Below are 60,948 nucleotides of genomic sequence, written 5' to 3' on the forward strand. Positions count from 1 at the left end.
TTCTTATTTTCAGGTGACATGAAAAATACTTATTAGTATTTTAAAATTAATCCCTGTAAACCTTACACACTGGACAAGAAGTGCCATAGATGAACTTCTAGCAGGGACAGATGTCAACAAATCCATCTGAGCAAACTCCATCAGCTGGTGAAGACGGTTATACGGTTGAAAGCTCGATATCAATCGTAGCGATGCACAGATCAGTCGGTATCGGCCAATATTTGCCTCGATGATTGCCATCGGTCTATCAGCAAATACCACCCCAATTCCTAAAAAGTTGAGATGTTGTGTAAAATGTAAATGAAACAAGAAAAGTCACATTTGTGAGCCCTGTGACCTTTAACCCCTCAGGAAGCACTGTATCAAAAACAGCATTAAAAACCCACGTAATTGTTTAAAGGATACTACATGGTCTCGGGAAAACTTTGGAAAACTGTTGTCAGTAAACACAGATTGTTAAGGTAAGTCTTGGCATCAGCTATTTCAAAGATCAGTATCGGGCCAGAATTTCCCTAATAAATCATTTGTTTTTAGCATTAATTGATTGAGGTTACAGATGTTTCACTGAACGTATAATGAATCTTCGTTTACACTGCTGGTGAGTGTGTGTGAAAACATTATATCTTAAGATAAGATCTTTTTTTAGCCAGCAGACAAACCACAGATTTATTATGCAGTCCAAAGAAAAGCATGTATTTCAAATTTGGTGAGCTGTCGGATGAAGTGTTCTTTGTGTTCCGCCATTACTGCAGTGGCACGTCGTAGCTAACAAAACTCTACGCTAATTTTCATGCTTCTGTTTTGGGATTATACTTCAATAGGTTTACATGCTTTCATGTTCAAACACACTGTTTTAGTTCCTGTCACTTTAAGGCCCCGGGCCTATCTCAGATTCCCTTCAAAACAAGCTCCACATTATGCAAATATGTTACAGAGTGATGTCACCAAGTAATACCAAGGAACGGCTGGCTTTCAAATGAGGCGTTTCAGGCAGTTCAGGAGCAGTGTTTTCTGTAGGAGTGAAAAACTCCTTGGTATGGACTATGTGGTTTGTAACTTTGCAGACCTTTTATATGCACAAGAAGCCACAATGAATGACAAGGGAAACCCCACAAGCAAAATATGGTCACTTTAAGATAATCAAGCCATTTAAAAACAAAACTTTATATTAGCTGAAATAAACTGCCACAAAGCTACAAAGAACAAGCTTGCTTTTCAGAACCCTTGAAAAAGTGGCACTCAGGAGATACATGGTTTCCACAGGACAGAGACCTGTGTTACACAAAGAGTGGAAATGGGAGGTGGGAGCAAAAACAAAGAGCTTTCCTGTTGTTTGGCAAGAGAGGCGAGACGTCCTCAATAAGACAGAGAAACGAGAGACAGCAGGCAAGCAGATGAGATGTGATTTAGATTTAATTCCTGGGATTTCAGCTTCTGTGTGTGTGTGGTTTTTTTTAAGGAAGGAGGGGGGGGATGTACACCAGCTCTCATTCATATTTCTAATGGGAGATTCCTTTCTGAGTCCAGGATCACATCTCTGAGGGAAGCACGAGGGCGAGGAGGGACAGAGGAGTGAGGGAGAGAGAGCAGGGAAAGACTCAGAGGGAGTTTAGCTGCTGGAGTAAAAGCAGAGTTATTGGGAAGCAGAAAATGGGACCAGCTGCCACCTCGCTCGCTCTGCTGTGTTTATGTTCTCTGGGTCTGTGTGTTCCCACAGGGACGGCCGACGCTTCACCGACACAGGTCAGGACTGCATGCTGTCTTTTTTTTTTTTTTTTTTCTCCTGAAACATGGACTTAAAACTACATTTTAGTGTAGATTTTGCTTTTACTGTATGACCGTCTGGGTAAAACACTGCATCCATTCTCAGTGCTCTGAGTGCATGTGCTGTGCAGGTTGGAGGAGAGACTCACATGTTGCTAAATTAACATAAATACAATCAACACTGAGTTAAATTCAGCTAAATATTACTCTGAGATTCTGAAGTGCAACTAAATCTGTTTAAGGAAGATCCAGTGAATCATGTGAAAGGTGTTTTCTGGCTGCTCTAAGTCTGTAAGTGATGATGTCATGGATGGATGACGTATACCAGACGTGGTGAAGATAATAATGGTGCAACTGCAGACTAGTAATGATGATGAAGCACCCAGGCGAGCAGGTTTTTCCACCGTCAGCCCATAAATCATTGTGGAAACATGTTGATACATATGGTGGTGAGGATGGTTATGGTCAAACTACAAATGGTTTTAAGCTGAGATACAGATAAATAGACAGTGATAAAGTGTACTAAGTACATTTACTCAAGTACTTATACTTGTATTACACCACATTTCAGAGGGAAATATTGTATTTTTTACGCAACCACAACTATCTGGCAGCTTCAGTTGAAAGTTACTTTATAAATTGAGATTGTTGCACACAAAACAAAAGAAGAACTTATAAAATATGATGTTTTATGATCCAACTGTAACTGTAATTACTGTACACGTTATATTTTTGGGTTATTTTTATCGCTTGAGTTTCTGTGTTAATTTTGTGTTTTTTAGCGGTTACAGTGTAGTACAGCATTATTATGCACTTGCAGAGGTAAGTTACTGGTAAATTATTATTTCATTGTCATTTATAGCGCATATTATATCATTTATATATTTTCATGTGCAGTATTTAACTGACTATGAGCTGTTTGGTTCCTACCTGACTTTGTTTTGTGGGGGCAGGTATGAGTGTAAACTGTGGTTGGGGAGAAGGTTGCTGTAACCCCTTGGTCGGTTTTGTTTTGCGCTGCCTTTGGTGCTCATTAAACGAAGAGAAAGCCTGGAAGAACTGGTGAACGCCAGCAACCAAGAAAAGAGGGTTATATAACAACCCAACAGTTTATACAAACAGCTGAAATGATTACTGGATTAATAATGCGGCCGACGAATTGGCAATTATCTTTATTATCTTTTACATGGTGGTTTGGAGGAGAAGAGAGAACTCCTGCACACTGTCCTTTACTTTCAACAAACTAGGGTTTCCCAGTAATGAGGCGGGGTGCACCAGCTGCCTCTGCTGATTTATGCAGGGAAATTCACTTTGGATCCTCATTTTATCATTTGCTTTCCTTCTCATTGTTAATAATTGATTAAAGAAAATTGTGGCGTGTGGTGCGTGAACTTTTTTTCAACTTCTTAAGTGGGGCATACCCGAAAAAGTTTGAGAACCACAGCTCTGGAGGTGCACGAGAGGAACAATGTAACGTGGGTCTAATGGTGTAATTACATTCTAATTATTACTACAAGGTTACTGGGCCGACTCACACTTCTGTCTGTCTCTGTCTTTAATCAACAGGAGAGCCTACTGTGTCTGTTTCTGAGCCTGTGCACATGTTATTCTCTTTGTTCTTAAAGTCGCACGTGTTACTTTATTGCAGTTTAATTCAGTTTGATGCTACATCTTTAAAAGCATCTGATTGCACCTCCTTCATCATGGTGACAGCTGTAAATATACTATTATGCTTATATGCTTATACTGGCACCAGTGTGACATTTTTTTGTTTTTTCGTTTAATTATTTTAACAAGTTAAATGATTTTCGCATTTGGACTCCTGATTAGGTAAAACAAGCATTCTGAGGGTGTGAGGATGAAAACCTTGATGCATTGTATAAAATAAAACAAGATGGTGGACCCAAAAACACAGAAAACAGTTCAAATGTATTTTAAAAAGAAAACGAATTATCAAAAACTTTCTTAAAGACAGTCAGGCCACAACCAGTCAAACAAACAAAAAGAATCCACAAAGGGCAACATGCAAAAACACAGTCAAAGAAAACAAATACCAAATTCAACACATGATCAGGAGTATACAGGACAACACACAAGAAGGACGACAAACTGACAGAAACAGAGAAACACAAGGACTAAATAGACAAAGAACTAATCAGGAACAGGTGGAACTAATCAGGAGCAGGTGAAACCAACACCAATCAAAAGGACAGGAAAAAGGAAAAAGACAGGAAGTAAAAACAAGACACTAGAGGGAGGACCAGGACTACAAAATAAAACAGGAAATAACTAACAAAATCCCCCAAACCATGACATACTTCACTGTTTTCATTACAAAAAACAATAAATCAATTAATAGAGGACATAACAAGCAGATTAATCCATAATGAAAATAATCATTAGTTCAACATGAGCTCTACCTCAACTAACTACAACAGTAAAATCATCTTTTTACACTAATACATCAGTAGCAACAATCTAATGATATGACTTTTACTTTTAGTGTTTGAAGTGCATATTACTAATTATATTTACATACTTTTAGTAGCATTGATGCAGGACTTTCATGTACAACAGAGTATTTTTACAGTGTGGCTTCTGAATACTTCATTTCCCACTATAAATATTTTTCTTTTACGCTACTAAAGTGAAATACAAGATTGCAAACACTACATCCTGCACGCAGTAAGTTGTTTTTTTATTTCCATTGTGATCCTCGTGTCAGGAAAGACACAAATCTACAAAACAGACATAAGATTGATGATTAAATAAATTATCAGGACAGTTTGCTGCTGCAGGAAGACTCTTAAAGAGACCTGCAGCAGAATATGACAACAAAAACGACGAGACAACTGAATTGAGATTTTGAAAATGAGCCAGTTCCAGATGTGTACATGGAGTTAATTCAGATTGTGGATACGACCCTAATGAGCCTGGTTGGAGCATCTGAGGCTTGTTTTTGATTGGTTGGTTGTGGAGAAGCTGGTTTGGGTTTCATCTCATCTTTCAGCAACAAAGCTAACTTAAATGTGGTAGAGAACAGCATCTGAGAAACGTTGACACACTGGCATGGGAAACAGATGTTTACATCGCAACAGCAAATGTGAAAAAAAGAAAAGAAAAGAAAATGTACATAAACAGAAGAAATGTAATTTTATTTGCCACATACAGGCCTGTATATACAGATAAATCAGATGAAATTATAAGAAAAATAAGATGAAATAATAAGAAAAAAATAATCTAAATGTGTGTGTGCTTTGTGGCATTTTGATTTGAAGTAATTTAGCTCTTTGAAATCTGCTATTAAAGACTTGCATGTTACTCATTTTATTGAATGTTTTACATCTTAAGGAAGAACGTGCATCTCTGTCTCAGCGTCACCTGTTTTCTCTTTGGTTGCCATGATTTTTTTTTTTTTGTGCCAATCTGTGGTCACTGAGCCTGGACCTGGTTAGGATCCGTCTCTGGTTTCTGACATTAGAGAGATATTCTGCCAATTCATAATCTGTTTTTCAGGGTCAAATAACATTCTGATCTACTTTGGCTTTTAGTTCGTACGTTCTGTCCGATGTGTTTCTTTACATTGTGTGATAATTTGGTTCACTCTGGTTGGTGTTTGGAAAGCAGTGTTGTTGTGAGACTGGTCAGAGTGAGTCTGAGAGGGGCAGTGACAGTTTTCCTCCATTGCATGCACACAAAAAGTGGAACCATACACACAAGTCTGAGAACTCGTTGCTCATTAATCAAAAACAAGACTCCAGACTGCTGAACTCTGAGCATAATCCCACTGTTTTTAGTCAAAACTCTAAGTCATGAGTCTTCAGCAAGGAGTCACTGACCCATAGGAAGTCCAAGGGGTCGTCCAAATTATTGTTTCTATATAATATAATATTCACATCATTTTGTACACTTTGTTCACCTGGAAAGCACTGGGCTTCAAAGGGCCACACCTGTATTACCAGTTGGCCGAACTCACCTGTTCAAAACACTCCAAACATGTGTCAGAGCATAAAAGACGCATCAGGTGACCTCTACTGTGTCTGGGGGGAAATGAGGGGAAAATGGTGCAGCAAGGAAGAGGAAGACTGTGAGAGAGAGCAGAGGGAGGAAGGCAACCCAATATTTTTAAAGAAATCTGGGAAACGTTGGTTAACTTTGATGTACTCAGTCATCTGTGCACTGATTTCATCATCACACCCCCAGAAAGACTATCTAAACATTTCTTACCAAAGTGTTTCTCACTTTTTGTGTGCAAATACACTGAGTTTTGCCAAAATAGGGAACATTTGTGTCGAGTTTAGCTCACCTGAAGCTCAATGGAAAGACAAATCTGGATTGTATCCTATGCTGTTTGGACAAAATTGTGAACTATTGCCAATCTGATTAATATGAATTCTCAGTTAAGTCTCTCTGTGTCTTTGTGGGTCAGGCGTCCCCGCCAGAGGTGAAGAAGACGAGAGGGGACGTTCCTGATATTCTTCCAGAGCCTGAACCGGAGCCAACCAGCCCCGTGTCAGACTTTGAAAACTCATACAACTATGTCTGTGAGTCTCCATATTCATGTCCAGTTCAGCTTTAAATAGACAGACACTATTATGTTATTACTGTGGAAACTATCTGCATCATGTATTAGTCTAAACCTGATGACCATGAGCCTTAACTCTGTGCTTTAAAGTTGCACACATCTGAATTATCTTTCCTGTTATGTTTTACACATGCAACAATAAGTTTATACATCTTATATTTGTCATATATTTGTATTTGTTTGTTTTGGAATAAAGTCTTAAAATAAAAAATATTGTGGAATCTCTTTTAAGACAATATTTTCTATCGCTTTCAAAAATATTTTATTTTACTACATTGCCAAACACAATGAAATAATTTCCCCTTCAACTCTGTGCATCTTTTTCATAAATGATTTTATTATGATGATTGATTGATTTATCTTAACTGGTGTGGCCTAAACTGGCCTCAGCACACACTGATTCCCAGTTTTCTATTGATACACCTGTTTCTAGGCTCTTTGCTGTTCTTTTAATTTTTTTTTTTTTTATCATCTATCATATCCTCTTATATTTTATTCCTCAGTGTCCAGACTGGCCGGTATGGACCAGGCGATCCACAAGCTAAATGTTGGTCACTACACTCTGGATGTTAAACTCAGCCAGCTGATGGACCGTCTGTCCAGGATGGACGGTGAGACGATCAGTTTCTCCCACATTTCACTTTCTTCGTAGACTTTTGTCCCCTTTTAAAGCAATCATGTGCTCTGATCTATGTTTCTTTCCATTATGTCAGCCAGTTTCACTGTAAAACAGACAAATGAAGGATAGAGGTGGCGCCCCCCTCTGTTAAAGAATGAAAAATCAGCAGAAATACTTGGTACTGATGTTGCACAGTATGAATGAAAACCAAACAATGAATGGAAATGGAAGAAAGTGAATGGGATGTCTTACGTTTGGCATCATTCATAGACTATGATGATCATTTAAGGTGTCTAACTTATTGTTATTGTCCTTTAAGTTGAGAAAAAGCCCTGCGCTGACTCTCATGTCTTCTTGTTTTTTGTTCTTGCTCATTACTAACATGGCAGCTAAAGTCGGGGAGCTGGAGGACACCATCCGGGAGGTCTACCAGCACAGCAAGGACAACCGCAAGGAGATGGGAAGACTGGAAGGTATCAGAAATAGTTTCCATTAAGATCCCTTTGCTGCACCCGTTCTGTAGTTAAGACATGACTTTATTTATCCCCCACAGGGGAAATTCAATGTGACACAGCAGCACGAGCTGAAAATGTATTAATTAATAAAAATAAAAATAAATAAGATAAAACAGGAATACTACATACAATAAATGGATCTGTGTGGGAATGCTTCAGTTTCCAGGTCCCATAATTTCATGGTAAATAGGTGGTGATTACAAAGTAATATGAAATTGAAATTTCTTAGAAATTACCCACAAACTTCACGGTATGTGATAATTCATTGTGTGTCATTTTTATTCAATTAGTTACTATTTCACATATTTGAACTTTCGTTGAAATTAAACAAATTTAATATATTACACCCACTATACAAGAGCAGTACTTGCTAATTACCACATAATTAACCATGAAATTTAGGGGTAATTTCTAAGAAATTTCAGACATTTTACTTGGTAATTACCACCTTTTTACAGTGTTATTATGGGACCTAGAAATTGAAGTGTTACCATCTGTGTAGATATTTCTTTGTATAAGTTCCCCCAGCACAGACACACAGATTCAGCTCTCAGACAGTACTGCAGTACTTAATTATGAGACTCCTGCTCAGAACACAACAACATAAATCACTGATACACAACATGTGTCTGCAGCTGTCCAGCTCCTCCAGCACGTCCTCCAGTCTGCTCCGTTTAGTGCGAGCAGAAGTCATCTGAGGGTCAGCACACTGCTGCAATCAGGAAAAACTCATCTGACCTGATGAAAAAACTTTTTTAAAGGACTAATGTTTCAACCTCAGATGCGTCAGGACTCAGCTCATTTTAGTGTAAAATGTTACTGGATGTATGTTAAAATATTTAAAACTAAAGAAATGATCCCAACCCTCTTTATCTACTTGTCATCCGTACACTGGTGACTGGTAGAGCTCCTTATTTGAAGGATAGCTTCTTGAAAAAGTTTCCAGACACACTTCTGGATGGTATTTGTGCAAAATGACACAAAGAATATTCAGCCATGGAGAATTCATCCAAACAAATAAATTATACTAAACTGAGAATCTGCTCTGATGCCTGGAACCAAAACCACATTTCTTAAGGCTCCACCAGAAAATACATTTATATTAAAAATGGGTCAGATGACTATGATGTGAAGGCTGACGCACATAACAACAAACTCAGTTCCCTTCAGTTCTATGATGCATTTTAGAATCTTTTAGCTCATTGTTTCGGTCTATTGACCTACAGATTTTTCTGTTTTCGTTCATTCTCACTGCTCTTGTGCAGATGTTTTCACCAGAAAAATTTCTAAAAACCTGCAGCGGACAACCTGCAGCACCAAATGCACCAGATGGCAGACTGAGGGCTCTATCTTGCACCTGGCGCACAGCACAGAGCAAATGTCATTGCTAGTTTCTGATCGAGTTATTGATGGGACAGAAGATTTGGAGAGGGTCCACCAGTTGAGGACCACATTCTTGTCCTTCAGCAAAAACGAATGTCGCTGTAAACTTCGCCCATCCCAGCAGGCACACATCAGTAATCTCCTGTCAGATGATTTGGAGATTAACGCAAGGTGTCCTTGTCTGCTTCCTGCTGCTGGCATTTCCTCGTTAGGTGGTTATTCCGGCATCATGCATGTCTTTTTTGATGTAACGTAGAGTCATTTCTAAACGTGTGATAAAGCATCGGTGTTGGTTTTCTCTGTCTCTTAGGTTGTCAGAAGGGACGCAGGTTGGGATACAAATGCTACCTTGTGTACAACAGCTATGAGGACTATGCTGGAGCGTCCAGGAAGTGCCTGGAACGCGGCGGCCGCATGGCGATGCCCCGTGACCGCAAGGAGCAGGAGGCCCTCGCCGACTACGTCAAGGCCTTCTTCCACCCGGGGAACTGGCCCGTCTGGCTGGGCATCAACGACCTAAGATCTGAGGGCATGTACCTCTTCGACGACGGCACGCGGGTCTCGTACTTCCAGTGGCGCAAACACTTCCTGTCCAGCCAGCCGGACGGAGGGAGGCGGGAGAACTGTGTGGCCATGTCGTCAGACGACGGCGACTGGTGGGACCACTACTGCGATCGGACCATGAACTATCTCTGCGAGTTTGACGACAGGGTGGCACTTTAAGATGAACTCAAGACAACTTTAGTCCTTCACACCTTAAACTTTGACCTCCAGTTGATGATTATTAGAAATAAAAGTTCATTATATTTTCAGATAACTTATTTCCCTTTAGAAGATGTTTTAAACACATCTGGACTGGTTGCATTCAGGGGTGAGGAAGTCTTCAATTCTCCAGCAAATCAAATGTGTTTTAATATGAATATTGAGTATAATTTCATTTCTATATGTAATTAGTGTAGCATTATTTAGGTAGTGACAGTATCTTCCAGGATAAAAACATTTGCAATGAAAATATTTTAAAGTTTTTTAGAGTTTTAAAGGGTAACTGGTGTTTTTCAGCCTAGGCCCAATTTCTTCTGTTTTTGTGTTTAAGTGACTAATGACAGGAACTTCTGAAAATGATCCAGTAAGTAAGTAAGAGTGAGTAAGATTCTTCTTTTTAACCAGAAACAGCCCATGTATCTCTCTTACCAAAGCCACCAGTCTCTTTATACAGAAACAGAAATTCTCTCCAGATATTTTCACATCGAACTCAATGAAAAAAGGGTTAATTTTGACCAAACCAGAGTTTGTGAGCCCTGGAATAATAAAAAGGCACCAAGGCAGTTTTGGTGAGTTTTATTTAGTTTCTGTCGAGTTTGAATTTAGTGTATTTATGAAGATGAAATTACTGTTTCTATAAGTGGAGTTTGGTGGGTTTGGCGAGAACAATGAATCAGCTGTTTCTGTTTAAACAAAAAAAGATCTTGCTCCTTAAGAAAAAGGTCTCTCTCTCTCTGTAGGGATCCTTTCAATAATATTTTCAGACACCTAGAATAACAATCTGAGCCTGTCAGTTGCAAAACAAGCACTTTGAGTGGACATCAGGGTTCAACAATAAGGATTGCTCATCTGCCCAGGGCAAGTAAAATGTCATGTTGGGCAAGTAAATCTGGTAACTCACTTGCCCGACTGGGCAAGTTGAAAAAAAAAAGGAGTGAAACGCTAAAATATTTTGATAATCAAGCAATCAAATATGGAGATTTAAGCTTTTCTTCAAATTAAACTGGATATCTTTGTGTTTTAAACCAACAAAACAAGACATTTAAAGACATTTTCCACTATTTGCAGGCCTTCACATCACAATGACAATTACCTTAGTCTTTTGATAACTGCTAATAAATAAAATAATTTGTACAGGGGCAAGTAGATTTACTCAACTGCACAAAAAAAAGAAATAATGCTAAATCCTGGACATACTTTGATGGTTTGCTCAATACTGGACCGATTTCAAAAACCCTTTTCTCCATTAGTCACTTAGACACAAAAAACATAGGAAATAAGGATCCACATTGAAAAATAATGAAGTTACACATTTCAAATGCGCACAAATTCATGTACTGCTATTTAAGTTCTGAATTAGACTTCATCAGATTATGGTAGTTTCATAAATATTATATTATTCATGCAGCTGCAGTGACATGAATGTAAACCAGTCAGGGCTCTGCTGCGATTTCACGCCTGGAATTATAAATATTTGTCCAAAGTTTCCGAAAGACAAAGAAAAGCTGGAGGCTCTTTCCTCAGTATCAGCACGTACTGAACCACTTGAAAACATAAATCAATGTGTATTTGGGTTTAACAGGAATTAGACAGTGATTCTCAGTCACTTCTGATCTTTGGGGATATTTTAACAAAGTCTGGTTCAGAGTAAACTTCCGATTCTTCAACATGTCTGGCCAGAAGAGAGCTGCAGTCTCACATCTGAAGCCCCTTCATTTAACACGCACACACCCGAATGACACACCATCAGTGTATGAAAACTTATCCTGCGTCAGAGTCCTACAGTTTGCAAAACTAGAAAGTTGTACATAAAACGCTGAATGTAAATGTTTTTTCATGAATCTTTGCTAAAGGTTGACATGGTTTACAGCATCACTGTATGATCAGTCAAAAAATAAATGTGAGATTTGTCTCATTAATACAGGCTGGGTTTTGTATACAGTGATACAATACAATAAATGAGTTTCAGTCCCAATACTAAAATGATATTTTTTGATGCCTTACTTTGAGAAATAGACATATTTATCTAAAAGAAGCAGCAGTTCTGAAATGTTTAATTCTGTGTAAATACATGCAAAGTACCAGAACATTGTCTAAAATTAGGTAAATTATTTTATTAAAATCAGGCACAATCTGGTTAAAAGAAGGAGATTACAAATCTAACCAGATACTCAGATGCTACAGACACATTTCAGTCAGTAACAGACAGGCATTGAGGTTTGATACCCCTCCTCATCAGAAATCTTGGTTTGTCATCCTGAGGGATTTTAAGGCCAAACTGCTCACAGTTAATTATAAATGATGTGCTTATTTTATTTAAAGATATGAAAAAGTACAGTACAGTTTTCTGCATTAAAAGATTAAATTAAAAAAATCTCTATCCTGAGCAGCCACATGGATGAAAGTAAGTTTCATGGAGAAGCACATGATTTCTGAATAATCTAGTGATTTATACTTTCCTAAATCATAAAGAGTAGCTCTCAGTGCCTCTCCTCAAAGTATGTTTAAAGTAAAACCTTCAGGATGTATTCAGACCAAAGCCGTTTTCACATACGCGCTCTGAACTATAACCTGAGAATGGAGTCGAGAAATCGTCCAAACACAGCATGCATTAGGAGGTTCCCAGGAAAATAATAGGTTAGGTATAAAACTACGGGAGAATTTCTGCAATGTGAAGATTTACATCTGCAGCACACGTTTTGTAAAGCATTTAAAATGTTTATATTGTTTTACTGATGAGGGGTAAAAACGCAAGCCTGTTAATTTCACCTAAATGTACTTATTTTGTCTCATTTATGAAGTAGGTGCCTTTTGGTTTGTGTCCATTTGTTTGAGAAAGAGTACGCAGCGGTGGTCGAAGAAGTCTGAGTGAAGAGAGGGAGCGGTGGTAATGAGAGGCCAGTGAATTGGAGGAATAAATACAGCCTAAAAAACATCAAACTATAAAATAACTAAAGCAAATCAGTGTAGTTAAATAACATTCATACTTATATGTAAAATGACACTGTGATGCAGTAGCACCACTCATTTAAAAATGCTGCCATCGCAACACTGACACAACGAAGAGGATCACTTGATCTTTGTTTCACAGTTCAGCATCGGTCACACCTCTTCATGGCGTCATGAGTTTGAGACGTGACGTCATTAATGTGAGTCAAAGAGCTGCTCTTCTTCTGTGGTGTCAGCGATGCGTTCACCACTTCAGACAATTCTCCAGAAGTCCTTCACTGCTTCGTTCGGTCCGCAGCCTGCAGGATGTCATTCACAGTGGGCCTGTCCATGGGGACTTTAGACGGGTGACGATGAAGGACCTTCCCTGCTTCATCCAGCAAAAAGTCACCTCCCATCTGAAATTATAAAAACACACGAAAGCTGCATCATTCAGTACTTTTTAAAGTTAGTATGGAATAAAATGGCACGTAAAAAATGGCAAGTTAAAATAAACCTTTAATTCACTGTGTTACATGTGAAACATGAGCCAAGATGTTTTAGGCGAGGTTTATTTTGTTTCTGTCAAGTTTGAATGGATTGTGCTTTACAATGATAAATTAAGATGACTTTTTTCTCTAAGTGATCCGAGCACACTTGACCCCAAAGTCCAGTTCGTTTGATAAGTATGCACACTGTGTACTGTGCTGGGGCACAGTTTGTTGATCCTCGCCCAAGTCCATTTGAAAAGGAAAGAAAAAGACCGCAGCCAACCCATGAGGACCCCCTTTCTCAAGACACTGAGCTCTTGTGTGTGTGCAGGAGAGTGAGAGAAAGACGTTTTTACCGCTTTCAGTTCTTTTGTGTCTTCTAACTGAATCTCTGTGCTCGCTTTCACTTACAGCTGGCGGTAAGTTACTGCTGATGAAACCCCAAAAGATCAGTTTATCCTCCGTGTTACAGCTGCTCAACCCGAGCTTTGTCAAGCTTGTCTTCAGTTAAAAGGCACACCTTCAAACGGGAGCCCTGTTGTAATGGAAATGCCAAAAAAAAAAAAAAAAAGAGCCAAGCCAGGCCAGCTCATGTGTATGGAAAAGGGCCATCAGGCGTTAAAGGCAAATACTAGAACAGCTAGATAAGTTTGCTTCGGAAAATTACACCACTTTACTGTAATGCATCCTTTAAAAACAAAAAAAGACAACACACCCATATCTTTTCATACCAATATCAAAAATCTAACATGACATTTAGTCTCATATCATAATATCGATATAATGTCAATATTTTGGGGACCAGCAGCTCATTTTTGTCACCTTGCATGTAAATCTGGCCCTACATTTCAGCACATACTTCCTGGGTTTACATCATTGAGTCCATTACATCAGCGCCTCCTCCGTGTCAAACTGTTTGCTGTGTCGTCCGTTTGTACCTGGTAGATGTCTTCCAGCAGGCGAGGGGGCATGTCGGGGAAGTCTCTGTCCACAGCTCCATACTCTGAGTACTTCAGCAGGCAGCCGAACTTCATCACCTTAGAGTAGGACGAGCCGAGGCCAAAACTCCTGTACGTCTGTGACACAGAGGACGTCTGCAGTATTAGGTAAGAGCACTATTTTCTGCGGAGACACAGTCTGGCAGTTTTATATCGTCAAAAAAAACATCCACAATATGAAAAGTATTTTACTGGACGCACTAATCATCATGACTGACGATTGCTTGTGTGGCATGTGGAAAATCCTCTGTCTTCATATTTGGTTGATTGCTCTTGAACCCGCCTCACATCTGCTAACATCTGGTGGTTGACTTTCAGAGTGAATGGTTCAGAGGATTTTATGACACATCATCAAACAGCTGCTGAATGCTCCAGTTCGTGCAGCTTGTTTGTGCTGAGTCATAGCCATTTCTAATTTCCATAAATTAAAGTTTGCTCTTTAATTTTCATTCACCTGCGGTGAATATAAATATTTATTATAGATAAGATAATACACACAGAGAGATTTGATCTACTGTAATCTCATTATTTTAATCTAAATGTCAGAGCAAGCCAAATTCTAGTTTGTTTGTTTTTCAGATTTCTCTTTTCACTTTATTCAAATTCACTGAGTTTCAGCCAGCTGCTGAGGGTGGAAACAAACATCCTGTCCTGACCTTCCTCTGCGGATCCAGCACCATGTTGAGGGTACACCCAGTCTGCTCCAGCCACAGCTGAGCTCCCTCCGCACTGCCGAAAGAAACCACCAAGACCTGCACTGACCGAGCCTTCAGATAAGCCTGAAGAGGAACAAAATGAAAGAACATTAAATATAAACACTGATTACAATCCACCATTTTCTTCTTGGGAATCTGATATGCTCAACTTTTCCACGTTGTTGTTAAAACTTTATTTATTTCTTTTAAGAGTAAATGGGTAGTGGCTGCAAGGTTGAGTGAATACAGTCGCTTTGGAAAAAATGTTGGAATCCTTTGCAGCCAGGGCAGAGGGAAAAAAAAGTCCACATGATTAAAGGAATACTGCAACATTTTAGGGAATGCGTGTTGAGCCTTACTCACATAGGACTATTATTATCTTGGGACCTCAAAACTGTAAATAATAAAGTAAAATGTTTCTCTAACCCCGACCCGGACCAAGCGTTTTCTGTCCAGAAACCCACCAAGATTTTATTCACAGCACTGACACGTCACGAATCATAGGTAATTTGAGGCGGCAGTGGCTCAGTGTGTAGACTAGACTTGGCTTGGGAACCAAAGGGTTGCCAGTTCAAGTCCCACACAGACCAAAGTACAGAGTGTGGACTGGTAGCTGGAGAGGTGCCAGTTCACCTCCTGGGCGCTGCTGAGGTGCCCTTGTGCAATGCACCAAACCCCGAACTGCTCGGTGTGCGCTGACTATATGTATGTGTGCAGCCCCCTTGTTCTGGCACCTCTCTCAGATGCATGTCTGTGTATTTCAGGCCCGTGTATGTACTTACAAAAATTACAACAGAGTGAAAAGAATGTAATTTCCCCTTAGGGATTAATAAAATACACTTTCATCATGTTCTTAATTGGCACAGAGCGTACAATAAAGAAACATGTACAAATCTTGTGAGGTAGAGCACTGTCACCCAGCCTTGCCTCCCATTTTCCCTCTCACAGTATTGCAGCGAAAAATCCTCTCAGAAAGCATTTGCACTAAAGAGACGTCTGTGAAACTGTTGACAGGACACCAAGAACTGAAAACAAGGTCATTTATGACATGAATGTTTGATCCATGGAAGTTTTATATTTATAAAAGTGTCCTCGAACTGAGAAAAGTCTCATGGGCAGGGGGGAAAACACTACTGCACATATTCAGTGGGACGTATAACCAGGAAGTAAACCCGAAAACAAGAAAACTTTTTCAGCGTATGAGCGAGAGAGAGAGAGAGAGAGAGAGAGAGAGAGAGAGAGAGAGAGAGATAGAGAGAGAGAGAATGATCTGGCCTTATCCTTTAATGTGGCTGCCGAAGAAAAGACGCTCTGCTTAGGAAACGTTGATGTTAAGCAGAGCCTTGACATATCCAGGGGATAATGTCAGTAAATCTGAGTAAAATACAGACTTTGTGTGTATGCACCGCACACAACACAGATGTCAGGGGGTAATTTCTAAATCACATGAGATCTCCTGGTAATAACTGAGCCGTGCAAACAAGGCTTTAGAGATCGGTATCACTCTCGTGTCTGTACGGACGAGGATACATCCAGAAGCCAGTCAATGCACCTTTTTCAGGGTTGCCAGGTCTGTGGTTTTCCCATGGAAGTGTTGCCTCAGGTTGAATTTTTTTATCCACCTGTTTGGGTAGACTTTTTGGGGTTTTTTTAGATTTTTTGGGGGGGCTTTTACTTTTATTTTTGATAGTGACAGCTGAAGATATGACTGAAAATGGGGTAGAGAGAGAGGGGATCACTCACAGCAAATGGATTTTAAATAAATACCCAAATCCAACCAAACCTACTCCAGATCAGCACAATCCAAATACACCTAATCCTCTCCGCCTGCCAACACTGGTTTTACTGGCTGTTGGGCCGGTGTTGATCCGCCTTTTGGCTGATTTTGTCACACAGGCCTGGCAACCCCCAACCTTAAGCAGACTGCTTTTGTTAATCGACACAAAACACCAATTTCATGACACAGCAACAAACTGAAATGGCTGAAGGCTGCATCATCAGACAGAAGGTTAACCGACCTGACTGGCCTGCAGCTCGGCCACGTGGTCTCGTCACGGTAGTCATCCGAAATGTCTGATGAGAACCAGCAGCAGCTTCTGACCCTGATCCAGGTACTGACCCAGAGTCACACTCCTATAAACACACAACACAGAAACAGACAGCACAATAAAACTCAACTTAATGAAATAATTAACCGTACTTTATCATGAAATACTAGATAATAGTAACATTTTATCATTGTACTGATGAGCAACCAAACTTTGATTTTTAATTAACAATAAAACATATTTCCATCTTAGTCTGACTGATAAAAACACAACAAACAACACCTTCAAACTAACTGGTCGTGAGTTCGACAGGGACCTTCTCATGCTGATTAATAAGTAGTAAGAACACAAACATTCAAGATCAGTTTGTGAACTCACTTTCCACTCCGTGCATCAGTGAACAGAGTATCAGGACGCAGGCTGTCTGCCGTCTTTCCTCCAGACAGCTGCCTGTCTGTCGTCTGCAGTCCTCTGTCCACGCTCTCCAGGAAGGAGTCCCACTCACTCTGCAAACACAAACGCGGAGACAAAATAAATCCCAGCATATCCCAGTAAGTCAATCATAAACTGGTTTGAATACAAATTAAATACAACGATAATAATAATAATTAAAGGAATAATAAACTGGTGTGTAACAAAATGGCAAAAACTAAACAAGACTATGTTGTTTCTAAGGTAACAAGAGCATAAAGCATCAAAGTCTAGATCAATTTCAGTGTTTTATGTCAATTTTTGCAAATGTTTTAATGCCGCAGACCCACAAAATGACCATGTTATCACAATTTTATTAGAGGAATTCATGTGGAGACAATTATTCTTATTACGTCTTTTAATTTACTTATTACACTGCATTTTCTTTACAGAATCATTGCACGTGGGTTTCATTATTATCAACATCAAACCAGTGGAAATTAAAGTACAACTTAACTTAAGTTACTAGCTACTTTAGATATTTAGATTAATAATGCAAATATAATCAACAATTTAACCTTTAACCTTTCATACTTTGTGAAAATGTAAATACCCAACAAAATATATAACATACATCTAGAGTTCTTAGACATTTTAATGTGGAAATGTTACCTATTATACATAAAATTTTGAACTTTTATTTGTAACAGACTGTGATATTACTACTTTTCCTTAAGTAAAATATATCAGTATGTCTTCCACCGCTGCATCAGATCATTGCATAGAGCATTAGTCAGGCAGTGTGCAATTTATGTCTATTAATCTGCGTGTGTGAAAACATAAGACCTGAAATCGGGTCACACAATGAAAATTAAAAAAAAAACTAAATAAAATATCAAAAGGCAAAAGTTTCACATATACAGACCTCCACCTGCAGAAGTTCGTCTACCTGCTCTCTCACTGCTTCATGGCTGGAAAAATACAAAGGTTTGTAATGAACAGGCGTTGACACTGAGCTTTACTTTCTATTAATAATTAATAACAAGACAGCGATCAACCACTGTAACTGTAACCGTCTCCACCATCAGCAGGTGTCATAATGACGTCTCACACATCATCCTGGGGCAGGTTTGAGCAAATTTTCATTCTTTTGGGAGGAATGCAGGGAGACTTATAATAATAGAGTCCTACACTGAAATTAATTAGAGGAAAACCTGCAGAACCTTGTGTGATCTCCGATTAAAACACAGACGAATAACGCACCAGCCTAAAAAGCAAGTCTTAACATCGTTTTGCCTGTGGTTTGTTATCTTTTCTCCAACAGGTTGTATGGCGAGTCAGTTAACGGTCACACCTGAACTGTACTCACCGCAGAGCCAGAGGAGTGGAGGTTGATCTAATGCACCTCCACCTCTCTGCACTTTGTGAGGCTATGGGACAAATACTGATCTGCATCCAATGAAATACTTTCTCACTTTAACCCGTTTACAAAAGCACAACTTTATGCACTGATTTGGGTGAAACTAGATCATAGTTTATGGAGGAAATATTTTCTAGTTTTCTTTCCGATGTCTACCATCTGTTCAGCTTCAGCTCTCGAGGGTTTCCTGATGGACAGATAGCTTTACTTGTTGTTAAAGTAGTGAGCCGCTAACTACTGCTAACTGTAGTCATGAGCGGGCAGTCGAAGCGGGGCTCAGCAGCCTCCCAGTGAAACTGTCAGGGAATACAGTACTGAGGTGATTTACTGAGTTTATCTGCTGCTATTTGCAGTGCTGTTTGCTGAGTCATCTAGCTGCACAGCTAACTGAGCTAACAACACTACAGTTAGCAGTAGTTAAAGGAGATTAGGGGTGGGGGAAATTTCCGATTCTTAGATGCATCGCGATTCGGACGTGGACGAATCTGAATCGATTCACAAACGTCCAAATTTCGATTATTTAAATCTGTTAATTAAAGTGATACAGAACCTTCTAAATATTGTGGAACTAAGAAGCGCGGTACGCGTCATCGCCGGGACACTTTGGGACGCGCACCTGGAGCGACACGCGCACAGCGGAAAACAAACATGGCCGACCGGCAGCCACCTCGCCATGAGGTCCGAACAGCTCCTTCTAATTTAAAAGCAGCCGTGTGGAAACACTTCGGCTTCTACAACGTCGACGGCGGAAGCGAACTGGACAAGAGCCACGTTATATGTAAGCTGTGTCGAGCTAAAATAAAATACTTTGGCAACACAACAAACATGAGAAGCCGTAACTCGATTCCACCCGACGGAGGACTCGGGGAGACGGCAGGCTGCTGTTGCTGCGGCTACTAGTGGCTACTGTTGGTACTTTCCAGTTTGCACATATTTCCAATAGTTTAATAAAATATAATCGAAATGAATTCTTATTACAAATGCGCTGTTTTTAAAAATTGCAAGTGACGAATGCTTATTCAGTGAGACAAAAAGAAATGTGTTTGTGAAAAAGTGCATCAATATACATAAAGATGCATCAATAATCGTTTTATAATCGAATCGTAGCCCCTGAATCGTAATCGTAATCAAATCGGCAGGTGCCCAAAGATTCTCACCCCTAAAGGACATCCAATGAAGTCAAAAATTATACATATTCTTATATATTCTCAGCCTTCGCAGCTTCGACTCTCCGTGTTTTACAGCGCTTCTTGATGGACAGATACCTCGTAGCTAACTGCTAACTGCTGCTAACTGTAACTGTGAGGTGTTATTAGGGGACAACAGAACCAGGCTCAACAGCCTCCTGGTGAATACAGCAGGACCAGGACTTAACACAGGGAATACAGAGACCAACACGGAACACAGTACCTGGGTCATTTACAGAGTTGCTAAAGTAGCTAAATGCTAACTGCAGTTAGCTTGGTTAGCAGTGCAGCTAGCCAAATCAGCCCCAGGGTGCCATGAGCCAAACCCAACAAAGAAATCACCTAAATACTGGTTTTGACAATATGACAACAGATTTGTTTATTTGTTACTATCACTATTTAATAAGCATCTATATAATTATATACTTACTGATAAGACTTCTGCCAAATAGCTTCTGCTTCACTCTTCTTCTTCACTCCAAGGCTGCAACAGTAACAAAACACACAATTACTTCACTGTATAAAAATATAGAAACATCTGGATTAAAAATTAGGATTAATTTAGTTAAACCACCTTTTGTATAGCTGTGCCCCTGCTGTGATCAGGCCAAATAAAGTGGTGATCTTGTGTGGGACAAAACTCTCCAGGGACTCTGTATGAGAACAAAAGGACCACAGTTATTATTTGAGCTAATTTGTGCCACGTCACGGTATTGGCAAGAAGCATGACCGGGATTACATTACAACACCTCCATGCCAGAGGGCCATTTAATACAATGACTTGACCACACTGATCTGCTTTAACAACTCTCAAGAAGCGTGTGTTGCAGCCAAATCATGAAATATTCAATAAGTTAATTATAATCATATTTCATGGTAACTATGACAACACATAGCCTAGCGCATTCATTAATTAAAGTGTGTTATGCGATTTATTTTTGCTAGATTTTATCCGTTCTATCTTGCTTATGAAACCTGAACCCCAGACTTCATTTCAATTCCAGACATTTTTATAATTTTGTGCGGATTGGGAAAAATATACAGGTTATAAAAGATCAGTGAACATTATTCCAGAATTAATTTGATATCCTCTTCACTTCGGCATGCATGTGATCTATTTTTGTACACGAATTGGAATAAAAATGTATTTTATTATTGATTTGTGCTTTTACTAGTCTTCTGTTAACGCGGTAAGTAGTTAGCAGTGTGCATCATCAATAAAGCAATAATTACCGTGTATTTTCTATACGCCGAATTACTCAAAAGACCAAAACAAGTCACTCGAGATAAAATATTTTTCTACGTGGTGTGTCTACCTTCTTTTTTGCAGTGAAACACATAAAAACTTTGAAATTTTCAATGAAGTTTGTCACTACAAGTGCATCTTGCCTCTGAATCAGTCCTACCTTCTGCTTCCTGTTTGGCTTTCTGTAGAAGGACTTTGCTCAAGTTGACCAACAGAGTCAGACTACTGGTCAGAGTCTCCTCTGATACAGTCACGTCTTCAGCCATGATCACCTGCTCCGTCTCTCACCTGCACCGACAACTGTTGCCAGACCGACAGACATGAGAGCCTAAATGCACCACGACCACGTGACTAAATCATGTGGCGCTAGAAGCCTTGAATGGGATTCAGAACTGATGCAACACCCAGCGGTGAGCGTTAATCACTGCAAGAAATTAAGAAAAATAAAAATTTTAATCACTTCATCATCAGTTAAAACATTAAATTTGCCTCTAAGATGTAGCACAAGTAACACAAATAATAGAAATTACTCTAATGAAGTAGAGGTACTTGTATTTTTTAATCATACATTAAATATAAGCAGGAGATATGGGCACAGGACCCAGTGAACCCACAACCCAGTTTTTGGTGTTTATGGAAAGGGAGTTTTTATGTTGTACTTTAAAATATTTGGCCCTGTTCCTCATCTTTGAGGAATAATCCATAACACCCAGCAAATATGATCTGCTTAGATTTTTAATCTAAATAATCTGAGTTTGGATTTCTTTGAGAACCTTGATTGTAGTTCTGGTAGCTGGGAGGGTCGACTATCAGGAGGACTTTGAGACCAATTTACCAGATGGGGGTCATTTTGTTTTCCCGAGTGTATAATTAATCTACCATGAGATTAATGGTAATTTCAAAGTAACATGAGGTCCAAGATGAGCCTCTGAATTTGACTCAGACTGCACAGTTACACCATGCAGATCAAGGCAGATTCAAGGCTTTCTAACTGAGGCTATAAAATACTATATTGTAGATTATTAATTATATTATACTAAGTCTTACTATATCATAAATAGCGGATGGGTTGCAGGAGGGTGAGGGTGTGTGCGCATTTAAGCACGAGGCACAGCAGCATGATGGCAGTGACATTACAGCATGCATGAAAATGCCACTACACTGATGACTGAAAGCAGTAAATAATCGTTGAATAAAACACTGCTCAATATAATTTAACAGATGGTTTAATGATTAGAGAAGCTGCTTTCAGTTTACTTTCCATACATGCAGTAAAGTTGCTGCGGCAAATATCATTAACTTTCTCTATCACCCTGTTTCGCCCACCTGCAACTCATCTGCTGTTACTCTGCATGTTCATTTTTATGATCCCTGAATTAACTGCATTGCCATAGAAGAAGAGTGCACACACATTGTGAACACTCACAGGTGGATTTTATTGTCTTTAAACAGCAGGAAAATACTGGTCCATTGACTTTAGACCAGATTTTTGTTGGTAAGCGGCACAGTTGCTTTCTGCTGCCTGAAGACACGCAGAGGGGTGTAAGTACATTGGCTACCTACCCAGTGTGGGCACTGGATGAGAGAATTTATGCGATCACAAGAACAAAATAAACATGTCCGACATGAATGACGTAAAGACAGTATGAAAATTACAGTTCTTTTCCCTCATCTACAATTAATCCTCAACCAGACCCAGCAGTCAGAGATTTCTTTACCTCTGTTGTGCAGGTCTGATTAAATGAAAAAAATTAACGTAAAATTGGAAATGCCCTGATTGACACCTTTTCAAATCACACTAATAATTTTTTTTTTTAGTCTTTCATATGTAGTTGTGTCTTTTCCCTCTTCTGTCTTCTCAACTTGTCATGTTTGTCACGGCTTAATCTTTTCTATGATAAACTTTATAAATATATCATCAAATCTCACATACCAACTTGCAGAAAAAGAAAAGTGCCAGATGTGGGTCAACACTAAAAGATTCAAACATCATTATATGAACAGTCCAGTCCTGATGTTTATGACCTTGGTATTAATATTAGTTTTAAGGTGTGATACTTGCAGTGGCAGTAGGTGACAGTAATCGTGATTTCAACTTTTCATTACACCATGAAGAAATGTAAACAACAACACAAAATGTAGCTCAGGAAATGGAGAGGTGTGAGCATGCACTCACAGTTTCAAATAATTAAAATTTGTTTTTCTGGGTGAATAATTAAATTAAATTAAAATTAAATTAAATTTATTTAACTGAAGGTAAACCAACATTACCTGACATGACATCTGTCTTTTCATCAAAGTGTCCCAGAGTGAACCTGTCCTTAACTGACTCTGCTGTCACACAATGACGGGTGGATTTAAGTTAAGTTGGGTAGATTGTAGGATATTGGATTGGATCTTTGTATAAATAAAGTTTTATTGTTATTATCAACATTAAGTAATTTTACAGATGGTTAAATTAAAGTACTAGTAGAAATTATTTGACCATAAAGATGTTCTCAAGAAGCCCTTTTCTGCCAGAAAAATAAAAAGACATACACAAAACATCCTGCATAATAAAAATAGAAACACTAATGGTCGGACTGTTTTAGACAAAGAAATTAATAACTTAATGTAAAACATTTGCAGAATTTACAAGAAGGTGCAAATAATTGAGAAGGGAGTCCACACGTGACAAAGAAGTAGTCTGTATTAATTATTTACTGCAAATGTAAAAGTTTACCGTCAATAAAATGTTGTCGTTTCATACATTCATTCGATTCGCTGTAGTCATTTAGCAAAGCTGATAAATTTTTCTTATCTCTTTAACAACTCTAAAACCGGGTGACTTTTTAAAGGAGTCACTGATGAAATCATTTGAAACAGTGTGATCGCAAACGTTCGCTACCTATCGTGGTGGATAAGAGTCTGAACTCGTAACTTGTATTACAGTGAACCAAATGGAAATCAAACAGCTGTTTCATGTGTATTTACAGGAAGTCTGCTGAGTAGATGATCCTTTAGTGCTGCCCAGATTTACAATCCTGTAAACACCTCCGGACGTGTTCTGATCAATCAGATCACAATCCATCATCAATAAGTCCAGGGTGCATTCACATCTGTACTTAAAACTGTTCACTGTCCAAGAAACTTTTTTTACCAGGTGTAAAAGGGGCCAAAATGTTTCAATTTGTATCTCATAAATGCAATTTAATAAGTCAAAATGTTGACTTAATAACTCATTTTTAAATTAGTAAATCAATACAGTAGTACAGTATTATAATTTTAACTTAATAAGTCAGTTTTTACTAACATGGTATTTAATAATTTCAATTTAGGAAGCCAACATTTTCACACAGTATGTCTTAATTTTACTTTCATCAAATTTCAGTCATGAGTTTTACTTAATACATCAAACTTTAAATTCATCCTGTAAAAAGGCTGACTTAATATAATTTTAACTTAGTAAGTCAAAAGTTGTATTTAATATCTCAGTTTTGATTTGACCTGCACCGAGTGTCGGAAGAGAAAAGGTCATGAACACCATGTTTTTTTTTTTTTATAGCTTTGGTACTTTCAATATTATCAAATGTTGGCATCATATTGTTGTTTAACATGTGAAAAAGTATTGATGCCTCGATACTTTTGAAAACCTTAATACCCAATTTTTCATGTTTTATTTTTCATCTTAACAGAAATATGAATCAACAGGATTTTGCCAAAAAAAAAAAAAAAAAAAAAAAAAACAAGATCAGCAGAGCTCGTTAAAATTGTCAACCAGTTTTATTGACTGCTGAACATTCATTCACTCGTTCAATAAAACATCAATCCCTCCTTCAAGTTTTAAGCTCTAAAGTCCACCGTATAGCACTTAATGACCGGGTCACACAGTGCAAAAAAACACAGAAGAAAAAGAAAATGACCACCAGTCAGCACAATCATTGATATGAGAGAAAAATGACACAAAGCAAAAAAAAAAAAAAAAAAAACAAGCGTAGGAAGGAAATAAAGCAGACGTGCCATTGAACAGATCAATTTGTTCTTAATGAGGAGACTGGACATTCAATGAAGATCTACTGCAGCATTAACGTGACTTTCAGTGACGATACTTGAGCATTGAAGGCCTCAAATTCATTAAAGTTGCAATTAAAGAAAAAAATTTGTTCGTAAGACTGAATACTTTCAGGTCATTCCAGGTGAATTACCTGCTGAGCACGCTTCCTCCTTGTGCTTCAACCAACATCGATGATTCATTAAAAAAAAAAAACAGGCAGCAGCTGCAGACACACAAACGTCGCCTCAACATCACTCACTCAAAGTATTTTGTTTCACAGGTTGCTGCATGTAAACATCACATCTCATTCACTTCCCTCGCAGGATTAACCCCAAAAAATATTACAAGTTTCATGACTTGCATCTGCGCGCGTTCGATTTCTATGAAAGCGCCGTTAATTTTGTGCAGCCAGAATTCAATCTTGTTAGCTTTTTAGCTAATAAACATTCACTGAAGAAGATACCAAACAGAAAACCACACAAGTGATAATTCTTCTGATAAATTTACAGGCTTTGTGAGAATTTCCTCTTTTTTCTGACCAGGTTTTCTCCAGATATCTGTGACAAGACAGAAATCTGGCTATGCAAAGTTATCAGGAAAAATAATTTCTACAATATATGTCTAAAGACAGTATTTTTTATTTTTTTTTTATAGTTGAAATGTTTGGAGGGACGTGAGATCTTTTCTCCCAAACTATTGCTCTGAAGTGTCGGCTCATACAAGCAATTTAATCCATGAGATCATTAAAAATCCAAAGAACAGAGACGTGACAAGACAAGCAAAAGGAATGATGGCAGAGAAAATGACAGTATGTGGTGTGCTTTACCCTCATCTGTAATTAATCTTCAGTAAGACCCAGCAGTCAGAGATGTCAGAGAGCGTTCAGGAGGCTTTATTTCTGTTGCTCAAGTCTGGAGTTTTACTTATTATTTAACACAAATCTCATTACATCAGATAATGGAGATGCACTGTCCTCATTTTTATCTTTTCGTCTAGACAGACATATCGTTTTTTCTGTTTTCCAGTATATTTTATTAGATTTTATAGGCAGCATTTTATGTACATTTGATCCTCATACTTAATTCGAGATGTTCCGTTTGTGTTATTTTTATTTACAGTTAATTATAAGTAAGTTTACAGTTTGCCCTGATGTAATTTTGGATTTTATATATAAATAAAGAATACCAGCCAATATATTGATACTGAATTACTTTTATGTATTTTTAAATTTTAAGTTTTATAGGCAGCATTTTATTAATATTTAATCCTTATAGTTATTTATAATCAGTCACTATATCAATATTGCATTGTTTTTTAATCTCTAACAATGGAATCAGCCTCAGAAATCCAGTGTTGTATTATACAGGGATTCACTGCATACTTATTTCTTTTTTTTTGCCCAAAATGACGGCTTCATATTGTATGAATATTGATTTTTGCACTGACAAAGTAAGATTTTCTTCTGTTTCTCTGCACTGTCAAGTTGCAAATGTAAAAGAAAACAAAAAGAAATGCAACAAAATATTAAATCCTAAAATATCCAAAAATTAAAATGTCTTCAAGTTTCCTCTGTGCTCAAAACAGCCCAGAACCAAAATTTATTTCATTTACAATCATAAAAAAGAGAAATCTTCACATTTGAGAAGCTGAAACCAGCAAATATTTGGTATTTCTGCTTGATAATCTCTTGACTGATTTCTCTTTTTTTCTAACTTTTACTTAATTTTAAATTAATCTACTAATCCAGGGGTTTCAAAGTTTGAGACCATGAGCCTCCCCTCAGACAAAGCTTCATTTACTTGCTTAACTTGGCTCAATTCTGGGATGTCTATGGGATCATGATTATGTTTTTTAATTCCATAGGCACTCCTAATCAAGATAGCTTAATATTGCTGTTTTACACAATTTAACATTCCACATAAATACATAAAAAAGTCTGTCCAAAAGTGTTTATTAGTTTCAAACTCTGGAAAATAGAAAAAAAATTCCCTAAAACTATTCTACCTCTGAACAATCTCTTTAAATAAATCACACATTTAAGCTTTTATGTGATCTCCTTTTGAAAACTAATGTAATATTTTTTTCATTTTCTTTTACTGTGCCTCCCCTGAACCTGTTAGGAGCCCCTCTGATGTGTGTTGGAAAGTGGAGACTCAACTCACGTCTGTGCAGGACAGCAGAGAGAGAGAGTTCAGCTCTCAGGTTTGTAGCTTCTAACTGAATCTCTGTGGTTTGAAGTTAAGACATCAGCTTTATTTTACTGTTTCGTGTTGCTTTCAGCTGCGCAGGAGTGTGCTGGTTAAGTTACAGCTGATGAAAATATTTTAACATTTACTGATTTTACTGCTTCATAATAAAAGCTTTTAAATAACAAAATGACGAGAGACTTTTGTTGGGAGAACTTTATAGGAAGTAAAATGTTTATCCACCGTGCAGATGCTCGACTAAAGACGAGCACCTCATCAGTAAATACACACTTTCTAGCAGGTGCAAACTCCACTGCAAAACAAGCAAAAGAGTTTGCCTCTGCCAAAAAGGCGCATAAATTAGCGTTTCCACCCAGGTTTACATCACTGCCGACTGATGCTGGAGCCAATAAATACCTGTGACCGCTGCAGAGTCTTTCCTGTTGAAGACAAAAGCCAGATCTTAAAAGGTTTTTTGTCTAGTTTAAATGGGGCTTTAAAAAAAACCTCTGGACTAACCGATAAACTGACAGATCTTTTCAGTCCTAAATTAGACTTTATGGCCCAAAAAGCAACACCTGGCTCTCTGAAAAGTCTCTAAAACCTCTGACCGTTGCTCTCACATTAGTTCAGCAGCCAACCCATCTTTATACCAACCTTTTATTGGTCACATTAAAAGAACGGTGGGTTCAACACCCGATAAGAGAGAAAACTAAATAAAAGAGACTGCTTCAAGTATCCCAAGTGGAATTCAATAGCCCTGAAGGTTTATGTTTCATATTTTTAAAATCCCCAAACTCCTTCTCTGCTGATAGGCTGGACTGTGTGTGTGTGTTTGTGTGTGTATGTGTGTGTGCACAGCAGTGGTTAAAAACAAGTTTAAAGTGCCAATTACAATCATGAATGTTAAATAAAAACTTTTTTTTTTTTTTAACAGAGAGCCTCAATCTAAAACTTATCAATTAACATCCAATCTAAAGCTAAGAGGATTTTAACCATGACTATGCAACGTAAGATTGTTCATGCTGACGGTTCATGACATGGACTTTGTGCTTTGGGTGTTTCAGCGCGAGGCCTATGAAGCAGAGAAAAAGAGAGGGTGGTGGACAGAATCACTTCTGCAATCCAAACTGTGACACTAATGTTCTCCGTCCTCTTCCCCAAACTGCTGGAGTGTGGAAGTACTGGGACTAATTCAAAGCACCTACATTTCAGTAATTTAGCTAGTTGTTAAACTGGCAGCATTCGTCTGTCGCTTGCAAAGAAAATGAAAACTGCTGCACATAGTTGATATTCGGGGCGTGATGCTCCTTTTATAGAGACAATTCATTTTATATTAGTCATAAGGGCTGTTACGATTCTCAAAGTCCATCCGTCATTGCTTTACCTTAGAATCAGACGGCCTCTTCTGATGGGAAATCAAACATTGCTCTCTCCAAACCAGCCAAACTCTATAGGAGAAACTGATAATTTTATCTTGCAGAAGAAGGGAGCTGCTGGTCTACCACTGCCTCAACTGGTTAATTAATCTGTGTTATTGTGCGACTTCGGGGAATCTGAACTAACCTCTAAAAACCCTGAAAGGCACAAAATAATACAGACAAACTAACAGATTGAGGTAGTCGCAAACCAGCAACTCCCGTTTTCTGTGAGGCAAAATGACCAATGGAGTCAAGAGAGCTATCTTTGGCTAAGCTAACGGCAGCTTCCTGTCAGCAAAGGCTGTCTTATTGTTCTAAATGTAGCGTGCACTTAAACCGATTGAGGTTGGCCTTTTTTTAGGTGGCTAAATATGATTTGCAGCTGATGCTTAGCTTCCTAAACCAGTATTCCCGCTGCCTCTCTAAACTGAGGGCCAGGGCCAAGTACCTCATACAACCTCTGTTCAAATAATCTGAACTGTCCCTTTAAGAGTTATGTGTGACAGACTATTTAAGGGAGGATGACAGAGAACAGAGCAGGATCTGGAGGGAGATCTGATATCAAAGTAATCAAATAATGTCACCACTTCAAAGAGGAAAAGTCTGTTTGAAATAATCTTTTAAATTTGTATCAATATTACATCAGTTGTATCAGGGACAAGAGGAAGAGACACCAACTGCTTCCCACATGTGTCAAGTAACACTTTGGCTTATTGTTTTAAATTTTAACAATAATCATTTGCTTTAGGAGGACTGAGTGTGGTTTAGTTTGGGTTGCAGAAGAAGACGGTCCCTTTTGTTCTGCCCAGTGTAGAAGCTCCATTATTAAGACTTTATAAAACCGACTTCTCTCCTTCCTGCGCAGAAGTCGTGTTAGGACTTCTTCGGACAGTGTGAAGACGCGTCTGTGTTGAGGACCTCGATCATCGTTCTGGTCGACGGGAAAGTCTCTGCTACAGATGGAAGACTCTGGTACCAGCTTGGCAAACTGTTGAGGAAGGAGAAGCATGAAAAGAAAAAGGGTCTCTGCCATGAAGAGACGGAACAAACGGAGATTGTTTTATCTTCCCACCTCTTGAGATTCATCCAGCTCTTTGCCGTTTTACTGAAGCTGTCTGGACTCGGCGTGGTCATGGCTTCAAAATCCACCAGCTGAAACGATATCAAACAAACACCAATGCATTATTTTTGTCTTGACCAGCCTTCCCGTTATTTAAGTGTTTTTGCACACTTAAACATGGTGCTTTTGGAAACACTATTCAGAACAAATACATCCAAAAACCCTGCTTCTGGCTTTGCAGCTCTAGTCTTGATACCCGCCTACAAATCGTCTGGGGATTTCTAAATGCAAAATAGTTGCTGCAACAACAGCGAGAACTACAGCGAACAAGCCTACATCCCTTACATTTTTTCCAGTGCACGCCTTATCAGCAATTCTGCTTTTTAAAAAATTACTTCCACCCGATTTCAGCAAGGAAAATTGGGAGATTGTCCTAACCAGCTATGTGTTGAGAGACTGACTTGAGAGTCTATCACAGATCAGACTGATGCACAAACCCTGGATTGAGAACCCTCAGGATCCCAACTTTTCCACATTTTCTCAAATTTGTGCTTCTCCTTGTGAAATAGTTTTTCTTTTGTTGTGACCTCTTCATGCATCTAAAAAAAAATTAAACTGAAAATCTCCCTTTTGGACGTTCAGATGAACCGCTCACTACTCAGTCTTCTAACATGAGCAGTTTGTTGGCTGGACAGAAGCAAAGCAGGTCAGACCTATAAATACTAAAGCCTTGTTGCATTACTTGCTCCTCAGACGGCCCCATTTCACCAGATGGGAAGTTGTTATTCAGACTCCAGAGTGTTTATGAGCTTTAACTTGTAATGTGGAAAAAAACACGGACGCTGCAGAGGGTAGTGTAGGGTAGGGCTGCTGTTCCTGTACTTGTTGTAGAGTCTGGGTGATGTTTTGGCTGAGACCGGCGTCCCAGTGAGGATTTACGTTGCTATCCAAGTATGCTGAAACAGTTTTAAGCTGTGACAGCAAGGCGATGATTGACTGCAGCGGGAGGAGGGGGTCAAGGGGAAGTTTCTATCTTGGTGATAGAGGACAGAATAAGCGAGGATGTTCCTGCGGACTTAATAAAACCTGAATGTGTCATTACATTAATGATGAGAGGCTTTATGTGTAATTTTACAATTAAATTATAATTTGAAATGCAGTCAAACAGGATTACAACACAGTTATGAAGTGTAATTTATTTTTCAAACCCAAAATGACTTTAAACATTCAGTCATCAGTGAAAAACTTTGGTTTGGATAGAAACAGACTGACTGCACATGACTCTACACTAATAAATTGTATTTTTATCTAAAAGAAAATTCAAAACACGAGAAAACTGACAAATGCCACGAGTTCTCCTAAATCACTCGTATGATCCACTTGAAAACAAATCCGTTGGTACGAGTTGTTCTTGCATGAGGCCCTTTGATTTTACTCACCATAAATTGGTGCAAAAAACACAAAGACATGACATGAAAAGATTCAAGTTATTTTATTATTACTTTTTTGATGAAACAAGTTTCCTGAGTTTGTGCATTTAGCTGAATTTTCATTGAATTCAGTAAAGTGACCCACACTTTTGAACATTTTGCCCTGTCAGCTGTTTATATATCATTACATGAACAGTAAGCATTATCACTGTCCAAAAGTTTATTGATGTTTCCGTACTGGCCAGTCAGGTGCCACTTTAGTTACCCATTCTCAATGTAACTAACTATGTCATGTGATCTACTAGTTCAGTACAGGGAAGAAATTTTACTTGGGCCACTACAGAAAATTACAGATGAACTTTTAATATACAGGAGTTCCCATTATAGACACCGTCGACTATACACGGTCCAGCCACACTCAAGTTTTGTTTATCTTTATGTTCTCTTGTTTCATCCAGTTCAAAGGTTTTATTCATTTATTAAGATCCACAAATCACCAGACAGTCTTCAGTGGAGCAAACAGACGTTACGAGGACAGTCGACGAGCGATCTGTCTGACCTCAGCTGAACTTTTCATAAACTCTAACACCCGATCAGGTTCCTGCGCTGTCTCGTTCCCATTTGATGTTATTTTGTTTCAGGAACAATATGTCTGCTTGGCAAGCACAAAACAGGTGAGACTTTCAGCCAAGTATCTTTTTTTATTTTTATTTTTGCTTAGACACACTGTACCTCTTTTCATACTGGCTGTATCAAGTTGTGCTATCAAGTGGCGAGTTTTTGTCATTTAAACACCACTGTCTTTTTACATGAATGTTGCTTATTCAGATATAACAGCATATTTACAGCGTGTGTGATATCTGGCACCTGGTGCCTAAGAAGAAGCAACAACACAGCTGGCAAACAGCTGCTTAATGATTAAAAGAAACATGAGTGTTTTCTGCTCTGACTGGACATTAAGTTGGGCTTTAACTTGCTTCCCGTTCATACATGCTTTATATAAAATGTTTGGCTGGATATTCATGTATTCATGAAATGGACTCGATAAAAGGTGAAAATATAGGTGGTCTAATTATTACTGTGGCTGAAGTGTGTTTTTCTTCTGCTTTGTGCCTTTAGAGGAAAATTTATATAGAGAGAGACTGATCTGATCTGATAATAATCTCCATGACAACATAAAATCCTCTCTCTCACAGGTTTTATAATTTATTAGACTGATTTAAAATGAGGACTGTGGATTAACAGTAAAAAACAGTAAACAGTAAAAAGATTTGGCAGTGCCATTTCCACTCTCTGCTACATATTCTAAGCAGGTTATGTAGAAAATCGGGCCTGGATTCTTGTGTGATTTCGCAAATCCAGTTGCCTTCCTAGGTAACATGATTTCACATGATGTGAAAGTGTCATTCGGTGGCGGTAAGACACATCCAAAATGGTTTTCCAACCACCACAGAAGAACGTGACAAGAAATGGACATATGGAGGCAGAGAAGGAAACTAAATATAGATATGTATGTAAGAAAATAAGCTGAAAAAATAAAAAATAAAAAATCCAATGTGATGAGGTACAGTTAGTTTAAACCATTTCTTAATTGACTTTAAGGAAAAATGATTGCATTGCACTACTACTGCAGATAATATATTTACATAAAATGATGTTTTTGTGTTTACCTTTCCTTTCGGGATCCTACCGATGACCTCTTTCCCACTGGCCATCAGTGCTCCCATCACGACTGAATACGCCACCACGCTGAGGAGAAGCAGATCAGGAGAACACTTTTATATACTCGTATCATTATTACTGTTAAAACTTAAAAAGTAGAACATCTATGTTAATATTAGATAAATAAACAAATACAGCTATGAAATAAATCCTGAATGAAATAAATGAGCATGATATGGCTAAAGAGTAATAAAATCATGATGATGTAACATTTGTTGGGGTCTGTATCTGTATCCATCTGTCTCACAGGTTGTGTTCGGTTTTGCCGCTTTAGTCTCAATCAGTGAGAACCACATCCCATTTATAACAGATGGAAATAAAAAGAGCTGGGCAATAAATGTGGCATTCTGACATAAAAAGTCCTTAAACCTATTTATTGAACTATACTGACTTATTTAACATTTATATATGTATTGCCTCATTTATCTATTGTTTTATTTCACAGCCCTATTGATTTATTTCATACACATATTTATTTATTTCATGGGCATATTTTATATGCATGGACTTCAGTGACGTTCCAGTCAAACATAAATCAAGCCAGGGAATTTAGAGCGCAAAAACTTGTAGTCTGGCAGGTTTCCTTTCTAGAAAGCTGCCAGAAACTCCATGTGGAAGACAGAAAGCTTCCTCAAAAAGAATGAAACATATTTGTCTTTTATGACCTGAAATCTACAAGGTTTAAAGGATGACAGAACACCAATACACCTGCTGAATCTTCTCTATATTATTATAATTTCTATTATCGACAATGTTTAAATGTATTGAGCCTCAGCCTTTAGATGTCACCTCTTAAGAGGCCTTTCTGATGTTTTTGGTAAAGGGTTTGACTCAAAACATAAACTTAAACGACAGTTACTTGCACAATAAACCTATTCCAGCCCTTTCTCTGTGATGTGCTGGGACAGGTATGATGTGAAAACCACAAACATGAACACAGAATTACTTTCTTGCACAGTCATGAAATGATGAAAATATTTAACATTATGCCTGCAGGCTGTTTTGGCATAGAAATTACCTGGACCCTCTGGAGAGGGGCATGAGGTTGCAGAAGTAATAAACCAAGGAGAGGATCAGGTTACATACGGCATCTGCATCCTGGAAGGACAAGGGTCATCGCAGAGTTAAGTGTAAAGTACATGTCACCCATCTTCACTTTGTAATGTCTTTGTTTTTATTTTATCGAGGTTTACCAAGGCAGGCTGAGAACAGAGAGGGCTGCAGACATGATGAAAAGAGCCAAGAGTCAAATCTCAAAAGAGTTTATTCAGATTGTTCCAAGCATCTGTTTCAGATCAGAGTCAATAACCTTATCTAGATGAAACAACAGGGGCATTGTTGGGTGCTATCACATCTATCAGCATAAATCAAATTAAGACTAACAAGAAAGCTGAACAATAAGAGAAACTGAGCCAAGGCTGAACAGTCAGACCTCCACGGTTTGATAATGTTAAAACATATTTTTCACTGCAGTTAGTCTGAAAGTCATCTACAGCAACCAGCTGGAAAATACATTCTGCCACAAGCCTGTAAAATGATCTATTTGTAAAATAATTGTGATATTCCCAAGAGAATTGATTTAATTCCTTCCTGTCTGTGATATTCCTTTAGAGGTGAAGAAAGGAGAGAAGGGGAGAGAATTTCAATTACAAAATCTGTTGACTGTTGTCAGATTCTGAGAGGGAACTGCTGCGATGACTGACGGCTTGAAATGAAATAAATACTTACCACATGTGTTGAAACTGTTGGCTGCTAAGCCCAGTTCACTTAACTGACTACATTTCTGTTTTATGTTTGTCATTTTGTTCCAACTGTCTCCTGCTGCAATTACCCAATTCCCAGCAAACTAATTTAAAGGATCAGTTCAAATTAAAAAAAATATGTTTGTGATAAATACAACTGCTGCAGAGGCTGCAGCTAGGGGTGCAACAGATCACAAAAAATCATGGTTCAGATTGCACTGATTGATTATACATCACAAGTAATAGTCTATCAACACTGAAGCTGTGTCACTGATAGATAAGAGACTGCAGCTGCTCAGGTGAGCGCGCTGAGCTGTGTGTGTCACTAATGACAGCAGATATCACAGAAGCTGCGAAAAACATCACAATCTTATCATCTATTTCTATAACTCTGCATTGATAAATTATTGCTTTTAGAGGGTAACAGTGGCAATAATAACAACAAACATTAGGATGGTGAAATTTTGCAAGCGGTTAAAATGCATGCTGAACTATGGGGGCTGAGCCACACAAATCATCCCCAAACTATGTTACGGTACACCGCTAGCTGCAACCCATGATTATACTTCATTTTAATCAATATATTGTTTATAGAACATCACAGAATGTTTAATCAAGGTCATCTTTTTTTTCCCAAAAAGTCCAGTGTTTTGTTTTATATAACCAACAGTCCAGCAGAACAGGAAAAAACAGCAAATCCTTATATCTGAGAAGCTGGAACTAGAAAACCATTTGTCATTTTTGATTTATAAATTTCTTAAACACTTGAGTGTCAATCAAAAATGTTGGCGATTAACTTCCTATGAATTAACAAGATTAATCTGCTAATTCTTTCAGCTCTACAATCATCTGTCACACTTTATTTGCAGAGGGTTAGAGGGAACCGTGTTCAGTGCAAGCTATTACTCATTTAATGTTTCATGTCGTCTCATTAATCTTTGTACTGAACGTGCTGCTGCTTTATATTATGCATGGAATGAAATAACAACAAAAAAAAAGCTTCCAGTTAACTGTCGAGATAAATCTTACCCCGAGTTCAGTGGACAGCATTAATGCCTTTCCTTTGGCAGTGAGGTCTTTGTAGATGGACTCCACCTCTGACTGGTACTGCTGCGTCCGCTCTTCTGTCGTCTGAGTCTCTACTGAGAACAACATGTTGCCCACCCTGAAATACAGAAAGTGGGAATTACACTCCTGTACTTAATATTCTTATTTATAATGTTTCAGTACTTTCAGTATTTTTTCTAATTTAATATAACTGAAGTGTGGGGAAAAGTGTTTTTTTAATATATATATTTTTGTGGGAGCTTTTATGTCTTTAATTATATATTGGACAGCTGAAGATATGACAGGAGAGTGGGTGACAGAATGTGGGAATGATGTACAGCAAAGGGCCGTAGGCGGGAGTCGAACCGGCAGCTGCTGCAGAGGACTCACATCCTCAGTACATGAAGCGAATGCTCTACCAACTGAGCTACCAAGGGTTATTTTATCCTTATATTTTATTCAAACGGGGACAAAATATCAATTTTACCTATAAATACTAACTACAGACTGATCAATATCACTTGCCTAATATTTTATTCCCTGTCTTTTTTATAGGCAGCATTTTATGCATATTTTGTCCTTTATATTTTTGTCACAAGTGTTTAATCATTGGCACAGACAAAAAACAGCAGCAAGCTATACTTGACATTATATTTATTTGACAGACGCCATACCTGTCTCCAGTGATGGTGATGGTAAAACCGTCGTACTCTTTCCCAGGATCCTTCATGCTCGGCACCTTGGAGTTGACCGTGAAGCCATCTCTGGTTTTACTGTTGAACTGCTTCAGGAAATAAACACACAAACGCACAAACAACCATCCTAGGTTTTCACTGCTGAACGGATGCAAGACATGAAACAATCCGAAAAAAACAACAAGACGTTGCGCTGCATTAAAGATCTCTTACAATAAAACACTTATCATTAAAACAATCTTAACTTAAGGTCTTGTTTCCATGGCAACTGAGCAAACTCAATCTGCTGATGAGGACCAGATCAATTTTAAGAGTATGTGTAATTTTTAAATCCAGTTGATTTAGATCTTCAAACAGCATCTCTCCATTTACTCTCAGCTAATTTTCCTGTTTTTCGTCCTTACCTTCATTATAGGAAGCAGATCTTCTACTTTATTCACATTTTCTAGAGCCTGACGGACCTCTAAGAGTCCTCTGGGGTTGTACGCCCTGAGATGGAAAACAAGAACTTGTTAGTTAAAGAAGCAAGTGAGGAAATTCATGAAGAAAAAAATACACAACACTCATGCAAAATGAATAAAGCCTGGAGGAAAAACACATTTACATAATTCTGCTGTGTAGGCAGCAACCAGTAGGCAAGCATATTAACATAACTGCTGTCAAACAGTTTAGATGAGACATGCTGATATGCAGCTATCATTGGGTTTAACGGATAGGTCAGATTTTTAAGTAGCATGTTCTGAAGTATTTATCCATAGTCACTGTATTATCACAGTAGATGGCAGTTGGCATGGGCACGCCTACAGTTTGGAGAAGCAGAGGGGAGTACCGGTGTAGGAAACTAAACAATGTACTGCCGTGGACAGGGTTAGCAGCAACAAATAAATAAATATCAGTTTAAGTGCACACCATATTTAGAACATTTTCACCACTTTAGACAACCGTCAGGAAACTGTGATTATGTAAGCCAAATATCGCTCTGTCCAAACCAACCAGACTCCATATGAGAAATCAGTAATTTTACCTTTCAGTACACAGAAGTTTGTGGATTACCACTGCCTCGATTGGTTAGTTTGTTTGCGTTATTGAATGACTTTGATGAATCTGAACTATCCTTTTAAAACACAGAAGTCACACACTAACACAAACAAACTAGCAGCAGAAGGCCAGCAACTCCCACGTCCTGCAAGATAAAATTACTGATTTTGCCAATGGGGTTTGGTTGGTTCGAAGACATAAATTATATAACAGCATTTTCCTGTCAGAAAAAGCTGTCTGACAACAAGGTAAAGCAGTGAAAATATTATAAATATAGTGTACACTATTTTTTTAAGTGGCTAAAATACATTTTGCAGCTAAACCTGCCCACAACAGTCCACTGCTTAGCTTCCTACACTGGTACTCCTGCTACCTCATACAAGCCCACTTCAACAAATCTGAACTATTCCTTTTGGGAGTTCTCTGATTCAAATAAGTTTTTCAATGAATGCTGGGTATCAGTAATAAAAAAAACACTTTTCATAATATTCTGCACAGCAATATTTTCAGCTCCTTCCTTTTTTTCTAAGTCACAGTAGACAGAAACTGGATGTGTAATATACCCGTGGTACACCAGTATTCTGTCTTTGATGAAGTCGAGGATGTTGTCAAAGTAGGCCAGGTATCTGATGTTGATAATCTGTCCCCTGAGGGAAAGAGAAAGAAAAGAAGGATTTCAACACACTGTCCAAAAACAGATTTTGTATCTCTGAGAAAGTGCTTCCAGAGAGCCTGTCAGAATCAAGGCTACTGTGAATTAAAAACTGAAGAAACCGGGCCGGATAACAAGGAATTTAAATAAACATTTCTGCACTACAAAGTTGAGAAAAACCCCTGAAGTGAGGCCACGAGGAAATTCAAGTCACTCAGGGGACTAAAGAGAGTGTCTGACACCGTCCTCGGGGCCAAGTTGTTACCTGATGAGATTGATGTGATTGTTGAAGCCTCGACTGAGACTCCTGGCGGGCATCTGGTCTAACCACAGGACTGGCTGGTCTGGATCGGCGATCCTGTGAGCGCAGAGGAAAGACGGTTAGTCTGTCAACACTGAAATCCAATCAGTGAAGGACCAAGGACTCGCCTGGTGGAATGTGTCTTATTTGGTCAGAAGGACAGAGGAAACTTTTACTTTGGTCTATGTCTGTAACTGATTTGTAGAAGTTTATGCTTTGAGCTAAGAGACATGATTTAAATCCAACAGTTTAATGATTTAAGTGATTGAAATCTCTGTGCTGTCATTTAAAATCGCTGAATATGAATTTCAGTCTAGACTGTTTGTTATGCAAGACAGTTTCAGCACGAAGAATTGGTGGCTATCACATATCGACATCTGTCTTCTTCTTGTTCCTTTCCTCCCTTGTGTTTTAGGGATATTTCCTTAAGATGATTAGGATTCCAGGTGCTCCTGAGAGGCACCTTATTTCTCTTGGAATACAATGGAAACATATTTTTATTGGGCCTTTTGGTTTCGTCTAGCCAAAGAAAACTTACTTTTGGATGCTTTAAGAGTAACTCAACTCTAAATCCACTTTGTTGAGTCAGTAAATCATGTCTACAGTCAGATTATTACACCGTCAATAATCCTGGTCTATAGAGACCATTACGACACAGATTATTTGCCTTTTTCCAAAGAAAATCCAGTGACATTGAACTGTAGATCATCCCAAAAAATCATGTTAAGTGGTACACCAAGCCCTTTAATTCATCACACTCTTTGTTCTTACAGAAAACCGCCTCTGCTGCATGATGAGAGGACCCACAGCCTCATATTGTACTAACTGAGCTAAGAGGCCACCAACATGTCCATCTTTTAATAATAATTCATATGATATGTTCCTTTGCATTGCCAATAGACTGAAAGAGACAGAATTGTGTTTTGAGTGGAAAACCCCTTACTATATTTGCAATACCGTGACATAATACCACAAAAAATAAAAAATATGTCCTCACCTCCTCCATTTGACAGCTATATCAAACATGTCTCTCCACTGCATTTGTCTGGTCTTGCCGTTGACTCGCACTTTGGAGTTGCTCCATGTTCGCTGCATAGCCTGCATCACCTCCAGGGTTGCTAAACCCATGGCTGAAAAAAACAAACAAACAAAACAACTTATTCTTACTGCGGTCATTTGTACTTATATATCTTATATATATATATATATATATATATACACATGTATATATATATATATATATATATATATATATATATATATATATATATATATATATATATATATATATATATATATATATATATATATATATATATATATATACATCTGTATGAGCTACAGAATTCATCAGTGGTACCTCTGTGTATTCTCCTGTTAGGTAAGAAACCAGGAGTGTCGTATTGCATTAGCGCCCCCAGGTGGTCGGCTGTGCAGATGAGCTTCTGAACTTCACTGCTGTAGCTGTCAAAGTTCTGCGGCAGGACGTCCCTGGGAACCACAAACACAGGAAGACACGGAGGATGATCTCTGGTAAAGCGCTCATGAAGTGTGCAGTTTTTGTTTATTCTGGACTGTACTGTGGGTACCTGTCAGACACATCTTTGCAGAAAAGATGAAACAAGTTTCGACCTGCTGACAGAGGCATAAAAATATCTGCCTGAAGAACAAAGAGGCTTTTTATGACAGATGAAAAAAGATGTCAGGTGTTTTCTCAGCTTTGAGCTCATAAAAATTGTTACAAACTTCAGATCAGGAAATTAGGATTATGTGATGGATCCTGATTTTCTCAAACATTCTAATGATGATACACTTGAGATAAAGTGTAGGACACCATATTTTAACAGTTATTCCTCAAAGTATGAATCAGACCGATCAAACCTACTTGATATGTGGCTGCAGGCCGGGTTGTTCTTCATAGTCTTCTATTAGAAACGGCAGGTTCTTGGCCCAGTGATTCTTAAAGTTCCCTGGTAAATCCTGGTCCACGTTGTACTCAGCTACCGGGATGTCAAGGTGGGAGTGCAGGTAGCGAGAGTACTCTGGTAGAAAAACAAGGTGGGACAAAGCAGAGAGAGAAAAGAAGATATTCAGTAATACAAAACAACCTGTACTGATCGATTTTAGACATGAAATATGTAATTCTAGCTTATCTCACTTTAAAAATATATAAAATAGAGCTGAACTCAAAATATTATCTAAGTGTCATATTCAAATTGCAGAGGGTGCAATTATAACAATACCCATGTTGATTGTTTACGTTGATTTTGATAATGTTGAGTGTTTTCTTTCATGTAAATGAGGAATGAGGAAGTTGGATATGAGAAGCAACTCGTCCATCAGCAGCACAGTGTAAAACTCTATTTTTAAATAATTGAGATAATTTTATATTCAATTTTGGATCATCTTGTGCTGACTATGCAAGAATGTTTGACTTGATGTGTCATTTTCTTTGTCTTTATCAATTTTATCTTATTATCAGTTAAGTTTAACTTGATACAAGGGACATATTAGTGTGTGCATTTATGTGTTTTGGGGGAGTGGCTTTGGAGGGAGCGGATTTTCTCAGTTGGATATTTTCAAAATCTAGCTCATTCTTGGTTTTTTGCTTGCTCTTTCTCCAGCATTTCCAAACCCCAGCTTTAACTACAGTATAATTTAGAACTGCAAACACCTGCATGAAAGGTATTAACAATTATTCAACTGCCAGCCAATCAAAAGTAAGAACTTTAAGTGGCCACAGAATAAACTCTAATAGAGTGGAGGTTCTCGATAGTTCACTTGTCTAAGATTCTGAAGTGCTGTAAATAAACACAGAACATTCTAGTTGCTTTAATAAAAACTGTGCCATCAGAACATTTCAGCGTGTGCATTGTGGTATTGTGGTGTTGTGGCCCAGGTGTTGATGTGTGCGCATGCAGAGATGCAAACCTCTGAGGTATTTCACTTTGAGGTATTCTGAGCTGGCCTTCTGTCCCAGCAGAGGGTCGTTCAGCATGACTTTAGTCTGAGCTTTGATGCCCTCGTAGAACTGTCCCATCGCCACGTGACTCAACCCCTTCATGTACTGACACACTTCGTTGTAGGGCTCCAACTGAAGACACCTCTGGAGGACGAATGAGAGGAGAGGGAAACGTGAGAAAATTCAAAGGGATCGAAAACAGAGGAACGTAAGGTTTGGACTATTATGAGTTTCCTGGACAGACAGTTTGAGGTGTTATAGAGCAGAAAGTTTACGGTCTGGTAGATTTGTCTACCTTGAAGTTGCCTATAGCCTCTTGCAGCGAGCCGTGGTGGTACAGCATCATGCCTCGGAGCTGGAGAGACTGGATGTGGTTCTGGTTCAACATGAGGGCTTTCTGGAAGCTCTCCATCGCTGACTCAAAATCACCCAGCTCTCTGGAAAGAGGAAGAAGAGATACCATGAAAGCAGCAGCAGACATGTTGTTTGTAAGGCAGAGAGGAGAGGTAGCACTCTCAATTCCTTAATTACAAACAGAGGTTAAAAAAAACAAAACAGATGTGAAATAAACAGTGGACACCACAGACTGTACCTGTAAGCCTGCCCAAGGCTCTTATAAGCATCTATGAAGTCAGACTTCAACTTCAGGGCCTCTTTAAATGTCTCAATGGCTTCCTGAAGAGCAAAAACACAACACAGTTTCACACAGAGTGACAACACAGAGTTAACAGGATATTGCAATAAAGACAGACCTAAAATTCTGACTCAGCAGCTGGTTATATGGGAGATATTCTGTGACTCAAATGCAGCTCAAGTGACCACTTCTGCACACAGTTGATATTATCTGAGGGAAACTACACAGAGAAGCTACCAGTTTGTGGTTGGCCTTACAGACAAAAGACAAAACAGTCCATCTGGTAACTCCCCTCTAACAGAGATTTAAAAACCTAAATTGTTTGGTAAATGCATATCAGCTGTGTTTGGGATGTTTCCATCTCTGAGTGTTGGAAATGATAATATATATGCCAATACCAAGACCAATATAGCTGTTATAGGTAAATATTAGCCTGATAATATCGGTCAGGCTCATGGTATGAGGCAGGTATGGCTCTCTAATAGGGCTGGACAATTAATCAAAAATTTGCTAAAATAGCAGTACAAAAGTGTAGCCTTGCTTTACTAAATTTGATGAGTATACAAATGCAATAACTCAGGAAACAATTTAACTTACTTACTTCCTTCTGCAAAATGTAATAATAAAATGACTGCTGAAGCTTTTCACATCTTTTCATGTCATGTCTTTGTTTTTTGCAGCAAATTATGGTGAGTCCTATCAATATGTGACCAATCAATTGAGCCATGCTGCAAGCAGAGCCACAAAAGAAACTATGCAAAAAAAAAAAACCTACCAAATAAAAACTTGAAATCAATCAGTTCACACTTTTGCCTTGCACAAAACTACAGTATCTGATCATTTACATACTACAAGTTTTTTTCATATAGCAATATAAAAAATGTTTAGTGCAAATGAAATAAAAGTTGACTGTGATCCTTGTTTTCATGACATGAAACAAGGAAAGAGGCACCTACTAGGTCAGCAGACAAAGGGCATATTCACACTATTTTCCTTTCTCACAGAACTGCACTGATAAGAAGCAGATTGTGCAATGTTGACTTTGTTTCTATGAGGACTGGCTGCAGCAGATTCCACTACCATGAGTCCAACTCTCACACAGAGACATCATACAATGATTTATTATCAGAGTAACGACTAGTATCAAACGTTCTATATATTATATTCAGAGTGTTGTTGTTTGCCTTCGCTGTCCTGTAGGTGTTGTACAGGGAATCCCCCAGGAAATTGGTTAGCAGAGGTGATAAACACCCTCCCCCCCCACCCCCACGCAGACGTGACTGGATGAAACACAGCAAGTGAAGAAGAAGATTTGCAGACAGGCCTTGCAGCGGAAAAAACACAGATTAAAGAGCTGCAGATGCTGCTCTGCGCTTAATCTGACATCATCTTATCAAAGTGAGAGAAACACTGTGATCATGGTGTCGAGCCACGGTCTGGACAACTACAAAATGACAACATTAGAAACTGCTATATTTTATTTAGGATTTTAACTTTCCTCACTGTGCACGGAGCAACAATTTTTGACTTATTTGAGTTACTGCAGTGTGTAAAAAAAGTATTTTAATCACAAAAATAACTGACCAGAACGAGATGAGCAGTCAGCAGCAGGGAGCTCCCTGCATGTGTTATCAGTTTACTTTACAAACTCTCTAGCTCAGCAAACAAACAGGAAACCAGTGTGAAACACATTAACCTCTTACAACTGAGAGAAAAAAAGTGTGATGTGGTCACCTCTGACACCTTAGCTAAACTTAGATATTAGATATCTGCCCAGACACACACATTTTATCTACTTTGCAGGTGCTCAATCAAAACTCATAGAAATTTGATAATAGTGACTAAATTTGCAAAAACAATATGAATGCAACACCATGAGCTAGTCATAATTGACATTACATAACAATCTTTATCTCAGTCATCGTTAAGACACCTCGTTCTTAGTTACTACCCATTTCCACCGGAAAGAAGTTGGTTTAAAGTGACTGTCACCCAGATTTATGTCCCTGAACATCAAAAATGTCAAGCAGCAATATACTGTGCAGAAGTTTACAGTCTTTTGTCGTGTTGATAATTCTCAAAAAGTAACAAATGTAATAGAAAGCACAAGTGTGGTGCTGATTATGCAGTAGGGATGATCAAGCAAGTAAGAAACAAACAATAAAAAGAAGTACGGTTGCTAAAGTTTTTGCATTTTCCTTAACCAATTCACAAATCCAACAATCTATAATGCAGGTGTGAAGGAAAATGTCACTTCAGTCTTGTTAAGAGTGGCAGAGTGCAGGATTGTCTTTTCTTTTTACAAGCCTTAACATATAGTTGAAAATGCTCACACACCATTAGTCATTAATAATAAATAAGATACTAAAAGCATTTTAAGTTTCAGGGTTTTTTTTCAACACATGCCTAAGCCAGACAAAACAATGTCAAATGAAATGCAATTACTGCCATCAATAAATTACTGAGTAATACAATTTTAAATAGCTGAAATTCTCAAGGGCAATTAATTGATTGATGATTAATCACAAACATCCCTAAAAACAATAAATGTTTTCTCAATTTTTTTTTTAACAATCAACACATACACTTGGGAGAAAAAGAATGAAAAATAGGAGCCAGCGAGCGACTTACCTTGAGCATTCCTCTGTGGAAGAAGGTGAGGCCTTTATACAACATGGCGATAGGCTGATTCTTCTTTAGCTCTAAAGACTGCTGGAAGTCCTCCATAGCCGCCACATAGTCCTGGTGGGAAGGTAAAGTTTAGGATCAGCGAATGGCAGCATAGAGACATGAATGCACTCATGCACACAGAGATCATTTAATAACCAGACCTCTGAGATGAAGAGCAGTGTCCCTCTGTGCCTGTAGAGACGGGCTGAGGGCTGCAGCTGGATGGCTTTGGTCAGATCAGCCAGAGCCTCACTGATACGACCCAGAGGAGACAGGATCTAAAGACACATACGAACAAAAACAAAAAGCAAAGATACAGTCCAAGCATAAAAAAACATTTTCACGTGGTTGTTGCAAAAATGCTGTTTTTTGAAACGTATTCTTTTCTTTGCTAGTAAACTGTTTTGCCTACAGATTAGAAAAAGCTGGTTTGATGATTATAGCTGATTCTTTCTTTTAGTAAATGATCACACTAATGAACAGCTGAAGAATACCTCATTGGTATTGAAAAAATAAAAAATAAAAATCAATGCATGCGTTGATTTAAGGTATTGAGGTGTCATCATCAGAATGTAATCAGACCTGCCTGAGCACATCTGGAGGTGTGGAGATCCCACTTTAACACCAGGTGTAAATGAAGTTAGAAAAGGTCCAAACGTCTCTGCATGTGATCCACTATTTCTTGTTTATTGCTGAATCGTGCTGGTATTTACTTTTAGAACAGAAAAAGGTGAACGAGTATTTTCAGATTAAAAGAGGATCTTGAAGATTAGTATTTAAGGAGGACAGAATGTTCTGAATCTTTCTGATGTGTTGTTCTTAATGAGTTCACAAAATTTTAACTAATATAAATGACATAATGTGGCATGCAGTCTCAGCCAGGATAAAGACAGCGTTGTGTAACTAAGTTTGCCTAACTTGCATATCACACTGATTACATCAGAGATGAATTTGAGTGGCATACGACTCATAAAGAGGAAACAGCTAATAAAAAGCCTCGGAGTGAAACCAGGGAGAGAAAATATATTTAAAACTCAGTGTGATTCTTTAAACTCTCAATGCAGCAGCAACAATGGGCACTCTGGTGAACTATAAACTAATGTGACTTAAGGATCATGTGTGTGTCCAAATTACTATTTTTTGACAAAGACCACAGAAAGTCAACTCTGTATCCCGTCCAGATCAAAACTAAAGAAATCTGGTTTAAAAACGTGTATTTTGATTAGCATTAAGAGAACCCTTTGCAGCTTTAAAAGATAAAATGGCTTTTCACTACATCTCTGCTGTGAAATGAAAAAATGTCGACTCTGTGAAATGTCATCTGACAGAGCTGACATCTACATTTAATAAAAATTTAATCACTAGGCTGGTGGCCTCTCAAATGGTTCAATAGCAAAGAGTTTGACCTTCTGAAATACATTTTCTGACATGACTAAGAGTAAAATTCAAAACCCCTAAAACAGTTTTGTCCCAGTTCTCAGGAATGGCTGATATATATTGTTGTATAAGGACATATTTTGACATAGTTTTTATTTTGCTGTATATGTTTGATACATTGATTGTTATTTTCTATTTTATACTGTATCTTATACAGTTTATATGTTTGTAGTCTTGACTGGGAGCAAATGTAATGTGACCCAATTTCCCCTGAGGGATCAATAATCTCATTCTGATTTCTTCTAAAAATATACGTTTATGTTATTAAGGGAGCTTTAGATGTCAGACTGTAATATATAATGTCTGTGTACAGGGTCGGATCTCACCTCTGCTCTCTGTTCATAGACCTCTGGCCAGTTGGGCTCGAGAGTGATGACTCGGTTGAGCTCGTACAACGCCAAGTCAGCATTCTTTATGTCCTGGCATGGAGACACAGGAAGGGGAGGCAAGTTACATTTTGTTAACATGAACCTTAATACATGGGGAACAAAGCTGGGAGCAGAGCCACTGACAACTGAAAAACACAAAAACTGCTGTCCAGCTGTTTTTGTTTTTTTTTTCCTGGACGGCACACTCCCATAACCGCAGAATGCAGGCAGATTGATTTTGCATTCACTGAATGACACACTGAGTCATTCTGCGTTTACCTGAAACTGCTGCTGAAGCCAAGATTCAGGACACCTTATATTTTCAAGCAAATTAAACCAAAGGCATCCAAATAATGCATATGGACAATAACTGCCAGTGCTGCCAAATACCAGTGTGGGTTTCAGAAAGCGACTGCTATTGTTTTAAATCTAATTGTGAGACCATTATGGCACAAAACTCATCATGAAAAGGAGAATGCAATTAAATTAAGCGTCAGTGTGACTGGTTTTGAGCAGCAGGCTCAAATTTGAATGCAAATAAAGGCCGCCCATCAATATAGAAAAGATAAACAGCATTGTGCAACTTGTAAAGTATGAGTCATCTGCTATGAATAATCTGAGGACCTTGACTGCAGCTACAGCCACAGCACTGAATGGTGTTCGTTTCTGATTCACAACAACAGAGCAGCAACATTTTCTCCCAGACAAAAAGAAACCCCTCATATCTAGTCATAACTTAATCATTCAGTTTATGACATTATGGATCTGAGGACACTTTAATGACTGACAAGAAAGGCTGCTCATCATTCACGTGGCACATTTAAACTTCATGAAGCAAGCCAGTAAACTTTGTGTCTATTGCGCAATTCAAAGCCAGATTTACAAGGGTTTTACAGGCGCATACAAGTTACAGTACCATATAACACAACAAGGATCTCAGTGAATGGCTACACACACAGAAATATAAGAAAACGCGAAATTATTGGCGACAAAAAATATTTTTAAAAAGCCAGTGTGATATTAAATGTGCAATATGTAAGACATGGCCACCTGCTGAATTCATTTGCCAAAAAATATAGGGGGCAGCATTCCACCAGAGGAACTGCTAACTGTAGCTGCTGTTATGTAGTTAGCTCAGTTAGTAGTTAGCTACCAGTCCAGAGCACCGGCAGAGTGACACTCTGGATTCTCAATAGCATACTTTTTCTTTTTACCTTTAGTTCGCACTGCAGCTGCTCTTACAAAGTACACACATGCTTGTTGCATGCAGTACGCACACAACTGGTACATACTACTTCCTCACTACGTTGCCCCTTGAAGTTTGACCCTCTTGCTCACATGCACAACACAAGGGATTGTGCTGGCATGCATAGTGCAAAATGCATCTGGATGCAGTAGGACATCCTGGTATTTTTTAGCAGCCTTCATTTTCACAAACAATGTTTTCACCCTTAACACCAAACATTGCAGTTGCTCCACATCTATCACTCACCTGTAGACTTTTCTTCCCATAAGCTATCCCTCTCCCGTAGATGGCGCTGACCAGCTCCGGGTCACCCTTTATCAATGACACAACATGTCAGGAAAATAATCTTGGCTTGAACACAAAGAAAGGAAGTTGTGTTTTGATTCTAGCTTGTGTGGAGATGATGGCAAAATAGCAAAATGCTGCAATCCTAAAAGATGTATTGAGACTGAATATCTGCTAATTCAGATGCAAACACACCTGTAATAAGAGTGAGAAGTGTTTGATGGCTTCATCATAAAGACCGTTGCCTATCAGAACGTAGCCTATAGCTGCAAAGACAGAACAAATGACAATGAATAACTGGGAGAACATGGCAAAATCATATTAATCAGTCCAGCATAAATATGGTTCGTATTTGAAACTACATGCCAACTTACCAAGTTCTTCGTTTGTATTGTGGTTATCTACAGGGAAGGGGATTTTTTTCTGTTCTATAAACAACTTGGCCTGATTCTGTGAGAGATGGAGACAAGAACAACACATATAAGACAAACATCAAGAGACGGCGTGCTGACACACACAGGAAACAAAATAAAGGTTTCCTGTGTGAAGCCAGTCACAAGTCAACCAAAAGGAGAAGAAACACAGAAAATAACACTGTGAGTCTCACAGGTGGAAAAGCTAAAGACCGTTTTCTGTTTCTTTGAAGGTTTTAGCATCCACCGACACTTTGCTATATGAAAAGTATGTTTTACATTTATGTAAAGCAGAGAAAAAGCAGTGAATTAAAACCTGCATCAAGGACATTTTGGTGAGTTAAAAAGGTTTTAAACAACAGTTTTCCACCATCTCTCAAGGTTATGCTGAGCAATTAAGCTTCACAGAAAAGGGATAAAAATAATTTCAAATGTCAAGGATGCTTACTACTGCCAAACAAGTTCTTGTATAGTAATAAATATGCTGTATAATACATCAAAAGACTAGATTTATCTCCTTCTCAGTGTCACCTTGTATTCACTGTGTAATCCCAAATGGAGGATGTCAGCATGACATAATGCATACACCATTACAGGATGCTAATTTGACAGCATGCAAATGTTGCTGTGGCAGCAATTTGGATTTCCAAAACAGCAACGAGGCAACTGACAAGACAAATACTTATTTTTATCAAAAAGCAATGTCATCAAAATGACACACTCAGAGGTTTATTTCTCTTTTCTCCTCTTTCTTGGGAAGATACTGCCATGAATGCTCAGTATTTCTTTTCACTTGTTCGGCTTTTGTAAGGATGAAAATACTTTGAATTTTGAAATAAAGGGACAAAGTCTTGACTTTGTCGACCTCCAATGGTGCCCACTCAGGGTAGATCAGTTATTGGAAATTAATGGAACCAGTGTTTTTTATTTCACTGCAGACATAATAAATAAAGTTAAAAATGCACGACACTGGCTCTGATGCAGCCGTCTCTCTCTCAATATTCCGCCCATAACATTATCTGATTGGTTACACGTTACGTGCAACAGCCTATCAACACTGAAGGCTTTGCCTTTAAACATATACTCATTTCAACAAGGTTTTGTGTTGGAGTTATTCTACATTTAGACAAAATTTCTCATTCAATGCCAATGTGCATCTGTTTCAAATATTCGTTATCAGTTTCCTTGATTACTAATAAGGTTCTAACCCTGCAGCAGTGATGTAAAAGTGCACTCAGGGTGTCATCAATACACTAATCTGAAACTGTCGACCAGAGGAAGTTTGATACACCTGCAGCAAATGTTTGATACACCTGCAGCAAATGTGTTAAACATTTGTACCAATGCTTTGTTTTTCTCCAGAAATAAAAAGTCTATGAGTCATAACTGCCATGAATACGTACCTCAAGATATCAGAATATCAAAACAAGAGCCGAGGAATATTTACCGGACTAAAACATGGGCCTGGTGTAATGCTATATCAATAAATTACAGTAAAACAAACACTGGGGGGAAAAGTAGCTGAAAGAGTGGCATCACACAGAATTTGCACATAGTGCAGTTTTGTGCTATTTAGATAAAAACAAGCTGTTAAACTAGAAACACCTTTTTTTCCCTAAAGGAAACAGTTATAGGCTGTGGCTGTTTCTAGATCCGATTTATGTGTCAGTATGTGTGTGTGTGTGTGTGTGTGTGTGTGTGTTATCTCACCAGTATCTTCTCTGCGTTAAGTGAGAAAACCGACTCGCAGGGCGGGTTGCTTCCCTCCTCACAGTCTGGGTCTTCCAACTGTAAAATTGATGACTCTGAAAAGACGAAATATTCTGAGCATTTATAACGAGAAGCACGTTTAGCACGATAGTTTGTACATCTGTGTGTGTATTTCAGTGCATGTGTCACAAACTCCCACCCTGCCAAACCATTAAGCTAATCTTTCTAGTTACTGATTAAACAGTCTTATATTTCAAAGAAAAAAATATCTGATATGTCGGGCCAACCTGACCCTACTCATAGTGGATTCCAATCCAACAAGGCATGTCAGCAATGTGGTTTACTGTAACTCCACCTCGCTCTTCAGATCAAACGGTTTCATTGCACTGTTAGTACATTTAAAAAACACTTTGATGAATAAAACCATGTTAAAACCTTGGAAGTTTAATTCTAAATAGTAAATTGCTTAAAAGGTCATACTAGTATTTTTGCATGTTATAATAAAAGCACTGCAAATCACATGTAATTGGCCAAACAATAATTTTCCAAATATACCAAAGTTTTTTTTAGGTGTATTTTTCATGGCAGTCACTGCCATCATAGTGAACACCATGTCTCTTTTAGATTTCTTCAGAGTGAATGAACCAGCTGACGGGCCCTCAGAGGTGGGAAAAACATATTTAAAAAGGTCGTAAATGTTACTACACATTGCATTGAAAAATGCAACAATACTGTACAGATCACTAAAAATACCTCTTGAGTTAAACACAGGTGCACTGAACCAAGCAGCACTCATCTCAATAAAATGTAAACTTGTATAACCAGTCCACCTGTATTTCTCTTAGGCAGGAGCAGTGTGTTGATTTAAAAAAACTACATAGCTGGGTGCATCAACTGTCACTGCCATCAGAAAAATATTTAAGCTATCCTCTGTTAAATATCTAATTTTGCTGTTGAGCAAGGCAACGCCAAAACTAAGTATTTTATATGACTGGAGTTTGGTTCAGACCTCTTGGGATGAGCGAAAATATGAACTCATCAGCGAGCCACACTGTTGGACTTAATGACATGTTACATCTTTATCTTGAACACCGACACTACAGTTCTGATGCTGTAAATACTCACTAAATGTGTATGAACTGACAGCTAAAAATAGTCCCCAGCAAATGTAGTATTTACTCCTATTTGAGTGCCCTTTTCTCAACACCACGGTGACCAGCTATTTTAGGGAATTACTAAGCTTTTTCTTAAATGCAACTGTATATTTCTATATCTGTTTTAAAAGATGTATGTCTTCAGTTGGAACCCAATGGGCTTAGGACTGACTGCCACAGATAAGGTAAGCAAAGACAGCAAGAATTGAGTGACAACTCAACTAAAACAAACTGTGGGGAACAGTGCGCCCTACAAGCTGAGTGCATCAGCTGTGAGCAGAATCCACCAGAAGCTCATTGCCAGCAGGAAAATGTTTGCCACACCGTTGCATTTGGTGACATGTTACTTCATTACCATGATACTGTACATAATCAATAAATGCGTCTGAAAATAGTCCCCAGCCAATGCAGTATATACTATTGTTTGAGTGTTTTTTCCCTAAAAACTACAGTTAGATTTGTGAGCTATTTTCTAAGATTTATGTCTTCAATAGGAAGAGGATTGAGACTGAGTGCAAAAGCCAAGGGAAGGAAGTCAGAAAGTATTGAGAGAGGACTCCTCTACCAAAATACACTGTGAGGAACAGTAAAGCTCTTCCTCTTTTAAATCCGTAATCTTGTGGTTGAGCAAGATAATACCAAAATGATGCATCTTTTGACTGGAGTTTGGTGTTAACCTCTTGGGGTTAACTAAAACATGAACTCATTAATAAACCACACTGCTACACTTGGTGACATGTTACTTCATTACAGTGAACACCCACTGTACAGTTCTGTACACAGTAAATGTGCAATAATCCACAGCTAAAAATAGAAATGCAATCTTAGTGCTGTTTGGATAACTTTTTCTAAAAGCTAAAATTTTACTAAGGTTTTTCAAACATTAAATTACATAGTTGTGATCTGTTTTTAAAGATTTACGACTTCAGTGTGAACCAATGAGCTTAGGACTGAGTGTCACAGAAAAAGTAAAGGAAGTCATAGAGATACTGAGGGGAACAGTGTGCCCTAAAAGCTTAAATTTGATTTTTAAAAAACTAACAAACTATGTATGCAGAATCCACCAGAAGTTTATTTCCATCAGAGATATATTTGAGTTATCCACTTTCAAGTATGTAATTGTGCAGTCGAGCAAAGCAACGCCAAAATCACGTATTTTTTGACTGGAGTTTGGTGTTGACCTCTTAGGTTAAAGCTAAAACATGCAGTTTCTAAGTGACTTTATCTTAGAGTTTCTTTACTGTTATGCACACATAAACATACTCTCACTACTGCCTTGCTATTCTCTTTCTTTTGCTTTTTATTTCAAATCCTGTTTAACCTCTACGGCTCTAAGATCAAAAGCTTATCTGAGTTATCTCTCCTGTGCCGTCACCGCTTGTTGTTATTAGCCCCTTAACGTTAGCTTACAAACGGTTAAGCTAGCCGGGTTTCACAGTGACAGTTGAATCGGGGAGGACGTGGCAAAGTAACAGCGAAAAGAGAGACTTTACCGCAGTCAGCCGCGTACTCTTCCCACTCGGACAGCGAGCTGCATCCCTGCTTGTGGAGCTCATTGTTGAACAGAGTGAGAGTGGAGAAATACTCGGAAGAGAAGATAGCCCGGCTCAGATACAGTAGTGAGAGCGCTACCACAACAACAGCCCGGCTGGCAGGGGCCATGTTGTGCTACATGTGTGACGCCACAGAGCGGAAGCTTCTGCAGTTCGACTGAATGCAACGGACACGCCCCCCTCACGCGCGAGGCTCTGGCCAACAAGAACGCCGAGCCCGAGAGGATAATTAAACTACATTTCCCAAGAGGCACTGTGGTTGTCAAACCGGTCCCTCCAGTGTGAAGTACACAGAACAGACAGAAACGTCTTCCGTTGTAACTTTCAAAATAAAACCCAACTGCACAATTTTTTGTTTTAATAACTACAGTCAGTTAGATAAGTCCGCAAAGAATGTCAAAGATTTTTCTGATTAACCTAAGGTGTTAACAGTAATCACATACTGAAGTCCAACTTTTGAATATTTCACTAGCATTGATAGTAGAGATATAACAATACATTGAATTGTGATATCGCAATATAAACATGTCTCGATACCATACTGGACCATTAAAATATCTACTGTTATATTTCATGGCTAATTATTTTATTCATTATTTCTAATTTATTTTATAAAAGGACTGCTGATTGTTACTGTTTTTGCTTTGCAAATGTACATGATGCAAACTTTCATTGTCAAAAACAAGTCTTGCAAACTTTTTGCACATGCTTAGGTCGTGGGCTGGCTAGCTTTTATTTTGTTCTAGAGAAGGGAAGCAAAAGCACTTTAAATTAAAAGGAAAAACTAATTTTACACCAACAAAAAATGCTGTAAACATTTGATTTATTATTTAATAAAACAAAAATAATTTTCAAGTTGTGATCTTTCTTTGTTTTTTATATTGCAAAAATCTTATTTTCTGGACTTTTGATCATGGTATTGTTGAACCTTGAGTTTTTGGTGGTATTGCATCTCTAGTTGATCGTATTAAAACATAGGGCAGTATTGTCAATAGTAGAGGGAAGATCATTTACTTAAGTATAAATAGATACCACAGTTTGAAGTACTGCTTCACAAGTAGACATCTTGCTCTCGCAATGCACAGAAGTAGCCCATTAGGTGTAAAATGTACTTGAACAAAAGTTATAATACTTATGAGGCAGCAGAATGGCTCCTGTCAGTGTTGTATTGCAATATTATATTATTATATCTGGATAACAGCAGTTGAATAAATGAAGTAACTCAGTCTGTAGCTCAGTCTTAGCTTGGGAACCAGAGAGTGGCCAGTTTAATTTCAGCAGGGTCCAGTCAGTATAGAGTGGGGACAGGTGCCTGGAGAGGTGCCCCTTCACCCCCTGGGCACTGCTGAGGTGCCCTTGAGCAAGGCACTGTGGCAGCTTCCTTGCTCTGACATCTCCCTTTACGCATGTGTATTGGTCCTGTTTGTGCATGTGTGTATTTCTGGTAATCAGCAGAGTGAAAACATTTACTTTCCAAGAAGGATTAACAAGATTTTGATATGGTAATACAGCTCAAAAAGGGAAAATATATTTAAAATGTCATTTAAATATGATTTAATGTCAGAGGATCGCACTAAATGTATATAATCAGGTTCAATCATAAAACATACAACCTAACAATTAGTTGACTAGACGTCAACCCAACCCCATGCTTTTATTTTGAAGGCGGAGCTGTTGGAGTTGTTTTACTTCCGCTCTGACTGTCTCTCATGCTAGCGGCTTTTTCGTAGCACTGAGGAAGTATGGACAAAGATGCGTTTAGGTGTGTTGAGTGTAACGAAAAAGCGTCGGAGTTGCACAGGGATTACAGTAACGGCATCCTGAAGATTACAATATGTGTGCGTTAACTATTAACATCTTTAATTTAGAGTTGTTTGGTTTAACGTTACTGTTTATGATGAAGATGCTGCTAGCTAACATGGTCTGCCTCAAAGATGTAATATGTCTAGATCTACTGCTTTCTATATGAACTACTTCTGTAACTATGTATGGTTAATAACAGGTTAATGAATCAAACGCTAAAAAGCTACTTATCTACTTATTAATGTGGACATTTTGTCATGGTGTCACCTGTATGTTGCTTCACTGGTTGAACTAACTGTGATCTGGTCAGTGGTGGAGGGAGTATTCAGATTCAGATCATTTCCTTCAATAACGATAAAAGTAGTAACAAGACACTGTGAAAATACTCCACTACAAGTAAAAATCCTGCAGTCAGAACCTTATTTAAGTAAATCAGCTAAAAGCACACCAAGTATGAAAAGTAACGTGCAGGAAAATAGTCCCTGTCAGTGTTTTACTATTATATCTAATGATTTTGGAATAATATTGCTGCTGCACTAATGTGTAAGTTGCATTTTACAGCTGTAGATGTTTAAGTTTGAGCTAATTTTAACTACTTTATATACTGTTGGGAAATTGAGCGCAGCATATTCTGTAAAATAATGTGTTAGTAGCATTTTCTAGCTAATACAAGATGTTTTTTAAAAAGTTTATTTAGCTTAAGAAGTAGAGGAATTTTCACTTCATCCTTCAGTTTATCACAGACATTAAAAATCAGCTAGGGGTGTAGCGATATATCGATTCAGTGTTCAGTGATCCAGTGTGATTGATGGAAAGTGAAAATAGTGATCTATTTCATTGTCTGTAAGATACGCCTTTATTTTGAAATTCCCATGGCAGGACTGTGTCATAAATCCCCGGAAGAGCTCAGTCATAAAATGTTGAAGAATTATTTATTATGATTGCCTTTTGTGAGATGGCAAATAACTGAATGTGGTAATTGGATGTATGATATTGTCTGATATTGATCGCAGACCCCTGATTTGCATTGGATTGAAATCACAGACTTAATGATATCAGCAAGTATTGTGTTGTTATCCAAAGAATCAATATAATATCCAATTCTGATGAAAGTTATGATTTGCAGCCCTAAAAATTGGTAACCAAAGCTGTCAGACAAATGTGGAATAAAAACTACAAATCTGCCTCTCAGCTGTAGTAGAGTACAAGTATAAAGTTGCATAAAATGAAAACACTCAAGTACAAGTACAAGTACATTAAATTTGTACTTCCAAGTGCAGTACTTGAGTAAATGCACTTACTTACACTCCACCACTGTGAACTGATAATGCGTTACAAACAAACAAACAGACAGCATGCCTTAATACATTTCTATTAATTATTAGGAGCATCACCTCAGTATTATCGTGTCACCCTGAAGCAGCAACATGTTAATTACAGATTCACTTTAAATTTAATCAGTAGCCTCATAACAGCTGACTTGACGTTTTGTGTGTGTGTGTGTGTGTGTGTGTCTGTCTCTGTCTCCAGGAGTCGTGCCAGAAGCCAGTGGACAAGTACATTGAATATGACCCTGTTATCATCCTAATTGATGCCATTTTGTGCAAGACGCAGGCGTTCAGACACATTTTGTTCAACAGCAGCTTGAATGTGAGTAACATTAACTACTTTAACTTCCTTGAACATGTTCACAAAACAATAATATATCAATCGGAACTAGGTATCAGGTGTGCATAACGGGCCTTTTGTTGGAGAGGGAAGTTACCAAAAGTGGTGTGAGAGCAATGGGATAATCGATTTGTCTTCATGCATAGTTTTATTCATACAGATGCTCTCACTTCTGTTCAGTAAGTGTGATGACTGTTTTTATTAAAGCTTACTCTGCAGATTATTGTATAGATATAGTAGTATAGTTTATAGATTATAGCATTATAGTATTAACTAATAATTTGAATAAAAAAGAAGAAGAAGAAGAAGATCTATCCAGGTGGTTAATTAAAAAAAAATTGAAGTGGTATTGAAGGAAGTATCAAATGTTGTTTTTTTCATACTGGTATTGTACTGAAGTTTTAAATCCTGGTATCGTGACAACCCTCGTATGTGTTTGTACATGTTGTACTCCACCTCTGCAGATCCACTGGAAGTTGTGTGTGTTCTGCCTGCTGTGTGAGGCGTACCTCCGGTGGTCTCTGCTCCACGGCTCCGAGCAGAGCAGTGACCCTGCTGACATCATCCGGTACACCAAGGAATGGGAGTTCTACGGCATGTTCGGATTGGCCGCCCTCGGTAAGATGATGTAACCGGGGCTCTGTTAAACATCTGTTACAGTCAAACTGTTTGTATGACTGCCATTGTAAACATGGACACATGGACATGGAGCACCAGAGCCGCCTGGAAGCACATCATAATTACAGTGTCAGTATTCTCATCATCTGACAAGGAAGTTGACGAGTCTCTCAGCACACTGATGTAATCCTTTACTTTAACTTGCACTCTCTGTTAGAAAAGAAAGTTTTAAATAGCTGGATGTGAGAGAGTCTTTCATAAGTTTATGTTCACCATTTGATTTCACAATAGGTTGCAAAGTATAAGCTTTATCCTTCAGCTGTCAATCAGTGGATTAACCATAATTTAATCTAAAATTAAAATGTATCTTATTCTTAACAATAACAAAAGCATTTTCCCCATCAATTAAAGCTTTATTTCTACAGCACCGTATTTAATATTCTATAATAGAGTTGCATACCATGAAACATATAAATATGTAGAGGCCGACATATTAAACACTAGGGATGTAATAATGTATTGAATATGGCAACAAAAAATGTCATAACACCATATCAGACTGATGATATCTACCATGATATTACATGATCAAACATTCAGTGTCGAAGACAAATCGTGCCAACTTTTTGCACATGCTCAGGTCATAGCTGCTACTTTTATTTTAACTTTATTACAGAAGGGAAGCAGAAACATTAAATTAAAAGGAAAAGCATATTTTATAAAGGATAAAAATTCTGTATAAATCAGATTTATTATTTATTAAAGGACATTTTTTCAAGCCTTCACTTTTCTTTGTATTTTAAGAAGTAAATATCATATCATGGTGTCATCGTACTTTGAGTTTTTGGTATCATTACATCCCTTTTGTCATCCTTACATTCACATCATAATTCAGAATTTTTCTATTTTATTTTGATTCTTTTTTCTATTTAAATTCTTGAATAAATCAGAAATGCAGGCAGTAATTCAGAGCTCTTGAACCAGCCAGCATTTACCTTGTTTTGGGACTACTCATCATTATTGATTAACCTGTTGATTCTGTTTTTGTTTTATCATTAATCAATCTTTTAGTCTGTAAAATGTCACAAAATAGTTTTAATTTTAAAATGATTGATTATTAATTTTATGTCAGTCAACTACTTATTTCAGTTCTAACCTTGAGTCAAGTGACCTGTTGGATAAAGAGTAGAATAACAAACCCCTGCTTCTACATGTTTATCTTGTTGCTATAACAGGATGAGCATAATCTACAGTTTAGTACTAAAAATTCATTTACATTCATGATTAACCTCATCTGTGTCCGTCTGTTGGTGGTGTAGAGCTGTCAGCGTTCTGCGGCGGTGTTCTCCTGTTCCTTTGGGTGGTGGTCGGATGTCTGCGGGGCGGGACCCTGGAGCTCCGCCTGCTCCTCAGAGCCCTGCTGCTGTCCTGCTACGGGAAGGTCCTCCTCATCCCTGCTGTCATCTGGGAGCACGACTACTCTCCGCTCTGCCTGGGCCTCATCAAGCTGTTTGTGCTCACCTCAAACTCGCAGGCTGTCAGAGGTAGGGGAATGTGTCGGTTTAAAGGGATGATTCACCCAAATTACCAAAAAAAAAGTACTGGTACTTAATTTTTCAAACAACGTTTTAAAGCACCAGCAGGTGGCATCTAACTCCCTCTTTGTTTAACAAACTCCCCCTGCTCCTGAGCTCCTGAATATACAGACCCCTGACAGCTCAAATAAATACATTATATAACAGATCAATGTTTTTAGTTTATATCTCTTGCTTTGTTTAATTGTTTCTTCAGCAGCAGCAGCTCTGGAAACATAAATGTGCTCATTGTGTTTGGCAGCTAGCCTGTGAAGAGCAAACAATGAGATGTTGTTGAGTGATTTATGGTCTGTTGCTCTGATGAGCTTCTGTACGAAACTAATAAAGAACAAGTTACACTATGTCTCAAGCCAAGTGCAGTGAAGTGATGAATGTAGTCTCTTCCCTGCTTTAGTTTGACTCCTCTAAAAAAATTTTAATAATATCATAAAATCAAGTAAAGGGATAGTTCAGATTATTTGAAGTGAGTGAGTGTACTGTTGATCAAGGTTCTCCAAAGCCCAACGTGACATCCTGAATTATCTTGTTTTTCCAGAAGTATTCAGTATTCTGTTATAGAGGACTAAAGAAACCAGATAATATTTACATTTAAGAAGCTGAAATATGAGAATTTGGACATTTTTTTCTTTAATAAATGACTCAAACTGATTAATTGGTTATCAAAGTAGTCGGTGATTAACTTACAAGTTGACAACTAATCGATTTATTGACTAATCATTGCAGCTCTAATGTGGACCTCATGCAACCCCACTTCAAATAATCTGAACTATCCCTTTAATGTTTTGCAGCACTTTGCAGTTTGTTAATACAGTTCTCCTTCTCACAAGATATAGAAAAACTGTGTGTATCTATAATTTTCTTTGTCCCTTTCTCTCCCCTCCGTCTCTTCCTCAGTGATCCTGAACAGCAGTAGACGTCTGTCTCTGACGGCCGTGTGTGTCGGCCTGCTGTCAGAGACGTGCGCGGCTCAGGCCTGTAAAAAGCTGCCGTGGAGCATCCAGGACATGTTGACATTTGACTGAAAGTCTGCCTCATCGGACTGAGACCAATGTCTCTATTCTCAGGGATGATCTAGTGATCGTAGACGCCAGCCTGTGCCAGAGAGAGGAGTTTTTTTAATGAACCCTCTACACAAGGGGTCGGAGAGGGAAGACATTTTTGTGAAGTCATGTTCTGCAAGTTCCAGTTCACAAACGGAGACAGACAGCAGCAGAAGAGACTTTGTTTTAATTTTTTTATTTTCTGAAAAAAGACCAATGTGGAGGAGGCGCCAGTGTCTTGTTTTTCATTTTGTTGAACAATGAGCTCCCAGGTTGAGATTCCTGTGAGATTTTTATTTGATTTAATTACTCTATAAATAAAGTCCCAGAGAGGAGCTTAAGCATGGGAACGTCCCCTGATCTAAATTACTCTGATTCCCAGGACCACTCTGTAAGAATGACTCAGACCCTGAGGTTGTAATTTAACAATAAGTGCGTCTCTGTTTGGACTGGAACGAGCCTTCACACTCTGCACATTCTTCAGCTCGGTGCTGAAATGCTGCTCTAAACTCACACACACAAACACACACAAACACACTGCGTATATTGCAGAATAAAATGGGGATGAGGGGATAAATAAACCAGCCGTAAGTGGCATTTTTTATTATTTATTGCACTGTTGAAAATGAGTAATGATGGGATGGATTGATTGATTAAGCAATTAATCATTTCAGTCATTTTCAAATCAATTAATTGCCCCTTTCAATCTCCCAGAGCCCAGAGTGATGATTTCCAGGGTTTGTATGACTGCTGGAAATCCTTGAAAACACTGCTTTCAAGGTTTGAAAAGTGCTTGGATTTGCTCTAAATTGTGATTGTATTACTTTCATAATAAATCGCTGAATGGCTAAATACTTCACATGATAAAGAAATAAAATAATCCAGGTTGTACAGGTTGCAAGTCATGAAACTTCATTGTGTTTTCCTTTCATTTGTCAACCTGCTGTAGAAGCATATCTCAACACATATCTTTGGGTGTTTACAGCACAGTAACATGATTTAATGTGATCTGAAAAAGCTAAGAAAAGCTTGAAAATGCAACTTGAAAACTGCTTGAATTTGACTTTGGAAAAGGAGAAGGAACTCAGGTCTTTGCTTAAAAACCACAAAATCTATCATTTACAATTCTGTGTTACTGATAAAAGCAGCAAAACCTCATATTTGCGATGAGTGTTTGGTATTTTTTTAAATAAAAAAAGACAAACGATCATCTGATCATCAGAACTGTTGCTGATTAATTTTCTGCCTATGAAGTCATCGATTAATTCACTAATCATCTCAGCTCTTGACATCATTGAAGTCGAGATGAATGACCTGTTGATGAATGAAAAATTTAAACTCTTTTTAATCCTTTTGGGTCACATCCCTGGTCTTTTTTTGCACCAGTTTAAACCACAACAACAACAAAAAAAT

The 60,948-nt window shown here is 38.2% G+C and overlaps 4 protein-coding genes across 4 annotated transcripts; 2 read left to right on the plus strand and 2 right to left on the minus strand.

Moving 5' to 3' along the window:
• Positions 1 to 1,318: 1,318 nt before the first annotated feature.
• clec11a (C-type lectin domain containing 11A) lies at positions 1,319 to 9,991 on the plus strand. Its single transcript, XM_084737966.1, has 5 exons — positions 1,319 to 1,743; positions 6,194 to 6,308; positions 6,853 to 6,960; positions 7,358 to 7,441; positions 9,177 to 9,991. The coding sequence occupies exons 1-5, from the start codon at positions 1,651 to 1,653 to the stop codon at positions 9,587 to 9,589; spliced, it is 813 nt and encodes a 270-aa protein (XP_084594092.1). The 5' UTR covers positions 1,319 to 1,650; the 3' UTR covers positions 9,590 to 9,991.
• Positions 9,992 to 12,593: 2,602 nt separating this feature from the next.
• selenol (selenoprotein L) lies at positions 12,594 to 21,384 on the minus strand. The gene is made up of 9 exons (XM_084738096.1): positions 21,213 to 21,384; positions 20,381 to 20,459; positions 20,237 to 20,290; positions 18,125 to 18,170; positions 17,167 to 17,294; positions 16,759 to 16,873; positions 14,702 to 14,824; positions 13,986 to 14,123; positions 12,594 to 12,975 (listed from the first exon to the last, which is right to left on the minus strand). The coding sequence occupies exons 1-9, from the start codon at positions 21,316 to 21,318 to the stop codon at positions 12,853 to 12,855; spliced, it is 912 nt and encodes a 303-aa protein (XP_084594222.1). The 5' UTR covers positions 21,319 to 21,384; the 3' UTR covers positions 12,594 to 12,852.
• A 7,622-nt stretch (positions 21,385 to 29,006) lies between these two features.
• On the minus strand, positions 29,007 to 52,932 carry ttc13 (tetratricopeptide repeat domain 13). Its single transcript, XM_084738103.1, has 23 exons — positions 52,752 to 52,932; positions 50,105 to 50,199; positions 48,356 to 48,431; positions 48,177 to 48,247; positions 47,943 to 48,008; positions 46,409 to 46,501; positions 44,807 to 44,923; positions 44,607 to 44,717; positions 41,934 to 42,016; positions 41,637 to 41,778; positions 41,311 to 41,485; positions 40,265 to 40,421; positions 39,740 to 39,870; positions 39,377 to 39,509; positions 38,344 to 38,436; positions 37,990 to 38,073; positions 36,793 to 36,877; positions 36,368 to 36,477; positions 35,676 to 35,811; positions 33,923 to 34,002; positions 32,853 to 32,931; positions 29,765 to 29,844; positions 29,007 to 29,680 (listed from the first exon to the last, which is right to left on the minus strand). Exons 1-23 carry the CDS (start codon positions 52,918 to 52,920, stop codon positions 29,566 to 29,568), a joined length of 2,481 nt encoding a protein of 826 aa, XP_084594229.1. The 5' UTR covers positions 52,921 to 52,932; the 3' UTR covers positions 29,007 to 29,565.
• A 1,567-nt stretch (positions 52,933 to 54,499) lies between these two features.
• On the plus strand, positions 54,500 to 59,996 carry arv1 (ARV1 fatty acid homeostasis modulator). Its single transcript, XM_084737399.1, has 5 exons — positions 54,500 to 54,649; positions 56,145 to 56,264; positions 56,747 to 56,900; positions 58,220 to 58,444; positions 59,390 to 59,996. Exons 1-5 carry the CDS (start codon positions 54,554 to 54,556, stop codon positions 59,515 to 59,517), a joined length of 723 nt encoding a protein of 240 aa, XP_084593525.1. The 5' UTR covers positions 54,500 to 54,553; the 3' UTR covers positions 59,518 to 59,996.
• Positions 59,997 to 60,948: the final 952 nt, after the last annotated feature.

The sequence above is a fragment of the Lutjanus erythropterus genome, chromosome 15 (assembly GCF_056507025.1).
Source record: "Lutjanus erythropterus isolate fLutEry1 chromosome 15, fLutEry1.hap2, whole genome shotgun sequence".
NCBI lineage: Eukaryota > Metazoa > Chordata > Actinopteri > Lutjaniformes > Lutjanidae > Lutjanus > Lutjanus erythropterus.

Coding starts and splice junctions, on each gene's coding strand:
- clec11a (XM_084737966.1), top strand. CDS start 1,651: ATGGGACCAGCTGCCACCTCGCTCGCTCTGCTGTGTTTATGTTCTCTG. Junction 6,309..6,852: donor AAACTCATACAACTATGTCT/GTGAGTCTCCAT, acceptor TTTATTCCTCAG/TGTCCAGACTGGCCGGTATG. Junction 7,442..9,176: donor GGAGATGGGAAGACTGGAAG/GTATCAGAAATA, acceptor TCTGTCTCTTAG/GTTGTCAGAAGGGACGCAGG.
- ttc13 (XM_084738103.1), bottom strand. CDS start 52,920: ATGGCCCCTGCCAGCCGGGCTGTTGTTGTGGTAGCGCTCTCACTACTG. Junction 40,422..41,310: donor CAAAGTGAAATACCTCAGAG/GTTTGCATCTCT, acceptor TTTTTCTACCAG/AGTACTCTCGCTACCTGCAC. Junction 29,681..29,764: donor AGCTGGATGAATCTCAAGAG/GTGGGAAGATAA, acceptor CTTCCTCAACAG/TTTGCCAAGCTGGTACCAGA.
- arv1 (XM_084737399.1), top strand. CDS start 54,554: ATGGACAAAGATGCGTTTAGGTGTGTTGAGTGTAACGAAAAAGCGTCG. Junction 54,650..56,144: donor TCCTGAAGATTACAATATGT/GTGCGTTAACTA, acceptor CTCTGTCTCCAG/GAGTCGTGCCAGAAGCCAGT. Junction 56,265..56,746: donor TGTTCAACAGCAGCTTGAAT/GTGAGTAACATT, acceptor CCACCTCTGCAG/ATCCACTGGAAGTTGTGTGT.